General features: G+C 40.6%; 1 long non-coding RNA gene across 1 annotated transcript; it reads right to left on the reverse strand.

Moving 5' to 3' along the window:
* Positions 1–15,940: 15,940 nt before the first annotated feature.
* On the reverse strand, positions 15,941–25,649 carry LOC129491745 (uncharacterized). The gene is made up of 3 exons (XR_008660602.2): positions 25,564–25,649; positions 16,620–16,698; positions 15,941–16,421 (listed from the first exon to the last, which is right to left on the reverse strand). It is a non-coding gene; the product is annotated as an uncharacterized lncRNA (long non-coding RNA).
* Positions 25,650–72,089: the final 46,440 nt, after the last annotated feature.

Genomic DNA, 72,089 nt, shown 5'->3' on the forward strand with positions numbered 1-72,089 from the left:
TTATACCTAAGGATTTTGAGATTATGGAGAAGGTATTGCAGGTCTGTACATTTCACATTTCTTTTTCTTTTTCCTGTATATAGGTCCACCGCTGAGTTATCAAACTACTTATTTTACCCCAAGTCACTTAGAAAAAAAAACAGTCTAGTCCCAATGCCAAGTCTGCTGTAGAGTTTTATATAGAACTATTTTTTATTACATAAATATTAGAAATAACTTAAAGGTATTACATTAATAAATGTAAATGTTTTATTAATAAATCTTAAATGTTTTAGTCAGTATTATAAAAACATTAAAAATCCAAAAGTATTTAATTATTTTTAAAAAACCCTGGAAAAACTAGAACTCTTTGTCTTGAAATTTTCCAGGCTATCACACCTTTAATTATAGTCCAAAAATGTATGTCACTAATTATAGCCATTCGAAGCAAAAACAAAGAAAGTATACACTCGACTTGGAAGCAGTAAAAGCTACTTATCTCAGTTACAATAAGGAATGATTCAGGTGAATGATATATTATTGGACAGTACTGTAGACTTTATTTTATAGTAGCAGGTCAGAGTAGAATAATTACGTGCTTTTTGTCACAGGAGAGCAACAACTATCTAGGCCCTTGGTGCAGGGGTAAAAGAATTTAACAAGACAGTTATAGGTAGAAAAAGGGAGATTTGTTAAAGAAAGTGAGAAAATGTTGCGAGTGGGCAATGGGTAGGGTCAGCAGGAGAGAAGAGGAGATTGTATAGAAGAGTGTTTATGATGCATGCTGAAGAGGGCTTTGCGCAGTACCGCTAATGCCAAGGTGGCAGTGAGCTAACATGCAGGTGTTTGGTGATAGTTGGGTGCAGGAAGATTGTGAGTTATTTGTGCAAGAGGGCTATGTGTCCTGGACCGTGAAGAAAGGCAAACATATAGCTGATCTGCCTCTTCTTTTTGCTTTTCTGTGTCCCTGCCAGTCTGACTTTCTTTCCCTAATTAGGACTCCACACTTTGGAGTCAAATGGGTACAGCTATGAATACTTAGTTATGTCTGACCTTCAACAAGTGACAACTTCCTTGAACTTTATCTATAGACAGGAGATGACATCTAACTTTCAGGTTAATTAGAAGAAATAGAAAGAATTTTAGTAGTGTTAGTAATGCAGGTTCTGCCAGCTTGTACGGACTCAAAAAGTTAGCTTTTATTATTTACATAATAACATTCCTGAAAATTTGGGTATGTGCTAAGTTTCTAGATACTGAATCATATCTAAAATACATTTGGCAATTTGCCTGTAATAAAATTCTTCGTTAATTTTTGTTTGGAGCCGGGCGCGGTGGCTCACGCTTGTAATCCCAGCACTTTGGGAGGCCAAGGCGGGCAGATCACGAGGTTAGGAGATCGAGACCACGGTGAAACCCCGTCTCTACTAAAAATATAAAAAAATTAGCTGGGTGTGGTGGCAGGCGCCTGTAGTCCCAGCTACTCAGAGAGGCTGAGGCAGGAGAATGGCGTGAACCTGGAGGCGGAGCTTGCAGTGAGCCGAGATTGCGCCACTGCACTCCAGCCTGGGTGACAGAGCAAGACTCCGTCTCAAAAAAAAAAAAAAAAAAAAATTTGTTTGGAAAGAGGACAATCCTTCAAGTGACCAATGAGTTGGTCTAGAAATTTAAAAATATTAGGATGAACTTCAGTGGGGGACAACACACCCATGCCACCCATGGGTGTCTGTGGTCCTCAAGAAAGAAGAAAATAAAAGTTTTCCTAGCCTTTTCCCCTGCCCTTTCAGACTCAGTTACAGATAGAAGGGAATCTGGGCTAGTGCCAGGGACAATAAACGTGAATTTATCCTTAGATACAGTGCAGTGTGTACAAGGTTAGATGTCTAGCACAGGATTTTGACATTATGTGATACAACTTTTGTTATGCTAATGGACCTCATTCACATGCTGATAAGAGTTCCATGGCTGGTGGCAGAGGAATGCCTTTAAATTAATATAAAGGGCAGCTGTAAGTTTTAATTTAGTACAACCTGCTCGGCCCAATATATGTGCTATTCTCATCATAAATTTAACTATGGTTACATTGCTTGAGTAGATAATGAGAACGCACATCATTACCCTTACACTGAGTACAATATGCATTTTGTTTTCAGCCATACTTGTTTTAACAGTCTAATAAGTAAATGAAATTTACAATGCAGTTTTCATCAAGGTGCATACAGTGATATTCCATCTTAGCAACAGAGGGTGTTGGGATGTTGGAGATTATCACACCCCTTCATTTTGCCAATAGGAAAATTGCTCCAAAGAAGAAAGGGAATTTCCCCGAGGTCACACAGCTCCTGAGAAGCAAGCTGAGGCTGGAACTCTTGTGTCCTGCTCCCAAGTTAATTCTCTTTCCTTTTTATTTTATATCAAAATAGAGAAAATGTGAAAACATTAAATAAGAGAGCTCAAGTTTCTTTTTCTCATCCACTCACACTTTCTTTTAAATAATTTGAAACATTCTGCCAGCTTTCCCATGGAGTATAAATTATCTGCTGAATAACCAAGGGATTTGTTGAAGGGCTTTGGGATAGAAATTTCTTCCTTTCTTTTCATGCTCTCTAGGCTAATTCCACACCATCTCATGCAAAGACTATTACAATGACCTCAACTCCCTACTTCTGGTATCTCCTCACTCCATCCCAACCTGAAAAAGAGCCACGATCAATTCATTCATTCAATTCCATTTCAGCTATCTACACTGGATGAGGTGCTGTTATACTGATGGCCATGCTGCAATGACAATAAAGAAACCAGGTGCTATGTTCTCCTTGCAGAATCCTGAAGGCTTCTGTCCACAGCAGCCCAGCCCAATTCCTCTTTTGCAATGCAATAGCTACGTAATTTTGGTTTTTTAAATTTTTTTTCCTAATTATATTCCTGGGTGCCATCTCAAGGCACTGAATCAAAATCATTGGTCTAAAAATCTGCATTTTAAAGTAGCTGACCCCAGATGATTCTTAGGGAAGTTTGCAACTCACAAGTCTACAAAAATCAATGTCTGTGCCATTCACTGGTCACTTACCACACAACACCATTTTACTATTTGTCATTTTACAAGTGAATAAAATATTTTATGTATTGCACATTTGGCTTCTTCTTCTTCTTTTGACAGACAGCGTTTCACTCTGTCACCCAGGGTGGAGTGCAGTAGTGCTATTGTGCATGGCTCACTCCAGACTTGACCTCCTGGGCTCAAACGATCCTCCCACCTCAGCCTCCCCAGTAGCTGGGACTATACTTGTGCATCACCATGCCCAGCTAAATTTTTATTATTTGTAGAAAGGGGGTCTCCCAATGTTTCCCAGGCTGATCTGGAACTCATGGTCTCAAGTGATCTTCCTGCACTGACATTCCAAATTGCTAGGATTGCAGGTGTGGGTCACTGCACCCAGCTGACTTCTTAATGATAGTGGCTCTCATTTCACACTTTTCTGTATGTTTCCCTAGCACCTAGCACCACTTATTAAATAGATTAGCTATCCGGTTTATTAAGTGACCTTATCGTTAGATGTGAAGGAATATTATTCGTTCTTGATACACATGTTCCCCAGGAAAGCAGCACAAACTTTTATTTTTTGTTTTTACAAAAGTCTACTTTGCAAAGATGTCAAACTTAATAATCAGAAGATCTGTAAGAACACAAACGAGGCTACAGTACCATGGTTATAACTTCTCAATATCATCCCCTCTTCTCTTCCTATCCACCCTGGGTTTATTGGATAGCTCTGTTCCTTGCCTTCAGCTCTAGAGTAGTATATGTGTCTCAGGACTAAACTAATCAGCATGATCCTGTCTCCCAGCCTCAGTATATTCAGGGATGCATGTTACCCAATTACAGATGGTGAGACACAAAGAGAGATTGGCTGAGACCTGCCAGCAGGTGAAGCCTTCTGCATATGGAAGAGAAAGCATGTAACCTTGACAGCAACCAGTCTTATGATTAGCAGATGCTGTGGAAGGCAGAGCAGAGACAGAAAGAGTCCCTCATGATCCCAGTGAGTAGATGAATCAAACCACTCCTGAAGCCTACTTTATCTTAGACTTTTCTAATTGTAAGACAATTATCTCTTTTTATTATTTAAGTCACTTTGAGCTGATTGTTCTGTTACGTGACCAAAAGCATCCTGAATGACACAGAAAAGGACCATATTTATCTTTTTCACTGCTATGTCCCCAAGGCCTACATGGTACATATGCAAAGTAGATAGTTAAGAAATATTCTTGAGTGAATATACATTCTTGTTTTCCTGGTGGAATAAATAACTACAATACATTCAGAACTTGCCATAGTTTGCTAGAGAATACTGCTCATGGAGTCTAATATACTAAGCTACATATTCATGTATTGAGTCTGTCCCATACTCCAAGGGCTGTGTTATTTCTGGAAATATAGAGATTTTTAACAGGGAAGATGAAAGGAATTCACACTTGCTGACTAATTTTAAAAGTTCAGGCACTGTGCTAGGTGCATTTATATAAATGTTCTCAATTAACCCTCACAAAAAAACAAACAAAATTATCTCAGGATGATTAAGTGCTTTGACCAAAAGTTACCTAGCACTATGTGAGGAAATTGACATTCAAACTCAGGTTCCTGCCCTTTCTCCTATGCCACAGTTTGGTGTCTGTGTCCAAGAACCTCAAGGGCTTGTCAACCCTCACTGGGGGGCTGGCGAGAGAAAGAGCACTGCAGAAGAGGTTAGAAGCTTCACAGTTTATCCTCTGCAGCAGGAGCTCAGTCATTCTTTCTTGCAAGGTTGTTGAAGGGGAAAATACAAGCCTTTGCCTCAGAGAAAGAATGATGTTTGTTAGACACAATGCTTTTTTCCTTCTTTTAAAATTTAATTGGAGCTAGATTTTAGCTTCTGTGACTGCCAAATGACCATGAGGTCAGTTGCCCTGCTGTGGGTTTTCAGCCAATTCATGAGGGTTATCTTACCTGACACGGGTTCTGTTATAATGGGAAGGGTTGTCACATCCTATTCATATCCTGTTTTTGAGCTCACTGAAGCAAATTTGGTTAAACTACCCCCCTGCCCTCAGTACTGTCCCTTCCCAGATTTTTCTTTCAGCAGCCCCACTTTGATATGCAGAGAGAGCTTGTTCTGGTCAAGCTGTTTCCTGCCTCATTGGATTCCCCCCAACACCGGAATGTGCTCTTCAGCATCCGTCAGCATGGGGAGTGCCAGACTCCGCAGCAGCTGCACAGCCAGCTGCTGAAGGATTGCAGGCAATATGGGTGAGGACCTTGTCAGACCTGGCTTCACAGCCGTCGCCATCAAACACCCTCTCCTGTTCCATGAGGCTGTTATGTGCTGTGCTGCTCTACTTAGCAGTCGCTTTAATTTCTTCTCAGCAGCAGACACCACTGTTCAGTGGCAGATAAATGTCTTGAAATGAGTCTCTGGGCAGCCCTGCTCTTGAGTGAGAAGGCACATCCACTTGGAGTTCTTTCACCTGGAGGGGAAGCAGGGCTTGACAACTTCATTAGCACTTAGAAGTGACCACAGGGCTTGGGGATAAGAGCTGGGTAAAGGCATGGACAAATAAAAAGAATGAATGGAAGTGGGGATATTCAAAAAGAAAGGAGAGAACTAAAGAACAAGGAGGGCGGTAAAGAAGTCATGTGACTGTCAGAAGTATAGGAGCATGACCTACATGTGCATGGGGTCTCTTATTCTCTCTCTCAATTGCAATCATTCACAGCCTTTTCACTCATGTTTGCCACCAGTCTGTTTTCTGCACTAATCCTGAGGCTTAGATCACAATTAGAAACCTCATTATCATTGCAGCTGAGGGCTGGAATTGGTCTCAATTTTGTAGGACCATGTTCCAGAGATGAGCCTAGGACTTCCTAACATTCTTTTTCCCATTTTTGAAACTAATTAATTTATTTTAGGGTGTTTGTAAAAAGTTCAGACATGTAATAATTGTAAATGTGTATGGGGTCCAGAGTGATGTTTCAATACATGTGTACATTTCATGCTGCAGCTTCCCCCAGACCCTCCCCAAGTGTCCCAGTTCAGTGTCTAGGTTTCTACCTTAGGTCCCTCTTCTGAGCTCAGCTACTTAATAGCACTGAGGTCCTATTTAGATTCCTGGATTAGTGGTGCACACAGCACTACACAAGTCCTATTTAGATTCCTGGATTAGTGGTGCACACAGCAATACACAAGTCCTATTTAGATTCCTGGATTAGTGGTGCACACAGCACAACAAAATTCCCATTTAGATTTCTGGATTAGTGGTGCACACAGCACCACACAATTCCAAGTGATGCCCTTCATGCTGCAGTGCATGTGAACATTGTTTTTGGGATTTGCACTTGCACCAACTAAGTGACCTTCAGCCCTCTTGCCAATATCCCAATAGTCCTATTGTAGGAGGGGGGTTATGCTTCTTCATCCCAGAGCTTGGCTAGGCTCCCGTTGCCACAAATCACATGTCTACCTCACTTATTGATAGAAGTGCTATATTGGGCCTCTCAGATTAAAACCTTCCTTCCAGATTATGGAGCTTGGCCTTAACCAGGCAAAATCCTCTAATATTTTTGGATTCTGCTCCCCACACCTGGACCTCCCATTAGGAACATGATACTATAGCTAAGTTCTCCTCTCCGCTTTGCCCCATCCAGCCATGAGATGCTCTTGCCCAACAGCTGGGTCCTGGAGGCTGCCACAGGACCAGGAGCCCAGCCTGGGCATGATGTTCTCTTCTCCACCCCAAGGCCCCTCAGTGGACAGAGCATGTTTCACAGCACAGACATCCTCAGGCCACTCCTCTGCTTAAGATTCTTGAGCGGCTTCCTACTGCCCTTAGAAGGAAAACAAATTAAAAAGATGAAATCAAAGCAAATTTAAAAACTGATCAATTCCAATCAAAAGTAGATGCTCTAACAAATAAAAGTGAAAAATATTTGGCTAATTTACTTAAGAAAAATAATAAAGTACAAATATAGAAGAACTATAATATACATTTACACACATACACACAAATATACATATATACAGTTATGCACAGTTTTATAAATGTAAACATATTTATACACATATATAATCTCAGTACAAAAATTAGGGATCTTGATAATGATTAACTATATTTAAAGTTTTTTAAATGACTGAAATAGAAGAAGAAAAAATAAAACAAAAATGTGAAGAAAGTTTTACAAGTTTATGAAAGAATAACCTCTAGGAAAGATGTCCCTGGGAATCACAGGAATTATTTCAAAGATTTAAGGAACCAATTATCCCTGTACTATTTAAATGTTTCAAAGTATTCAAAAGAACTGAAAAACCCTTAAATTTCATTTTACTAAGTGAGTATACTTTGATATTAAAATTTGATTAGATTGTTTTAAAAATAAAACATTTTCACCAGAGTGACTTATCAATATAGATATCAAATATGTTAAAAAAAAGAAAAGTAACTGTCACTGGTCATTAGAGAAATGCAAATTAAAACCACAATGAGAGACCATCTAATGCCAGTTAGAATGGCAATCATTAAAAAGTCAGGAAACAACAGATGCTGGAGAGGATGTGGAGAAATAGGAAAGCTTTTACACCATCGGTGGAAGTGTAAATTAGTTCAACCATTGTGGAAGACAGTGTGGTGATTCCTCAAGGATCTAGAACCAGAAATACCATTTGACCCAGCCATCCCATTACTGGGTATATACCCAAAGGATTATAAATCATTCTACTATAAAGACACATGCACACGTATATTTATTGCAGCACTGTTCACAATAGCAAAGACTTGGAAGCAACCTCAACACCCACCAATGTCAGACTGGATAAAGAAAATGTGGCACATATACACCATGGAATACTATGCAGCCATAAAAAAGAATGAGTTCATGTCCTTTACAGGGACATGGTTGAAGCTGGAAACCATCATTCTCAGCAAACTAATGCAGGAACAGAAAACCAAACACCACATGTTCTCACTCATAAGTGGGAGTTGAACAACGAGAACACATGGACACAGGGAGGGGAGCATCACACACCAGGGCCTGTTGTGGGGTGAGGCGATAGGGGAGGGATAGCATTAGGAGAAATAGCTAATGAAGATGACGGGTTGATGGGTGTAGAAAATCACCATAGCTTGTATATACCTATGTAACAAACCTGCACGTTCTGCACATGTATCCCAGAACTTAAAGTATAATAAAAATAAATAAATAAATAAATAAATAAATAAATAAATAAATAAAAAGTGATGCTAAATAAGAGCTAATAAACTTACAAGTATATTAAAGGAATAATGCCCTTTGTCAGGTAAGGTTTAATCTAAGAATATATGGATAATTATTAGAAGACTTATGAACATAATGTATGATATTAGTAAATTAAAAGAAAAAGTATACATTTGACATAGTTTTATTCCAGTTTTTTTTTAATTAGTAAACTAAGAGTCAGTAAATATATCCTTAATATGATAGGAAACAATCATAAAACAATGGCGAACATCTAACCTGGCAGTGAGAATTCAAGTCATATTCTAAGTCAGACATAAGATGAAAAAAGCTCCTTTTACTGCTGCTATTATGATGGACATTTTAGTCACTGTAAAAAGATAAAATAAATCTAGATTTCTTAAAAAGAGAGCAATATTATCAATTCTTATCTTGACTTTTCTAGAGTATGGAATCGAGCACTTTTATTATCTGGTAATAAGAAAGTTTATGATAAAACATTTCAGACAATTTGGTAATGGATATCAAAAACTTTGGAAATATATATAAAATTCTTCAATTTCAAAGTAGCAAAAATAAATGTGAGCACTTACTTAATTCAGTGTTTTCAATATTTACATAGGTAGAAATTGAGATGATAGAGCTATGTATGTGGGTATGTGGGTTGGGCTATAGAGAGGCAATAGAAGATGGTGACATGTTAATAGTGGTTGGAGGTAGTGGAAATGCTGAAGTAGAATTTTCAACAAGGTAAAAGCCATGACTCATGAAAATACAAAATAAACACATGTCCAAGATTTTGTTCCAATTATTAAGCAATGAGGGCACCAGTAGTATATTAAGACTGGTTCAAATGATGAGTTCATGTCCTTTGTAGGGACATGGATGAAACTGGAAAACATCATTCTCAGTAAACTATGGCAAGGACAAAAAACCAAACAGCGCATGTTCTCACTCATAGGTGGGAATTGAACAATGAGAACTCATGGACACAGGAAGGGGAACATCACACTCCGGGGACTGTTGTGGGGTTGGGGGAGGGGGGAGGGACAGCATTAGGAGATATACCTAATGCTAAATGACGAGTTAATGGGTGCAAGAAATGAACATGGCACATGGATACATATGTAACAAACCTGCACATTGTGGACATGTACCCTAAAACCTAAAGTATAATAAAAAAAAAAAAAAAAAAAGACTGGTTCAAAGAATGTTTGAGGAGCTAGGTATTCTTTATAGGTAATTGAATAAAGGAATTCTAGGATATTATTGCTCAGCTGCTTACAAAATTAGCTAATAATGTAGAACCCAAAATGATTACTGGTGTTTCTCTTTCCTACTGGACAGATCTTATTTGTATCTCTACCGGGGAAAAAAAGGCAACAAATTAACTTGTTACTTCACTTGTCTGAGGCCGATAGTGAACAGTGAGTGGAACAAAGTTCTTTCCCTTAGATTTATGTTTTTCATCACGGTAGCCACTAGTCATATGTAGCTTTTGAAGGTTTGAAGTAGCACTAGCCTAAGCTGAGATGTGCTGTAAGTATAAAATACATACCGGATTTTAAAGACTTAGTACAATTAGAGAAAATAAAATATCTCATTAATGATTTATTCTCTCTCTTGCATATTAAATTGATAATATTTGGGATATATTGGGTCACATAAATTATATTATAAAAATTTGTTTTACTTGTTTCTTTTTATGTTTTCAATATGCCAATTAGGAAATTTAAAATTATGTGCTTTTCTCGTGTTTCACATTATATTTTTATTGGTTTATTGTAGCACTATTCACAATAGCCAAGACATGGAATCAACCTATACATCCATCAACAGATGAACAGATAAAGAAAATGTCATATATAGATACAGATATAGATATTTACTATGGAATACTATTCAGCCATAAAAAAAGAATGAAACCCTGTCATTCAGAGCAATATGGATGAGCCTGGAGGAAATTTCACTATGTTAAGTGAAGTAAGTCTGGCATAGAAAGAGAAATACAACATGTTCTCACTCATATGTGGGAGCTAAAAACAATTGTGCTCATAGAAGTAGAGAGTAGAACTATAGTCATTAGGGGCTGTGAAGAGTGGGAGAGAGGAGGATAGGAAACAGTTGGTTAAGGGTTACAAAATTACTGCAAGAAGGGAGGTATAAGTTCTAGTGTCTTGCAACACTAGAGCTGAGTGAGTGTGGTTAATAATAATTTATTGTATGCTTTGGCTGGGCGTGGTGGCTCACATCTATAATTCCAGCACTTTGGGGGGCCGAGGTGGGCAAACTACCTGAGGTCAGGCGTTCAAGACCAGCCTGGCCAACATGGCGAAACCCTGTCTCTACTAAGAGAATACAAAATTAGCTGGGTGTGGTGGTGGGCGCTTGTTGTCCCAGTTACTCGGGAAGCTGAGATAGGAGAATTGCTTGAACCCAGGAGGCGGAGGTTGCAGTGAGCTGAGATCACACCACTGCACTCCAGCCTGGACAACAGAGCAAGACTCCATCTCAAAAATAATAATAATGATGAAAATTTATTGTATGTTTTAAAAAAGGTAAAAGAGAGGATGTTGACTGTTTACAATGCAAAGAAATGATAAATATTTGAGGTGATGGTTATGCTAATTACTTTGATTTGATCATTACACATTGTATACATGTATAAAATATCAATGTGTCTCATAAATGTGGACACATTATGAATTATGAAATGTCAACTAAAAAGGAAACTAATACATTTCAGATTTGAAAGAGCTAGTTCAACAGAAAGATATAAAATAGCTCATTATTAATTTCTTCTTTCTCTTACATGTTAAATTGATAACATTTGGGATATATTGGGTTAAGTAAATTATTTTATAAAAATTAGTTTTACTTGTATCCTTTTACATTTTGAATATGGCTATTATAAAATTTTAAATTATGGACCAGGCAGAGTGGCTCATGTCTGTAATCCCAGCACTTTGGGAGGCCAAGGCGGGCAGATCATTTAAAGACATGAGTTCAAGACCAGCCTGGTCAACATGGTGAAACTCCGTCTCTACTAAAAATATAAAAATTAGCTGGGTGCAGTGGCACATACCTGTAGTCCCAGCTACTTGGGAGGTTGAGGCAGGAGAATTGCTTGAACCCATTATGCAGTTTCACAAATCCTCCTGTGTTTCACATGATATTTATACCGGTTCTAGAGAATCCTTGAGTGAGCTGTCACCCTCATATAATGCTGGAAAGATATGCCACCTGTATTTCTGGCCCATTTTCAAGTTTTGAATATTTTGTTCTTCACAGAAATAGATCATTTTAATTTCCTTTATTTTTTTATAATTTTACACAATTTCTAAAGTAAATAAGTGTTCATTTTATAATCTGAAAAAGATTATTTTTCAAGTCCTTCTGAATATTCGAATAAAACATCTAAGTCAGGTTAGGAGATAAAAAGCACATAAAGCAGGATTTAGAAAAGGACTCAGGGCCTGGTGCGGTGGCTCATGCCTGTAATCTGAGCACTTTGGGAGGCTGAGGCAGGCGGATCACCTGAGGTCTGGAGTTTGAGACCAGCCTGGCCAGCATGGTGAAACCTCATCTCTACTAAAAATACAAAAAATTAGCCGGGCATGGTGGCAGGCACCTATAATCCCAGCTACTCGGGAGGCTGAGGCAGGAGAATTGCTTGAAACCTTCTGGGGGGTGGGGGCGGAGGTTGCAGTGAGCCAAGATGGCGCCATTCTACTGCAGCCTGGGGAACAAGAGCAAAACTCCATCTCAAAAAAAAAAAAAAAAAAGAAAAGAAAGAAAGAAAGAAAAGAAAAGGACTCCATGGCACTTTCAGCCATGTTACCTCAAAAGTCCTCCTGTGAGTTATTTTCACTAATGATGTTACGCAGCCAAGCATCTCTTAAAGTCTATTTCAGAGGAAATGAGAGAGGCCCCAGGCGTGAACTGTAAAAGCATTGTCTGGATGAAAAGGAGCTTCACTGTACGTCTCTGAGGAAAACACCCTCCCAACTAGTTATCAAACGGACAGCCTAGGACTAATCCTGCAGGTAAGTCAGGGAACCATGTGAGCTTGAGTGGCAGAGTTTTGGAGAAGGTGGAGAGATCCATAGATGCTACATAAGGTTCCTGTAACGTTGGCGGCCGCCTGAGATTCCTAAGGGTCCTCGGATCCCAGGGTTGTTATATCTGTATCTGGTCCTACAGTCTGTACATAACAGACCTTGCAGGTTCTGACCAACTTCTATGGGTAACACCTGTCCCAGAGGTAGCCTCTTTAAGGGTAATTTCATTTTGTTGGTATTTGGGTGAAATTTAGGTATACAAAAGCCAAGACACTGAGGTTTGTGTTCTAGCCTCCTACACTTGTGTTTCCTATGATTGACAATGTAAAACTTCTCCATACATGAAAATAAATGTTATACATTTAGAAGTCAAGGTCACTCATCATCTCGAATCTAATCCATTAGATTTTCCAAGCTATAAGCATTTTCTCTAAAGTATGTAACATACAAATAAGTAATAGGGTCCCTAACCACTTGGGTCTTCAGGAGGCAGGACATAACTCACTCAGAAAAAATAGTATTTATATGAATTGTAAAACTAAATGTAACATACAAATAAGTAATAGGGTCCCTAACCACTTGGGTCTTCAGGAGGGAGGACATAACTCACTCAGAAAAAATAGTATTTATATGAATTGTAAAACTAAATGTAACATACAAATAAGTAATAGGGTCCCTAACCACTTGGGTCTTCAGGAGGGAGGACATAACTCACTCAGAAAAAATAGTATTTATATGAATTGTAAAACTAAAATGGCAATTCCTTTTAAAAACAAGTGATCGGCAGGGCGCGGTGGCTCAAGCCTGTAATCCCAGCACTTTGGGAGGCCGAGGCAGGCGGATCACGAGGTCAGGAGATCGAGACCATCCTGGCTAACACGGTGAAACCCCGTCTCTACTAAAAAATGCAAAAAATTAGCCGGGCGTGTTGGCGGGCGCCTGTAGTCCCAGCTACTCCGGAGGCTGAGGCAGGAGAATGACGTGAACCCGGGAGGCGGAGCTTGCAGAGAGCCCAGATCGCGCCACTGCACTCCAGCCTGGGGGACAGAGAAAGACTCCGTCTCAAAAAAAAAAAAAAAAAAAAAGATCGTCTCTATTTTTTTTTAAAGAGAGAGTACCAATTCTTTAGTTAGACATTTAGACATAATGGCAAAAGTAATTTATTCATGTGTTTTCTCTTTGACTTTTTAGTTTGAATCAACTGCCAAGATTTTCAAGTTCACTTAGCAAAATGTAGTCCAGCTGAAGTTGAAACTACTTCACCAAGACGTGTTTAATAAACATACTAAAAGGATGATGTTCTCTCTGTCCATGCCTCTGTTCTTAGGAACAGAACAGAGTAGCTCAAGCAGCAGTTTCTGAATTGCATAAGCTCAGCTCCACGCAGATTGGTTGAACACACTTTGCTTCCTCTTACTTCTATTTTCACTGGCCTAACTCCATTAGTCCTGTGGGCCTCTTCCTTTCACCTAGCCTTTTATGGAGCCACTGTCTTCCAGTGTTCTGTTCCTGTGGTTCTCAAAGTATGGCCTAAAGACTTTTAGAGTACCCGAAATCCTTTTAAGGACCTTTGAGAAATTAAAAAACATTTGTAATAATATTCAGAGCTTACTTGGTTTTTCCACTGTGCTAAAATTTGCCCTGAAAGTGCAAAAACAATAGTGAGTGAAAGTACTGCCTAGCATGAATCAAGGTAGTGGTCCCAAACCATGCCAGTAGTCATTGCATTTCTCACCAGTGTGCATTCCACTTAAGAATGTTCTGGATGAAACAATAAAAATTATTAATTCAATGAATGTTGACCCTTAAGTACATTTCTTTTTAATATTTCATGTGAGGAAATAGGAAGCACACCAAAGCACTTCTGCTGCATGCCAAAGTACTACGGTGGTCTCAAGAAAAAATATAGGCACTGAATATTTTTTCCTGGTATGTGAAAATCCATTAGTTTATACAGACTGAAATGTAGTAGTCTACTTTGAGTGGGTCTTTGACTCATGTTCCACATTTTGTAAAAGCATGCATTTGTCATTTGGAAAATATCGGTTCACAGAGTTTTACAAGTCTTCCAAATGTTGACTCATTAAATTTGAGATTCCATGAGTTTATCTACCACTTGCAGAATATTTCTGGAACAATGAGAGAGAATATCCACAATTATATGAAAAGGGTATTAAAATGCCCCTACCTTTGCAAGCTATATATTTGTGTACAGCCTCATTTTCTTCATATATGTCAACCAAAAGAACATAACACAACAGATTGAATGCTGAAGCAGATATGATCATCCAGATGTCTTATATTGTTAAACATCAGACAGATAAAACACATAAACAAATGGCTCTGGGTCCTCAAGAATTTTTAAAATTGTAGAGTGGTCTTTAGACCAAAATGTTTGAAAACTTATGATCTGGTCCAATCTTGTCTCATTCTGGAGACCTTTGTTCATGCCTCCTCTGATGTCATCTAGCACAGAGCTTTTTGAACTTTAATGTGCATGCTGTCTACCTGGGGAAAATGCTAAATAAAATGCAGATTCTGATGCAGTCCCTCTGGGCTGAGGCCTGAGCTCCTGCTTTTCTAACAGCTGCCCAGAAGATGCCAATGCTGCATGGCCATAGGTCCTACCTTAAGTAGCAAGGGTCTAACATATGCTGCCTGCATCTCTCACATAATCCTATCATTTCCAGCCCTGTGACATTTGAGTTGTCTTACTTCTGTTATTATTATTGTTGTTGTCGTTACCACCATTAGTACTGTATCTTATGAAAATATTACCAAATTTGTGTCAGAAACTGTGCTAAGAACCTTATATATATTTTCTCATTAGTGCTTACAGCATTCCTGTGGCATAGGTTCCATTGCTATCTATAGCTCAGGAGACTGAGGAAAGGTAATTTGTCAAGATCTGATACTATGCCCATTTGACTCCACGGCCAATGCTACGAACCACTCCATTAAAGGAATTTGCATCATTTTAATTTCGATCGTCTGTTTTCATTTGTATATACCTTGCTTGCCTTTCAGTTTAGATTATATGCTCCATGGGGTCAAAACACAAGCATTGTCTCAGTCATCTCTACATTTTGCCCAGTGATCTATTCAAATGGTGATGAATAAATAAATCATCATGAATGCTCATGTAACCCTGGGAATCCAAAGTTGTTCATTTATCTATGTTTAGCAGGATATAAACTTTGGATTTTTTCATTTATTTTTTATTTTATCTTTTTTTTTTTTTTTTTTGAGATGGCATCTTGCTCTGTCGCCCAGGCTGGAGTGCAGTGGCGCGATCTCGGCTCACTGCAAGCTCTGCCTCCCGGGTTCATGCCATTCTCCTGCCTCAGCCTCACTAGTAGCTGGGACTACAGGTGCCTACCACCACGTCCAGCTAATTTTTTGTATTTTTAGTAGAGACGGGGTTTCACCATGTTAGCCAGGATGGTCTCGATCTCCTGACCTCTTGAACTGCCTGCCTCGGCCTCCCAAAGTGCTGGGATTACAGGCGTGAGCCACCACGCCCGGCCTGGACTATTTAAATATCCAGTAGTGATGTTGGATCTGATGAATTCCTATCCTTTTTCTCTAGCTCCTTTGGCCCAGAATTTAGGCCCATGATGTCTTATAAAGGTATTTCCTGAGTACACAGCATGGCTGAACATTTACATTTCTTCTTAATTAATTAATTAATTGGCAATATGTAAAAATCAGGGAATTTTACAAAAAATCCAGATCAATCTCTGTGGCTGAAATGGATTCGCAACTCCATTTCAGATGAATTGACTGGAAATGAGAAGCAGTCACTCTCTTTAGCAGGTTCACGCTTTCCTGCTTGGTACAGGGCCTGGTTTCACCATCCTTGCCTCCACTCCTCAAGTGCCTTCAGTCATTTAAGTTTGTGTCCCCAATTTTAGGACACAGGCATGCTTTTATAAATATTTTTCTTTTCACCACCAGACAAAACATAAGTCAAAGAAGCAGTTATTATATTAAAGTCATTTCTACAAAATTCCTGACAGTATTTTTTTTTAAAAGATCAGCTTAAATCTTTTCTTGTTGAAGTTTCATAATTGCCATGTTCTTCAAGGTCTCTGCAGAGGATGCCTAGCAGCCAATTCTTCTCTCGGAGGTTTTGCCTTGAGAAGGAAGGAAAAGGAAAGCAGAAAGAAAATTGTCACACGGAAGAGTTAAGAAGGGACTAAAGTTTGGGAAATGGCATGGAATGACAATGGGAGATGAATGAATGAAGAATAGACAGAGTTATTCAAAACTGGGTATTTTTGAAAGTTATCCCTTTTTTTTTGAAGTTCAAAATCATAATTCGTAGTTTGTACCTGAAAGAACAGTTTTTTGAAAGCCCAGGGTCAACTCTGCCTTTCTCTTAAAACTTCATCAGGAAAGACCAAGCGTACCCTTAAGGGGAAAGAAAATAGCAACAATTAGCATTTGTATGGGCTTCTTAAAGTTTATAGAGCTCTTTTACTTACCTTAACTCATTTGATCCTCACTGCAATCTAGTGAGTAGGTATTATTGCCTTTCTGTTATAGATAAAGATACCAAGGCTTAAAGCTCCGTCTCACTCGCTCAAGGACACTTATCCATTAAGTAGATAGAATAATCTAACCACATCCTTTGCTCCTTCCATTCTCCGCAGTAGGTTATTGGCATAAAACTACGATGAATGCATATAGTTAAGCTGCATATTGGACTAGAGCTCATTGAGATTAAGAACACTGGCCGGGAGTATTGGCTCACTCCTGTAATCCCAGCACTTTGGGAGGCCGAGGCGGGCGGATCACGAAATCAGGAGCTTGAGACCATCCTGGCTAACACAGTGAAACCCCGTCTCTACTAAAAATACAAAAAAAAAAAAAAAAAAATCAGCCGGGCATGGTGGCAGGCGCCTGTAGTCCCAGCTAGCTACTCTGGAGGCTGAGGCAGGAGAATGGAGTGAACCCGGGAGGCGGAGCTTGCAGTGAGCCCAGATCGCGCCACTGCAGCCCAGCCTGGGTGACAGAGCGAGACACTGTCTCAAAAAAAAAAAAAAAAAAAAGATTAAGAACACTAACTTTTAGCTCTGAATCTCCATAAAAACACTTAGTAAATATTTAATTAATTTAACCTAGGTATTACATTTAACATAATTCTTTCTGTCACTGCAGTTACCTGTACTTAGGGAGGCTTCTATCTATTCTCAGCCCATCTTTGCTTGAAGTTAAGTTTATTTCTTCTATATTTATGCTTATTAAATAAATGATATATGAGTGGAGAACGTTGCCTTCTAGTTTTTTGTCCTGTTTCTAATGAGGGTGTGTGTGTATTGTTTGTGTGTGTATATTGTGTGTGTGTGCATATGTATGGGGTAGAGGGAGATTGAAGCCAAAAATTGAGCTTTATAGATATGCATGCATTTACCCTTATTAGAATTTGGCCTATAGCTTTTCTTTTCCATGATTAAAGTTTGAAACTACCCTAGCTAGCATGGTGAAACCCCATCTCTACTAAAAATATAAAAATCAGCCAGGCATGGTGGTGGGCACCTGTAATCCCAGCCTCTTGGGAGTCTGAGGCAGGAGAATTGCTTGAACCCAGGAGGTGGAGGTTGCAGTGAGCAGAGATCATGCCATTGCACTCCAGCCTTGGGGATAAAAGCGAAACTCCTTCTCAAAAAAAACAAAAACAAAAATGAAGGAAATTCTGGGGTAAGATAAAGGATTGTGGAGACTCAAGTTCTTATTTGCAGAGGAAGCCTTCAGGTAGTAGGGCTTCAGGGAGAATAGGTTGTAAAATATTTCTATTAGACCTAAAGTCTGTGTTCGCATTAATCCTGGAGAGGTATAATGAGGCATCATATCCAACCCCACTTCCCATCATGACCTGAAACAGTCTTCAGGTTAAATTTTAAAAGAGCCCTGGCTTAGGAAGAAGCTCTTTCAGGTGGTTGGGGTGGGGGGGGTCTTAGAATTTTATTTGTGGTTTATAGTGAGGAGAGGGCCTTGTCTCCCAACCCTCATTCAATCCATGTCTTCTGTTTCTTCATATGGACAATTAATATTTTCTAATAATTCATAAATTTATATGCACACAATGGCAATTTCTTAGATCCCATTTCTTACTAAATTGCCATTCTTAGGGCTCTTCTGTAGAAATTTTGGAGTCTGGATTTTCTGTAGTCCCCAAACGGAAGCTCAGAGACATATAACTGTGCATCTTCCTATGGCTGCCACCCGGGGCTCCTGAGAAATTATCCCTCTCATATGGCTGTGTCAAGGACTTCATTACAAAACCGCACATGGATCTAGAAGTATCCTTAGAAGTTCTGAGTTTGGCAAAATCACATTGTACCTGTGCTGCTCTTTGGGCTTAAATTCTTGTCCCTTTCCCACACCTCGTTGATAAAATTGCATAACATTTAGCAAATGTTTACCATGTGCCAAGTGTTTTGCATACGTTGTCTCTAATCCTCATAAAACCCGTGCAAAAATATAATTATCCCTGAGTTATAATGACAGAATTTAGATTCAGAAAGGATGAATAGTTAGTTCCAGAATGGGATTTGACTCCAGTTATGCTCCATTCCCAATCATGTGTTTTTCCTAATATATCATGCTATTGCAGCTTTCTGGTCTTTTTCTGGCTACAATTAACATCTGTGGACCCAAAGCAATTCATCACCAATAAAAAACAGAGCAATCAGCAGATGCTTCTTCCCCGGAATTGAGGTCTATCTAGCTTGCTTGCTGACTGTCCTGCCTCAGGCCTCCCTGCCTCCCTCTGCTTTACATGAAGAGACCCAGCCTATTCCTGGGCATGGTGCTTGGACCCTCTGCAAGAGCTGGAATTCTGGCATTGGCTGTCATGGGTTCATTCTTAACGCACTTTGCGTAATAATCAGTATGATCAATAACCAGCAGTTAACAGGAATTTCCTAGGACACTCCATTTCACTCATGTTTTATCACATAGGTCCTCATATAAAAAATGTCAGTCTTTTTCCATGCGATTACATATTTTTGAACAGGAGTAAACCCTACAAAATTATTTCTGCTGACACTTTACTTTGTAGATGACTAAACCAAGGCTTAGCGAGGTGACATGACTTTATTCACATGCGCCGAGTAGACAGTGGAGGAGGACTAGAATGCAGGTCTCTCCGCTCACCACACAGACGTCTTTCCAGAAACCACACTGAATCCAGAGGACTCCTGTGCAGCCTTCGCCCAGGTGAGTCATCTCTGCCTCTCTCCTAGTCCCAGCTGAACCAACAGCCAACGTGGCCATGAGATTTTTCCCAGTCTGAGTGGAAAGCCTCATGAATGATGAATGTTGATGTAGGGCCCACTGTCCCTGATCAAACTGGAAGGTACCCTGCTGTCAGACAACCCGGTTAGCAATCCAAACAGCAGGGGCCGTGGGTCCTGTCAGCTAGAGACAGTCATCCTGCTGGCAAGCTAAGAGCCTGGAGGCAGTTACATTGTATCTTGTCTCAGAAACAAACTTCCAAATGATCTGAAGCCAAAACTTACTGAACTGCAGAGCAAACAGTGCAGGGCTCTAGTTTAGACATTTTCCTTGTCACTGAGAATTTTGAGGTTGGTTTCAAACAAACAAACAAAAACTGGGGGAGCAGGAGTGACAGTAGCTGGAACTCCGCTGGAAGAAAGTTGAGTGAGAGAAGAGCCCAGTGGAAGACTTGCTTTTCATCTGTGACTGGGGACTTGGGCTGTATTCAGGTGGACCTCATTTTAACTGCAGGATGCTGGAGAGTCAGGTCACCTCTTCAGGCCATAACTTTTTCAGTGACAGAACGAGGAGCTCAGGCCAAGCCATCACTAAGATCTTTTCAGCTCTTCTGAGATAAACCAGATACATTAAAAAATTTAGCCATATAACCTAAAATGTATCTGAGACATGTCTCAATCAATTTAGAGGTTTATTTTGCCAAGGTTAGGGATCACTTGGCAAGGCCAGTGACACACTCTTAGGAGGTTCTGAGCACATGTGCCCAAGGTGGTTGGGTTACAGCTTGGTTTTATACATTTTAGGGAGATAGAAGTTACAGACAAACACATCAATTAATATATTTAAGGTATATATTGGTTTGGCCCAGAAAGGTCAGACATCTAAAAGTAGGTGGGGGAAGGATGGAGGTGGGCAGGGGGCTTCCAGGTCATAGGTGGATTAGAAGATTTCCTGATTGGCAATTGGTTGAGTTAAGCTCTGCTTGAAGAATTGAATTCAGTATAAAAAATGCTTGCATTTAGACAAGGGGGTTGTGGGAGCCAGGGTTCTTGTCATGTAGATGAAACCTCCAGGTAGCAAGTTTCAAAGAGAAGAGACAGTGAATGTCTCTTATCAGAACTTAAATGTGTCAGACTCTCTGGAAAAGACTTGGTGAAGGAAGGAGATTCTTACAGAATGCAAATTTCCCCCACAAGAGATAATTTGCAGGGCTGTTTCAGAATATGTCAAAGAAATATGTTTTGGGGTAAAATACTTTGATTTTCTTCAGGGCCTACCACCTGTCATGTGATCCTAAACCAGAGTCAGGTTGGAACTCAGTGTCTTATTGCTACAGAGTCTGTTTTGTTCATTTTAAGATATCTGTTTTAACGTTAATGCTGGTAAGTTGTGTCTAAACTCCAAAAGGAAGAGGCTATAATGCTGTATTTTCACCCCCTGATTCCTGTCATGGCCTGAACTAATTTTTCAGGCTTCTTTTGGGAATCTTTTGCAAAAAGAGGGGTCCATTCAGTTGGCTGGGGAGCTTAGAATTTTATCTTTGGTTTACGACCAGTATCTTCCACCTACTTGTCATTTTCACTCACACCCTGCATGTGCCCCTTCAAACCTCCAAACCCTTTGTCCATTCCTAGCCTCTCTCACCTTCCTGACAAACCTAAACAACTCATCAATATTCTCAAACGCCTTACCGTAACATCATCCTTATGTCCCAACAGCTTCGTTAATTCCTATTATCTGACCAGTTTAGTTACCTATTCCTGAGAAGCTAAGTCTCAATGGAAAAAAAAAAAAAAAAAAGATTTGTCTGGGCACGGTGGCTCACGCCTGTAATCCCAGCACTTTGGGAGGCCGAGGCAGGTGGATCACGAGGTCAAGAGATTGAGACCTTCCTGGCCAGCATGGTGAAACCCCATCTCTACTAAAAGTACAAAAATTAGCTGAGCATGGTGGCGTGCACCTGTAGTCCCAGCTGTTTGGGAGGCTGAGGCAGGAGAATTGCTTGAAACCAGGAGGCGGAAGTTTCAGTGAGCCAAGATCACACCACTTCCGTTCAACATAGTACTGAAAGTTCTAGCCAGACTATTAAGCAGGGAAATAAAGTCATCCAAATTGGAAAGAAAGAAGTAAAATTATTTCTGTTCACTGGTGATATGATCTGATAAGTAGAAAACCCTAAAGACACCACTAAAAATTGCTAGAACTAATAAATTCAGTAAAGTAGCAGGATAAGAAGTCAGCACCCAAAAATCAGTTGCATTTTTATACACTCACAATAATCTAATGTCAATCATGAATCTGTTTTGAAAATGTTGTTTGAAATTCTTACCCTATAACCAAGTAATGATGATGATAATTTACATAAATATACAGCCTATGATTCTAATAAAAGGGTCTGTTTAGAGACGTAGATTTGGGAGTAGTTGGGGGATAGCTTGTAGTTAAGGCTTTTTGTGTCAAATTTCCTTTCCTTCCATGTAAAATGTAACCTAATTTTCACCCACCCTAACTTTCTTTGTGCTAGTCTAATAAGGCTTTTTCCTTTCCAGTATCGCATATTTTCACAACCCGTATTTCCTAATGCAGCCTCTATAGCCACATTTAACTCACATCTCATCTTCAATATGTCGACCCTGTCTAAATTGGTTCTTGTGTCTAATTTTTTATTGCAGGTGTAGACATCACTATTTGCTGCTTTTCCTCAGCTAAAAAGCTCATTCATCATTGATTCTTTCATTGCTTCCACCTGTGGCATTCAACTGGTTGTCAGCTTTTGCCATATATGGCATTATAGTAATTCTTATATCTAACCTCCTCTGTTCTTCTCATGACCTCCCAAATCTTAAGCTTGAGTCTGGTGCCTTAGACCACTCAGCCATCCTACACTTGACCTCTTGAATCTTTTTCAGAGTTATATAGCTAACAATTGACTCCACCAGTCTCCCCATCCACCCTAAATTGTAATTCTGCCAGCCTGTGTTCCATTCCAGAAGCATGTCACTTTCCAGGTATTTAAAATTCCCTAGCCTCACATATGTTTAAATTCCACTGGTACTTCAAGAATTATCTCCAGTATTACCTCTTCTGGGGTAGCTTCCCTGACTCCAACTCAAAATTAATTTCCGCTATCCACTAATTTTATAGCACTCTGTTTATCTATGTTTGTGTTTGGCATAGCCTGACTTTATATCCTGGTATGCATACCTATGTGTTTCCTTCTCTCTTTGGTGTAAGATCGTTAAGGATATAAACCGTTCTTACTCATCATTGTCTCTTCAAGAACCAACAAGGTAGCTGGCAACTAGGTATCCATTAAATACTGATCCAATTTAAGTTATATATGTGATACGTCTTGGTTGTGTCCCCACCCAGATCTCATCTTGAATTGTAGTTTCCATAATCCCCACATGTCGTGGAAGAAACCAGGTGGAGATAATTGAATCATGGGGGTGACGTACTATTCCACCATCTATGAGAAAAGTGGGCTGTCTCTTTTACTTTGAAGAGGTGTCTTATCGAAAACATTTCCGAGGGATTACCCATCAACTTCAGAACCTTTGATTATTTCCTCTGTGGACTGATTCCAAATTATCCCCCCACAATTTTCTTGTAGCCTTTTCACCTGATAGTCACTAGGTATTCTACAATCACCCTCACTATGAGAAGAATAAGTGCTGAAAGACAGAGGTCACACTCCCAGCAGTGAGGACTTATTCAAGCAATAGGCATTGATTAAATGCTCATTGTATATAGAGTAGAATACTAAATGCTGTGGAGGATCACAGAAGAAATAAAATATGAAGGCTCTGTCTTCATTTATTTTACAAAATGAATTTGTAGGGGAGACAAAGACAACATAGATTAAAAACTTGAGAATGTCAGTGTATTAGTAAATTATGAAATGTACTTATAATGTAAGTAATGCAAAGGACGGTATTTGAAAGCATGATCCCATCTCAAGGTGATTTGTTCTTTTTTCTTATATCTTATGCTATGCCCATTTGTCTGCCTGTCCCAGTGGTTCTCCCTTTTACCAACATTAAGTTTATTTTAGATTCTTCCAGAAGACTTCTTTGGCTATTCCAGCCAACAATTGTTCTCCACTTTTCAACACTGTAGCATTTATTGTCGATTACTCTCAGTTGGCTGTCATCACATAATTCCTTATTATCTTATCCATATGCCAGTAAAAATCGTCACTGTATACTGAGGTCCTATTGTGAGGGCAACTATGTGTTAAGCAAGGCACATGGATTATTTCATGTAAATGCCGCAAGACCCTATGAGGTATAATTGTTTTGACTTACTTTACAAATGGAGAAACAAAACTATTTAATGTACCGCAAACTTCATAGATTTGAATTCCAGTCAGTCTAAATCCTAAAAACATACCCTAAATGTATTTCTCTGGAATAGTTCTTAGCATTTTTTGGTGGGTGGTTGTAAGGGGAGCATGTCACTCATCCCACTGAAAATTTAATAAGTTTAATTGCCATTTCTCTCAACATATGATTGCATCTTTTGGGTATAAGAAACCTAGAATAAACTCAACTAAAATCAGATGAAAATAAGTAATAAAGATGAAGACAGAAATAAATGAAATAGAAAACAGATACAATAGAGTATGTAAACAAAGACAAAAGTTGGGTCTTCAAAATTTGAAAAACAAACACAGGTACACACACAAAAAAACCCCTGGATAAGTTGATTAAGAAAACAAGTAAACAAAGCACAAATTAAGAATGTTTGAAATATAAAGAAGGATGAAATTATGAAAATTTAGAAGAAACATCAGAAATTTAAAAGGGAAGTAAGCATACTGTAAATAATAATTTAAGTAAATGATTTTGAACTTAAATAAAATGCACACATCCATAGGAAAAAAATCTAGGCCCAGCATCATGGTTCATACCTGTAATTCTAGCCCTTTGGAAAGCTGAGGTGGGAGGCTTGCTTGAGCCCAGGAGTTTAAGACCAGCCTGGGCAATATAGGGAGACCCCATGTCTACAAATAATTTAAAAAAATTAGCCACATGTGGTAATTCCTGTAGTCTCAGCTACATGGGGGGCTGAGGTGGGAGGATTGCTTGAATCTGGGAGGTCAAGGCTGCAGTGAGCTGTGATTGTGTCACTGCATACAAGGCTAAGTGACACAGCAAGACCCTGTCTCAAAAAAAAAATTAAAAATCTAATAAAAATTGACTCAAGAAGGAATAATGATTCTATAATCACTACATATATTGAACCTTGAATTTAAAAAATTTCCACCAAGAAAACATCACAGTATCTAACCAGTGTGGTCAAATGCCATCTTTAAGGAATATATTCCAATCCTATAAAATTCTTTCAGAGGAAAGGACGTAATCCTCCCAAACTTATTTTATGACGCTATTACTGTCATAACGTAAACCAGAGAAGGAAAGTCCAAAGGAGAGAAAGTGAGAGGCCAATTTCACTCAAGAATACAGGTTCAAATGTCCTAAACAAAACACTAGGAAAGCTGATCCAGCAATGTTTAAAGAAATGCATCAAGATCAAGTTGGTCTTGATGTCGATTGATTTGACATTAGAAAATCTATCTATATAAATTCTTACATTAATATATTAAAAAAGAAGAACAGTGTAACTCAATTGAAGCCAAAAAATTAAATGTCATAGCCATTCATGATTTAAAAAAAATCACTAAATCCAGATTAGAAAGAAAGAAACTTCCTTAATCTGATAAAGTTTCAATTAAAAAACACTACAACAAAGATCATATTTAATTTTGTAATGATCAAAACATTTCCTTTTAAAAAAAGAATAAAATGCAAGAATGTCTAGTCGCACTTCTGTTCAGCATGATGTCTCACCACCCACGTGAAAACCCAGTTCTCTGGGCTCTCACGGACCTACCCATTCTCATTCTTGGGTCCTTTCAATCTTTCTGTATGCTCCTTCCCAATTTTTCCCTGAGCAATATTCTAAATAATCCACTGGCATCAGTTCTAACTTATTGTATCTGCTAGGTAGGTCAGGAAGGACCGCTAGACTCACCAGAAGATGATTTCTTCATCCCTAAGTGCCAACCCTCTAGACTTGTTTGGAAGTCTCCCAACGTGGCGTGTGGTTTCGGTCACCACTCTGTACCTCTGCCTGTGCCGTCTCCTTCACCTCCTGCCTTCTCTCCTCCCTTCGGCGTCATGAATCTGCCACACCCTTCTAAAATGCAATTGGGGAGGTGATCTCCTGAGTGACTGCGTCAATGAGGGCAGTTCCCAAAGGCAGGGAGGAGCAAGCTCTCTGGTGACTCTTTCTTTTTTTCTTTTGAGACACAGTCTCGCCCTGTTGCCCAGGCTGAAGTGCAGTGGTGCAATCTCAGCTCACTGACACCTCCACTTCCTGGGTTCAAGCAATTCTCCTGCTTCAGTCTCCTGAGTAGCTGGAATTACAGGCAACTGCTACCATGCCCAGCTGATTTTTTGTATTTTTAGTAGAGATGGGTTTTCACCATGTTGGCCAGGCTGGTCTTGAGCCCTGAACCTCAGGGGATCCACCCACCTTGGCCTCCCAAAGTGTTAGGATTACAGGTGTGAGCCACCGCTCCCAGTTGACTCTTCTTACAAGGGCACTAATCCTTGCTGACTTGGGCTTCACCCTCATGACGTCATCTCTAACTGTAATTTCCTCCCCAAAGCCCCACTCTCAAATGTAATTTGACTATTAACTGAAGAATCACTTCATAAATATACAGCCTCCCAGAGTGACTGAAGGATAGCAAGTATTTGGTTGCTTTTTTTCTGACATGTTTATTTTTGAAATAATCCATCATTTCCTCAAAGCCATTTCCAATTATACACACAAAAGAAATTTATCTTTTTTCTTAATGATCACAGTACTTTATCTGTGCCTGACTGACAACCCTGACTACTCTTTATCTTTTATTATAAATTTTTGTCTGTAAATGTTATCCCTCCTATTAAGCAGTAAGCCGTCTATCTAATCTATCTTTATATATCTCAAATAATCTTAACAAATATATCAGTCTCTCATGAAAGAAATGAATGAAAATGAACAAAACAATAGATAACATATCAGATACTTAGTATGTTCTCTGTGTTATGATAAGCACTTTGCAGGTATTATTTAATATACACATGCAAAGCATTCTAAATGGATTCCATTAGTAACCACACTACACAAATGAGGAAACAGAGACTCTGAGAGGTTTTAAAAAAAAATCAATATGTCCAAAGTCACATGACTGTAATGATCAAAACCAGTTTTGCAGCTGGGACTATCACAGGGCCCGTAGGCTTAATTTCTGTGCTCTTACACCTCCCTACAAACAGCCCTGTAAGAGACAGCAATGAATATAGGAAAGCCTCTGGTTTGGCAATCAACTCTTGCTTTCTTAGTCTGCTTAGGCTACCATAACAAAACACCACAGATTAGGTGTCTTAAACAACAGAAATTTATCTCTTACAATTCTTGAGGCTGGGAAGAAAGTCCAAGATCAAGGTACTGGCCAAATAGCTTTCATTCTGGGGCCTCTTCTTTCGACTTGTAGGCAGCCACCATCTCTCTGTGCACTCATGTGACTTCTTCTCTGTGCATGTGGGGCTGGTGGGGGCGGCGGGAGGAGCAAACTCTCTGGTGACCCTTCTTATAAGGGCACAAATCCTATTTGACTTGGGCTTCACACTTACGATGTCATCTAACTGTAATTTCCTCCCCAAACCCCACCTCCAAATACCATACATTAGACGTTGAAGCTTCAACAAATAAATTTTGGGATTTTAAGGGGACACAAACATTCAGTCAATAAACCCCCTTTCTTTTTTTTTATTTTTATTTTTTTTGAGACAAAGTCTCGCTCTGTTGCCCAGGCTGGAGTGCAGTGGTGGCATCTCTGCTCACTGCAACCACTGCATCCCGGGTTCAAGTGATTGTCCTGCCTCAGCCTCCCGAGTAGCTGGGATTGCAGGTGCCCGCCACAATGCATGGCTAATTTTGTGTCTGTGTGTTTTTAGTAGAGACAAGGTTTTACCGTGTTGGCCAGGCTGGTTTCAAACTCCTGACCTCAGGTGATCCACCCACCTTTTTTTTAAACCATCAACATTTACTTTCTTACAGTTCTGGAGGCTGGAAATCCCAGCTCAAGGTGTCAGCAGGTCAGGTTTCTCCGGAGACCTCTCTCCTTGGTTTGCAGACAGCAATCTTCTCACTGTGTCCTCACAAAGCCTTTTCTCTGTGCATAATCACCCCTGGTCCCATAACACTTGCAATTAAACAAATAAACAAACAAACAAAAACCTGAATGTTTAACCCAGTTCTTCCTGCTGAAAAAACTCAGGAAATAATTTGCCTCTCAGCCTTAGTCTTCCAAACTGTAAAATAAGAGATGTTATAGGTGGGTTTGAAGGTGGCTTTTACTCTATGATTTTGTGTGCTATCAAACTTGTTTACCATATTTCCTTAATACAAACACCCCCTTGCAGAGATTCCTTACCGAACTTCCTATGTGATCTAGTTAAGCTCACCTCTATGCCTTTACATCCTGTCTTTCCAATTCAAAGCACCTTGTCCCTTGCTCTTGGCTGGTGCAGTTCTACTATCCTTAAAGACACCACTTCCATCCTACCTTTCCATGAAGGCCATGCCAGCCCACACTAATCACCATCCACCCGGAGAAACAGCACTTTCTCTTTTACATTGTTCTCTAGTCATTTATTGCATGTTGTTTTGCAGTGGCATTTGAAATAGAAGCTCCTTAAGTTTAAAAATTGTGCCCTTTTTAAATGTTCTACATCATGTACCACAACCATGGATGCACTATAAAAACTCATTTACATTTGATTATTTACTTGGGGAAAAAAATACCTGATGCTTAACGAAGAGAGCACACTGTGGGAAAATCTAAAGAGTGTACAGGATTAGTTAGAAGCTTTGGTATGACATTGTCCAAGGTCACGGTATATCAGGAAATCAGAATGGGTTATATTGAAATCATGGCCCATAGGGTAGACCTCAGTAAATGTCTTCTGTTGACACAGCTGGATAATATAAGACAGAATGAGATCCATGTCTATTAAAATCAGCATTCCTTACTACACAGCCATACAAAAGAGGGAGATCAAGTTCTTTGCAGGAACGTGGATGGAGCTGGATACCATCATCCTTAGCAAACTAACCTAGGAACGGAAAACCAAATACCACATGTTCACTTACAAGTGGGAGCTAAACAATGAGAACACATGGACACATAGAGGGGAAAAACACTGGGGCCTACTTGAGGGTGGTGGGTGAGAAGAGGAAGATCAGAAAAAATAACTGTTGGGTACTAGGCTTAGTATCTGGGTGATGAAATAATCAGTACAACAAGCCCCCATGACATGAGTTCACTTAAATAATAAACCTGCACATGTACCTTTGAACCTAAAATAAAAGTTAAAAAAAAAATCAGCATTCCTTGGAAAAAAAAAACTGGCTTTTTTTTTTTTTAAAGGAAAAAAACAACATCAAAACTCAAAAAACAAGTAACTGCAAGCAATAACACAACAATGACAAAGCCTGTCTACCAAGAAAAATGTCAGGAAAATGATAGTTAAAGCAGTGATGAGCACAGATTTTCTTTCCCAAACGTGATCACTATAGAGGGAGGACTGACAGGCTGGGCTGTTTGAACAAGCTGGTGCTTGGGTCATTTCTCTTTAGTCCTGTCTGTTTGGACACTAGTCCATGATTCGTAGTCTCCTCTCAAAATACAATCATCTCCATCTCCTCCTCTCTTCAATTTATTCCTGGATGTTAACCTCACTTCCTGCTTCACCAAGAAAAAAGAAACTAAGAGAAAGGAACTGACTCAACTTGCATAGTTCTCCTTTCTCTGCTGCCTCCTCAGGGACTCCCTCCCTCAATTATCCCCCAGATCTCAGGTATGGTCACCTCTCCCATCCTATTCTCTCTCCTAACAGCACTTAAATAATTTCAAAATCTCTTTTATCTGAATAGAAAAAAAAAAAATCCCTGCATCTCGGTTTTTCCTACTCCACCTTTTCTGACCTTCAATGCCAGACTGCATTAAAAATTGAACTCTCTCTGCTATCTCTCTCCTTACCTCCCATTATCTAGTTAACCAGTTGCAGTCTGCTTTATAACATCATGAACCCTGAAATAATAAACGGTGCTCTCAAGGTCATTAAGCACCTATTTTGTTGTCAGATTCCGTAGAGCTCAGAAGTGGCTTTGAGCTCAGATACTCTCGGGTGGGATGCCCAGCTCCTCTGTTTACCAGCTGCTTGACCCTTTGCAGTTGCTTAACTTTAAACCTCATTTCCCACCTATGTAAAATGAATATAACAAATCCTTCATCAGAGGACTGCCCTGATAATTAGGTGAGGAAATGTGTCTAATGACCTTGGCCTGATTCCTGTCTGGTGTGTGAGCATGTACTGAAGGCTTACTACTGTTGATTTCTCAACACCTTTGATCCTGTTGCTGCCTTCCTTCTTCTTGACTTCCTGTCTCTTCTTAACTTCTAATGTCATGGGTTGTTTCTGCAATGCTAATCATATCCTTCTCCAATGCTTCCAAACAAATTTAGAAATGTAATAGAAATCAAATCAGAGTCAGCTGGACACGGTGGCTCGCGCCTGTAATCCTGGCACTTTGGGAGGCCAAGGTTGGTGGATCACCTGAGGTCAGGAGTTTGAGACCAGCCTGGCCAGCATGGCAAAACCCTGTCTCTACTAAAATACAAAAATTAGGCCGGGCACGATGGCTCACGCCTGTAATCCCAGCACTTTGGGATGCCGAGGCGGGTGGATCACGAGGTCGGGAGATCGAGACCATCCTGGCTAACACGGTGAAACCCCGTCTCTACTAAAAAATACACAAAATTAGCCAGGTGTTGTGGTGGGCGCCTGTAGTCCCAGCTACTCAGGAGGCTGAGGCAGGAGAATAGTGTGAACCTGGGAGGTGGAGCTTGCAGTGAGCCGAGATCACGCCACTGCACTCCAGCCTGGGCGACAGATCGACCCTTCGTCTCAAAAAAAAAAGCAAAAAAAAAAAAATTAGCTGGACGTGGTGGCAGATGCCTGTAATCCCAGGTACTCGAGAGGCTGAGGCAGGAGAATTGTTTGAACCTGGGAGGTGGAGGTTGCAGTGAGCCAAGATTGTGCCACTGCACTCCAGAGCAAGACTCTGTCTCAAAAAAAAAAGAAAAAGAAATCAAATCAGAGTGAATATGTTAGCTTAATTGCAGGGCAAACTGTATTAGGGAACTCTGGTATGGCAAAACTGAGACTTCTATCACTTTCCTCAAAGTCTAAAGGAGTTTGGACCCACATGAAATCATAGCTACATCTGACCCAGCCAGTTACATTTTTCAGTACAGACCTCACCACCTTCCTCCCTCTTTCTCATCACAGGCAGCTTGCACTAATTTTTTTTCTTAGAATCTTTTTATCTAAATCACTTTGTTTAGTTGTTTAAGAAACATTGTACATATGCACATGGCTGAAATGCAATACATTTTGACCTCTATTCTCTTGTTTTGTTTTTGCAAGTCATGGGAAAATACTTATGTAACAGCTTGTTCTTTTTAGAAATTATGCTGATGGAGCTCTGATCTTCCAGCCATAGACTGGGTCTGGCTCCAGCCAAGTACAGCAGCTTCCCCTTACCCACAGGGGATACTTCTAAGACCCCAGTAGATAGCGAAAACTGCGAATGACATCGAGCCCTATATATACTACGTTTTTTACCACACATACATATCTATTGCTGTGGTTTGGATATGGTTTGTTAGGCCCGATCAAGTCTCGTGGCAAAATTTGATCCCCATTGTTGGAGATGGAGCCAGATAGGAAGTGTTTGGATCCTCGCGGCGGATGCTTCATGAATGGCTTGGTGCCACTCTCCCGGGAGCGAGTGAGTTCTCACTCAGTTCTCGTGAGAACTGGTTTTTTCGGAGTCTGGCACCTCCTCTTGTCTTTTTCTTTTCTCACTAGCGGGATGTCTTTTCTCCTTCTGACCTCGGACATCAGACTTAGGTTCTTCAGCCTTTGGACTCTGGGGATTGCACCAACGGCCTCCGTGGGGCTGTCAGGCATTCGGCCTCAGGCTGGGGGCTGCTCTGCCAGCTTCCCTGCTTCTCAGGTTCCACACTTGGACTGGCTCACTAAGTTTGTGGGGTTTTTCATGTTCATAACATCATGATGCTCATCACATCATGAACCCTGAAATAATAAACAGTGTCTCAAGATCGTTAAACACCTATTCTGCTGTCAGATTCCGCAGATACTAGAAGTGGCTTTAGGTTCATATACTCTCGGGTGTGACTCCTAGCTCCTCTGTTTAGCAGCTGTTTGACCCTCTGCAGTTGGCCTCTATCATTCCCCAGCTTGCAGAAATCATTTAAACCTATCTGGTGGTGGGATCTTACCTTTATGGTCATGTGAGCCAATTCTCTTTAATAAATTCCCTTTCAAATATATGTTTTCTATGGATTCTGTCCCTCTGGAGAAGGAAGCCTGACTAATACACCTATGATAAAGTGTAATTTATAAATTAGGCATAGTAAGAGTAACAACGATAAAAAAATAGAACATTATAACAATACACTGTAATAAAGTTACATGAGTGTCTGTCTCAGGACATCTGATTGCACTATGCCCACCCTTCTTGTGCTGATGTGAGAAGATACAATGCCTTTGTGGTGAGATGAAGTGAGACAAATGGCTTAGAAACTGTGACATAGCATTATTAAATAAAATAAGGGTGACAGGAATACAAGCACATCATAGTTCATGATAAGCACTGCCATATCATGACCATTGAGCTGATAACTGAGACAATTGCTAGTTGACTCATGGGCTGATGCCATCTACAGTGTGGATTTGCTGGACAAAGAGATGATTCATATCTTGGGTGGGACAGAGCAGGACTGGGAAAGATTTTATCACCTACTCAGAGCAATGCACAATTTAAAACTTATGAATTGTTGATTTCTGGAATTTTCCATTTAATATTTTCAATCTGTGGTTGACCTTGGGTAAATAAAACTGTGGGAAAGAGGAGACAACTGTATTAGCTGGCAGAGAGAAAAATGGGACTTGCTTCCCTGAACAGCCCCCAGAAACTTAGTGGAAACCATAAAATTTCTATGTTGCCCATTCGTAGACACTCACATGTTGGGTAAGGGTGTGAGGCTTCTGGGGTTTCCACATATACAGGATGGTCCAGGAGCTACCTCTCCAGGACATGGCAAGACAAAGGCAGAAGCAAGTAAGTGTCCTGTGCAGACCTTTGCAGGCAGTGGGCACTTGCTTAAATTTTACCATGTGATTTCAAAGCCAGTCCCACATTCCAATAGTACTCTGTTTGTTTTGTTGTTGTTTCATTTTGTTTTCCATAGCTTCTAAGCAGGAGGCCAAATCTGTAATTAACCAATCCTCAGGCTATACAATAATAGAAATAGTTTATATTAGAGGGATCCCTCACTGGCTGTGCTCCAAAGAAGTTCTGTTTGTATCAGAATTTTTCAAATTGAAATATATTTTATTTTATTTTATTTTTTATTTTTATTATTACTATTTTTGAGATGGAGTCTCACTCTGTCAGCCAGGTTGGAGTGCAGTGGCGCAATCTCGGCTCACTGAAAGCTCCGGCTCACTGCAAGCTCCGCCTCCTGGGTTCACGCCATTCTCCTGCCTCAGCCTCCCGAGTAGCTGGGACTACAGGCGCCCGCCACCACGCCCGGCTAATTTTTTGTATTTTTAGTAGAGACAGGGTTTCACCGTGTTAGCCAGGATGGTCTCGATCTCCTGACCTAGTGATCCACCTGCCTCGGCCTCCCAAAGTGCTGGGATTACAGGCATGAGCCACTGTGCCCAGCCTATTTTTTGACTTTTTAACAATGATCATTCTGGCTGGTATGAGATGGTATTTAATTGTGGTTTTAATTTGCATTTTTCTGATGATTAGTGATATTGAACATTTATTTATGTTTGTTGGCCACTTGTATGTCTTCTTTTGAGAAGTGTCTGTGAGATGGCATATTCTATAAGTAGTTGAGAATATCAGAGTACTAAGAAAATAATTCTGGAATAAGAATTATAAGGCCTGTCATGGCTGTAATCCCAGCACTTTGGGAGGCCAAGGCAGGCAGATCACGAGGTTGGGAGTTCAAGACCAGCCTGGCCAATATGGTGAAACCCCGTCTCTACCAAAAAAATATAAAAATTAGCTGAGTGCGGTGGCATGCACCTATAGTCCCAGCTACTCGGGAGGCTGAGGCAGGAGAATCACTTGAACCTGGGAGGCAGAGGTTGCAGTGAGCTGAGACTGCACCACTGCACTCTGGCCTGGGCGACAGAGCAAGACTCCATCTCAAAAAGAAAAAAAAAAAAAAGAATTATAAGGCCTCTATTTTACTACCCAGTCTGACACTACCTACCCAGGTAGTCATAGCTTTGGACAAGTCACACAAGTCTATAAAAACGTTTATTTAATTAACAGTAAAATGGGAAGTTTTGATAACTAGACTCCATCCGGTTCTATACATTGTTTGACAAAGAATTCAATGTGTACCTATTTAGACAGTTTGGATTTGGGGATTTTAAACTGTGTTAGAGCCAAGACTCAACTCCATTCCCTTTGCCATATATTCTGGAATTGGTGCCTTACCTATTTCTTTGCAATGAGCAGAAATATTGGCAAAGCTATGTTTCTTAATGCTGGAGAGTTGCTTTATATAACCCTATCTAGAAGATAATGCCTTTTCCTCTACTAAAAATCTTGATGGAAACAAATCTTTTGACTGTAAGGAACTCCAGAGCTGCAATAACCTTTGATCAGTTGGGTTAGATTCTAGGAAGAAGATTCTCGTAGCATGCAGTTGGCCAGAGGAACCCTAACTGCCACTGCGTTCATGTCAATATGCGATTATGAAATAAAGCAGCAGGATGTGTACAGTTTGGTTTGAAAGTGAACTCTTAATCCAAAATCAAATTTCTCCTGGAGGAGCAGAGTACTAGGAGGTGGCTTTCTTCTACTAAGTGAGCTGAGCTGTGTGGCCATCCAACCACATGCATGGAGAAAGAGCATATCTCAGTGGCCATGAGATTCTGTAAGATTGTACCTTAGCTTAACCTTAAATTTAATCTTCTTTGGTAAATTCAAAATCATATATAATATGTAATAGCTCAGTTAACCCACAAGCATGCCTCTGGCAGGTACTATATGCCTGGCACTGTGGAAATTTCAGAAGTATAGCTATAGCTGCAAAACTACAAGCTACTGCCCCTGCCCAGGAATAACTGATTATACAGAACCTCTCACGTAAAACAACATTGCTACGAGTAAATATTTCATGACCGCAGAAAAAAAGTGGGTGAATTTACCTAATTGTAGGTGACCTAGGAAAAGTTTCTTACACTTTCTTTGTGTCCACTACTTTATCTGATGAAATGGAAATAACAATAATAATACACACTTTTAGCGCTTATTAGGAAGATTAAATGAATTGATACAGGAAAGTACTCAAAAACTGTTAGCCTTTATTATTAGTTGGGAGATAAAATATGTATGCACATAAAAAGCAGAAGATAAAATTCTATGATGAAATAATAAATGGTCCATCATAGGCAGGTGGAAAATAGGTGAACTCTGTTAAATTGGGATTTCCTGGGGTGAAATAGATAAAGCACAAAGACAAATTGAGTAAGAGAAGCATCAGTATGGGTGGAGCCTATGCTTGGATGGGGCCTGGAAGGATGAGTGGGAGGTGGCTGGGCAGATGGAGGGGATGGCAAGATGGTAAGCTGTGAATGATCGAAACTTCAGTATCAGTTTACTACACACATGAATATTTAAGAATTCAACTTTCAGGGTGCTATAGAAATCTACACATAGAATGTTGAGATAAATATGGGCCTGTATAAGTTGAATTATTGGAGAGACTCTATCTTCATGTTATTGTGTGCACTCACATACACGCACATGCTTCATTTTTCAAATGCATAGCATGGAGCAGGCACGAATCACATCTTCCCCAGTGATTCAGGAACAAGGGATAAATATGATCTCCTAATAATTTTGTACATTTGTTTTTAATAATACTAGATTACATCCTAAAATTTGTCCAGCTGTTCTCAAATATAATCAAGTATACTAAAATAAGCAAGGTAAGATAAATTATACTTTATTACTTACATCAAATAGTATGTTTCGAGGCAATTGCCTACCCAGTAAGGGGGTCACTTCTGAGAGTGTCAACAGTGATACAGGAAGGGTGCACATGAACTGGGGGAGGGACTATGGTAAGATGATTATAATACCATAAGGGTTAACATGAAGAATAAGAGGGTACGAAGTACTAACGCCTCCTTTAAGTATCACGACAATGTGTTACATCTTTATTTACTCAACACCTGTCAGTTGGTTGACTATATTACATGATGAAGATGCAGCACAGATTGGAAATAAACATGTTCTGCCTAGCTGCTTAATCAGTATTGTATGATTAAGTTGTCTAATCACAGTGTATAATCATACATCTTTGTAGAGCATAAAAGAAATGCACAAAGAGTACCTTTCAGGGTCCCTGTAGCTACTTGGGGGAAGGATGAGCAGAGTTTGTTAGTAAAGAGCTACAACTGTAACCCATCTAACATACAACTGGAAAATTCCTTTGTTGTTTTCAGAGAGGAAGACAGAAATTCCAGTCATCTTTGGACAAAATGAGGGATAAGTTGGCTGACTTTGGGCTCTGGCTACCATGAACTCATGTTAACAAAGGGCCTCCACGGTCAGGTGCGGCGGCTCATGCCTATAATCCCAGCACTTCGGGAGGCCAAGGCAGGCAGATTGCTGGAGCCCAGGAGTTTGACACTAGCCTGGGCAACATGGTAAAACCCCATCTCTACTAGATACAAATAAACTAGCTAGACATGGTGGTGCATGTCTGTGATCCCACCTACTCAGGAGGCTGAGGTGAGAGGATCACTTGAGGCCGGGAGGGGGAGGTTTCAGTGAGCCAAGATCATGCCACTGCACTCCAGCCTGGGTAACAGAATGAGACCCCATCTCAAACAAAACAAAACAAACAAAACAAAACCACAAAGGGCCTCCTCGAATCATTCACATGCATCCTCAGGGCAAGAGATGGGTGGGATTATTTGGCCAAGCCACAATCTCTAACGCCTCCTTCTCATGTCCATCTGTGTGCACAAATAGACACACACACACACACGTGCATGTACACACACACACTCATCAAAGCCATTTCTGCTGCCTGTGCATCGAGAAATAATTGCAAGTGTTGCCCCTGCCCTTCTTCATTACCCATGCAAAAGGTAGAAGAGCTCAAATTCATTACAAGAGCCTGGGGCTGCGCAAGAAGTCTTGAATTTGTCCGAGTCTCCCCAACATTGCCCAGGGCAGAGAAACCAGATCTGCTGCTTGAGTCTCTCACAGATCAATTTTCAGGATTAAGCAGAGATAATCCTTCAGGCTGAAATGAAATATTCTGCAGGACAACTCAGCTGTCAATGCATATATTCCATGCACCCCAAACTGTAGGCAATTGAGCAATTTCTATTTTGCAATGATAAATACAAACAAATACTTATTGAATGTCTAATAGATCTCTGTGCTATATCTGCATTGGGCATTGCTGGAATAAAAAAGATCGTGAAGGTGCATACAGCCTGATGTAAAATGCGCATTAATTAGGTAAATTACCGGTGGTGAGTTCCTCCCAGGAGGGTACCTTGAGAACATATGGCCTCTACATGGATGTGATGCTTAGGCTGAAGGACGAGACAGGCTTCGGTGAGAGAAGGGTAGTGGGTAGGAATATCGTAATGTTCCAAGCAGAGGGAACACAGGTGGATAAGAACAAATTGGGGAAGAAAGGCTGTTAAAAAATTTGAGTCCTGGACAGGATTTGTCTGTTTGATTCTGAATCCACTTCCTGTGAGTTTGCTGTCATCCTCAAGGTACTGACCCATAGCGATGACATCACAAGGTTCATTTGCCCTGAGCTTCTGTTTGGCCAATAGGGAGCTTTGGCAGATATAAGAGGGAGGGTGGAAAGTGAGTGCAGGCTATTAGTACCTTTTCGCTTTCTAGGTTTCCTTGGGTTGATTGTGTCCTTTGATCAAGGGTCACTACTCCTTTCAAAGTGGCATTCTCTGCCTGCTTCTGCCTTTCCTGGTTGGGATAGCTCATTCTCTCTTCATCCCTTCTGGCCTAACTGATAGCCTGTTACTGGTCCCAGGTAACTGTATGGATCTTCGGAGACGCCCTACACCTAGCTACACCATTGTCTGTGGCCCATTTATCATCTTAATATTTTAATTTGGATGTGCCGTCTGTTTCCCATTAGGATGCTAACTGATGCAGTTATAGAGCTGAATTCTATTCAGAATTGCTATGTAATGATCTCAAAACCAAAGAAACCTCAGTTTATCTGAATCCCTTTTAACCAGGAGTGGTCATACAACATAATTCAGGCCAGTGAGATGCAACCAAGCATTGCAAAAGGAAGATTTCTAGAAATGTTCTTTAAAAAGGGGACCATCCCAGATGGTTTGCCTCTCTGTTTCTTTAGCTCTTTATTCCCTTTTTTTCTTGAACAGTGGACACAGCACCCACATTTTCAGCCTCAAATGAAAGCAACAAACTAAGGATGGAGCAGAGAGCCAAGAAGGAGTCTGTGAGCCTTAAGGCATTGAATGGTCACAGTACTAGCCATGGCCTGTTAATTTCCAGATTACAGTTACATAAGGAAAATAAACCCACATGTGAATGAGTCACTGTGATTGGGTTCCTGTCCACAAGCAGCTGATACAATCATAACTGATAGTACCTTTCTCCAATTCTGCTTGCCTTATACTGGCAGTATATATAATTTTCCTGACTTCTTTCTGTTTCAATGGCTCAAGTCTGGAACTCTGTTTATTGGCTTCTCTAGCTTTTGATAACACTTCTTCTTGCTTCTCATTTCCAAGTTCCTCAATCTTGTGCCTTTTCAGACTACCCACCTAGAAAAGAATGTGAACAGACATTTCTCAAAAGAAGGCAGACAAGCGGCCAACAAACATATGAAAAAATACTGAACCTCACTAATCAGCAGAGAAATGTGAGTCAAAACCACAGTGAGACACCATCTCATACCAGTCAGAATGGCCATCATTAAAACATCAAAAATTAATAAATTTTGGCTAGGTCGCAGAGAAACGGAAACGTTTATACACTGTTGGTGGGAATGTAAATTAGTTTAGCCACTGTGGACACAGTTTGGATATTTCTCAAAGAACTAAAAATAGAACTACCATTTGACCCAGCAATTCTCCTGCTGGCTGTATACCCAAAGGAAAATAAATTGTTCTATCAAAGACACATGCACACGAATGTTTATTGCAGTGCTATTCACAATAGCAAAGACATGGATCAATCTATGTGCTCATCAATGGCAAATTGGATTAAAAAAAAAGTGGTACTTATCCATCATGGAATACTATGCAGGCATAAAAAAACCCAAAATGATGTCCTTTGCAGCAACATGGATGCAGCTGGAGGCCATTATCCTAAGTGAATTAATGCAGAAACAGAAAACCTAATACTGTATTTTCTCACTTGTAAGTAGGAGCTAAACATTGGATACACATGGACATAAAAATGGAAATGATAGACACTGGGGACTCCAAGGGAGAGGAAGGTGGGAGAAGGGGAAGGGTTGAAAAACTACCTATTAGGTTTTTTTGTTTGTTGGTTGGTTTCTTGTTTTTTGAGACAGAGTCTCACTTTGCATCCCAGGCTGGAGTGCAGTGGTGCAATCTTGGCTTACTGCAACCTCCACCTGAGGAGTTCCAGTGATTCTCCTGCCTCAGCCTGCTGAGTAGCTGGGACTACAGGTGCATGCCACCACACTCGGCTAATTTTTTGTATTTTTAGTAGAGATGGGGTTTCACCTGGTTGGCCAGATTGGTCTTGAACTCCTGACCTCAAGTGATCTGCCCGCCTTGGCTTCCCAATGTGCTGGGGTTACAAGAGTGAGCCACCGTGCCTGGCCCATATTAGGTATTATGCCCACTATTTGGGTGATAGGATCAACAGAAACCCAAAGCTCAGCATGGGTGCAATATACCCTTGTAAGAAACCTGCACATGTGGCCCTTGAATCTAAAATTAAAAATAGGAAAAGGACTACCGATCTAGAAGCTAGGCTCTTTTACTGAACTCCAGGATATTTGCTGGTAAACCTTTGTGTGCAGCTCTCTGAAACAGCTCCAGAATTCTTGACTCTAGGAAGAAAATGGTACATAGCAAGTTAATGTAGTAGAATACTTACTGCAGTTGAAATCAGAGGATCTGGATTTATTTCTCTATTATTTTCTGCTTTGTGACCAGGGGCAAGTTTAGTCATCTCTCTTAGACTCAGGTTTTATCATTTAAAAATGTGATAAGTTGGCTTTACCTATGCCATAAAGTTGTTGTGAGATTAAAAATCAAATAAAAATGTTTTTCAGCTTTGAAAACAACCCTACAGCATCATAATGCAAGCATTATTATTAAAATCTGGGAGTGACGATGCTAGGACATTGGGTAAGAGCCAGGATATCTGGATGATTATGAGCCTAAAGGAGTCATTTAACCTTCTGATACTTCAGGGTTTCCAGTAGCTAAATAGTGATATTATTAACATCATCTGTCTCACAGGGTTTTAGGATATTTACTATCCCAAATAAGGCTGCCTTTGGACATTCGATATTTTTTTTCTCATTGTTGAGGTCTTAGCTAGTGATATAATAAGAAGTGAGGAATCCACAAATAAATTAGGTCAGAAATTACCTCATTATTGTAAAATACAGGAATCTGGATATTTCTTGCAATCCTGTTTATTTTCTCCTCTGGAGCTGGAGAAAGGAGGCGTTTGGCAGAGATTTCCTTTTGTCTGAATCTGGCTTTCTCTCTATTTCATTTGGCACTTTCTCTACCTTACGAAAGCCATGGGTAATTAACCTCCATCTACTAAGTCACTGAGGTCCCCTGCACTAGTTCCTCAAGAATTAATTTCTAAAATGAACTTCCAGCTCGGTTTTCCTGCACTTAAGCAATAAACTCCTGCAAGCTACCTGCCAAGAGAACATGGTAGAATGGGGTATTGCACACACACACACGATGTGTATAGCACCAAAAATGGGCTGGTTAACATGAAAGGTGGGGCGGCACAGCCATTTTAGAGCACAATGCTGGAGCTGGACTTCGTGGATTTGAACCCCATCTTTTGATTGCATGACTTTGGGCAAGTTACCTGATTTTCTCGTACATCTATTTTCTCTTCTAAAAAATAGGAATGATAAGAGTACCATTTGCATAAGTTTGTTGTAAAGATCAAATCAAATTATAGACAAAATGCTTAGAACAGTACCTGGCACCTGGTAAGATTATATGGGGCTTTCCTATCCTGGCCATCAGACTAGAGATCCAGGTTTGCAAACTCAGATCCCTCCAGGAGCCAGATAGGTGATAATAGCAGATGTGGGTACTCTGGAAATTGCAGTAACCAGAGACTGCAGATCCCATCCACAGCAGGCCGTTGATACTCAGCTCCACTCCATTATTACCAAGGTGAGAATGTGGGCCAACTGTGTCAGAGGATTCAATTACTTAAGCAAAGCTGGAGGCTGGCTGCAGTGGCTCACACCTGTAATCCCAGCACTTTGGGAGGCCAAGGCAGGTGGGTCCCTTGAGCCCAGGAGTTCAAGATCAGCCTTGGTGTGAGAGCAAGACCCCTTCTCGAAAGAAAGAAAGAGAGGAAGGAAGGAAGGAAGGAAGGAAGGAAGGAAGGAAGGAAGGAAGGAAAGAAAGAAAGAGGAAGGAAGGAAGGAAAGAAAGAGAAAGAAAGGAAGGAAGGAAGGAAGGAAGGAAGGAAGGAAGGAAGGAAGGAAGGAAGGAAGGGAAAAGCTAGAAATTTTATTTTCACTGTGATTTCAAATATTAAGTAATTTAAAAACCTTTAACACTTTACATACACCAAGCAAGACATAGCCAAGGGCTGAATTCAGCTTACAAGCCTCTGGTTTACAATATTTGCATTAGAAAAGCCTAGAGTAGATGGGCATCTATATAATTCAGCTCTGTAATTTCATGTACTGGTTCCCAACCGCTGGGTTCCTAATCTTGGAAAAATTCTGCTTGAGCCAGGACTGCACCTGCATCTTGAATTGAATAAACTGGTACTGGAATGAGGAACACGAGCACCTGCTGTGTGCCAGCTTGTGCCAACAACTGAAAAATGTGATCTTACTACTGTCTCATAAGGAGGTGCAAGGTGGGCATATCCATCCTGGTTTCATAGATGAGATAACCTAGACTCAGAGAGATTCAGCAACATGCCCAAGTTTTTGTGGCCACAGTTGACAGAGCAGAGATTCACATCCAGATCTGTCTGACACCAAAGCCCATGTACTTGACCACTTCATAAAATGGCTTGTCAACTCAGTTAAACATATGCAGATAATGTTAGCCACTGATACAATACATACATTCCAAAGTCTTCATGGCTTAACCCAGTTGTAGGTTATTTCTCACTTCTCCAACACCCAAAAGTATGTATCTGACCAGCAGGCAGCTTCTCGCCAATCATTCAGGAACCATCTTCTAGCTCAGCTTTCTTACCGTGGTTGCCAACAGGAGAGTGTGGGGAAGAACATGGAGTATATCACACCAGAGGGATTTATGGGTGGGGCTTGGGAGTGGTGTGTGTCACTTCCAAGCACATGCCATGTCTCTGAGTCCAGACACGGACCACGCAGGACAGGGCAAGGGAGGCTGGGAAATGTCATCAGGATATGACCCAGAAGGAAGAGAAAACCAGGTTTGGTGAACATCTAGACGTCTCTGGCAAAGAAGTTTGGCTGTCAATATTCTTATCTAAAAGGCAATAATTTTTTTTGTGGTAGGGACAGAGTTTCGCTCCTGTTGCCCAGGCTGGAGTGCAATGGTGCAATCGTGGCTCACCACAACCTCCACCTCCTGGGTTCAAGCAATTCTCCTGTCTCAGCCTCCAGAGTACCTGGGATTACAGGCATGAGCCACCACAGCTGGCTAATTTTGTATTTTTAGTAGAAATGGGTTTTCTCCATGTTGGTCAGGCTAGTCTCGAGCTCCTGACCTCAGGTGATCCGCCTGCCTCGGCCTCCCAAAGTGCTGGGATTACAGGTGTGAGCCACTGCGCCCGGCCAGCAATAATTTTTTTAACCACCTGGATCCAGTGCATTCTTCCTTGGGGAGTCTTTGTAATTAGATCATATGATTTTCAGCCTATTTGGTCCACGAGGTGATGATGAAGTCTCATCGATAGCTATATTCCCATGAACCTGTTTGGCTTTTTCTGCATTAGCATATTACAGAGGCCTTTCTTTCTGATAGTATATAACCTCAAAAAAGTTATGATGTGGACAATCCCTTTAAATCCCATAATCCATCATCAATGATAGTATTATGTAGTAACTCCCACTTTTAAATTGAATTTTAGTGCTCTCCATTAACAGTTCACTAGAGAGAAATGACAAATAATTTCATGGCTCAAGAGCAAAAGACATATGAATTCAGCAAAAACCCACAGGGTCTGGCAGCAGTGATCAGTAGGGGGTGAACAAAATGTGTAGCCTTCAAATTAAGGCTATTTGCTTTCCATCTTTCTAATTGCACAATTTAGTATCACAAAGGATCATTAGCACGTCTTTTTTAGAAGAATGTTTTGCTATTGTCCTGGATTAAGAGTGTGTCTTCTTGCTGCTATTGTTTCTCATTGCCCCATGTTTGTTTACAGGCAGAGAAGACTGGAGCCTTAAAAGCCAAAAATCTTTGCTTCAATGTACGAACCAATTTCCCATTCTCATTGAAAAGGAAGATGTTCCAGGGTCCCTCATTTGTTTCTTTCTGTGAGGTTTTTTTTTTTTATTCTTTTTAAACTCTTCAAGAAAGAATAGCACTTTAGGCTCAGTTTATTGGGAAGATTTATAAATGCATCCAGAATTTGGCTTCCTCATACAATGTCTTTTTTAAACGCAGGAACATCCCCCTAGGACATTGTGTGCACTCAGCACAGCTCCCTCTGCACTAACCACATCAGGAAAAGGGGGCAGGATGACTGTCTTATATAACCTCCACCTCTGGGCCCCTGCAGAAAGAAGAAACTAGTAACCTTATTGAGATTTATCCCTTGTCTATAGGAACAAGTCCCTACCCAAACTACAGGGATGTCACTTTGACCCGTTCTTTGACCTCCAAATACTCTGGGCACCACATATGAATGGGAAATCTAATGATGATGTAAGAAAAGCTAACAGCATTATTTGTTCATTGTTAGGAAGTGAAGAAACTTCAAGTCCTGACGTTCCTGTCAATCTCATAAGAAGCTATTCTCCATTCAGCCCCTGGAGAGAGGTATAATTCCATTGGAGTCCACAGCGGTTTGATGGTGGTCTGAACACCATCTTACTGTGTCATTTCTCGAAAATCAAATCACTCACCTGTTCCAGAGAGCCCCAGATATGATCAGAGAAAGCTTCAGAACCGTCTTGCCCCGCTGCTACTCTCACCCTGAGAAGAACCTCAGTCTGACTCCTGGAAATGTGGTAAAACAGCTCGGAGAACCAGAAGGTTAAAGTCTTCACATCCCCTTCTAGAGCTCGTCTGCTTCAAAACCATCTGCCCCTCCCAGACACTATATCCGCACTTATTCTTAGAAATAACTTGACCATCAGCACCGTTTTATAGAACACTTATTATGTGCCAGGTATTGTTCCAAGTTTCCTATAAATATTACAAAACCAAAATATCTTGCATGTAACCATGTTGTATATTAAAGACTCATATCTGTTAATTGATTAATTAATTTAAAAATTTGAGATAGACTCTCACTCTGTCACCCAGGTGGGAGTGCAATGGCACAATCTCGGCTCACTGCAACCTCTGTTCAAGCGATTCTCGTGTATCAGCCTCCGAGTAGCTGGGACTATAGGCATGCACCACCTCATCTGGCTGATTTTGGTATTTTTAATAGGGACGGGGTTTCACCATGTTGGCCAGGCTGGTCTCAAACTCCTGACCTCAGGTGATCCACCCACCTCGGCCACCCAGAGTGCTGGGATTACAGGTGTGAGCCACTGTGCCGAGCCTCTGTTAATTTATTAATTCACTTGTTCCTTTATTCACTAGGGCACTCTATTCACAGTAGTGACAGCTGCCATAGGGTTTCGGCGTTTCGGAGTATTACCAAACACTAGCAAGCTTATTGTCGTCATGCTATCCATGGACATTATGGGAGCCAGCAATTTGTTGTCTAATGTTCAAGTCAAAATAATGCAATATGTCAAAGCTTTATGTGGGCTAATGTTTGCTCCTCGTTTCACAGTATTTTCACAATCTCCACTTCAATGTCTTTCTGCAGACCAAAAAAAAAAAAAAAAAAAATCTTATGACAAGTGAATCTTCATTCCAAGTGGTGAAAGAAAGGAAATGTACAAATATCGTATTTACCTATGCAATTAAAGATGTTTTATCCTTGAAGGTCTCAATATAGAGACTATATCTTTTCCTTGCTGGCTCTTACAGACTTGCAATAGGCAGCAACAGCTCATAAATACTACAAAATTATTCAGCTTTTTAAGGTGCTGCTCCTAAGATACTATTACTTACATCTGATACTGTTACCTGTATTTCTTCCCAAATGCCTGGCATCAGTATGATATAAATACCAACATTATATAAATTCTACACCTAAAAGGATGGAAAACAAAGAATCTTAGCACCTCTATTAAAAATATTCAGAAATATCTTTTGTCTTTGGGCCTAAAATATTCAGAAATAAATAAAATGCAGATTAATTAGAAAAATGTAGAATCTTAGAAAACAAAACACTGAAGATAAAGAACAAAGGGAACAAAAATGCAGGCCTGAGTAGGTTGGAAGCTCATTTGATGACTTAAGACATCTTTTTCTTTAACACACCAGTATGGCCTGATGTAATTGATAATCAATTTGTTATGCCTAATCCCAGCAGAAACCTATCATCCACATCTACTATGTAATTGCTCTATGAGTAGGAACAATTTCATTTCAGCTGGAGACCTAGACATAGAAACACATCATTTTAGTTCACATGACATAGTACAGTAGTGATGTAATGCAGCTAGTAGGAGAGAATTTTTTAAAATACCTGAGGGGTAATCCTTAACCTAATTACCATTAACAGATGCAAGCTTCTTCTCCATCTAAATTCTTGGAAAAGTTGTCAATGACTTTTCAAATTGCTGGTCACAGTCTTTGTTGATTCTATTTTTCTTCCCATTGGAAGAATTTGTTTTAGTTGTCATCTCCATTCCCTTTTTCTTAAAAACCTGTACAGTTCATGCTATTAAAAACCTATACAGTTCATGATGACTTCCATACCCATCAGCACCAGAGTTCTCTGTTGCTGATTCCAATTGGTGTTATTTAGTACTGTTTTTCTCAGCCTCTCATAAAGATGACTGGCTTGTATGGTTATCCACCCAATCTTCTAGAATTAGGTTGTCTTTTTCTTGTTGAGTTGTAGGAGTTCTTTATTATTCTAAATATAAGTCCCTTATTTTATATATATATATGTGTGTGTGTGTGTGTATATATAAGGTATATATATGTATTTAAGGTCGCCCAGGTTGGAGTGCAAAGGCACAATCTTGACTCACTGCAACCTCTGCCTCCTGGGTTCAAGTGATTCTCTTGCTTATATATATAAGGTGTGTGCGTGTGTGTGTGTGTGTGTGTGTGTATATATATGTTGTATATATATCCACATATATATAAGTTTTATATATAAGGTGTGTGTATATATATATAATTTGCAAATAATTTCTCCCATTCTCTGAGTTGCTTTTTTACTTTCTTCATTATGTCATTTGAAGCACAGAAGTATTACTAACTTATCCATTTTTTTTTTTTTTTGGTCACTTGTGCTTTTGTCTAAGCTGGCTTTGACTAACTCAATATCACAAAGTTTTACTGCTATGTTCTCTTAGAAAACTTGTATAGCTTTAGCTTCTACATGTATGTCTATGACCCATTTTGAGTTATTTCTGTTTATGGTGTGAGGAAGGGATTTGACTTCATTCTTTTGCATTGCTATGTCTACCTACTGGAGCACAATTTATTTAAAATAACTATTCTTTTTACCATTGAATTAATTTGTCACCCTTGCTGAAAATCAACTAACTGTAAACGTAAGGGCTCATTTCTGAACTCCCAATTCTATTTTGTTACTCTATATGTCTATACTTATGCCAACACCACACTATCTTGATTACTGTATGTTTGTGTTAATGTTGACATTGGGAAGTTTTTTTAGTCTGTTGAGTTACTATAACAAAATATCATAGATTGAGTGCCTAATAAAAAACACAGGTCTATTTCTCACAGTCAGAGATCCTTGGAAATCCAACGTGCCAGCAGATTCAGTGTTTGGTGATGGCTGGATTTCTTATAGATAGCAGCCTTCTCCCTGTAACCACACATTGTGGAAGGGGCAAGGGAGCTCTCTGGGGTATCTTTTATAAGGCTGCTAATCTCATCCAGGAGGACTCTGCTTCATAACCTAATCACCTCTCAAAGGCTCCATCTAATATTATTATCTTAGTGATCAGGACATCAATGTATGAATTTGAGGAAGACATAAGCATTCAATATAGTGTAGGAAGTATGAATCGTTTAATTTTGTTCTTCTGTTTCAAGATTATTTTGGCTAGTCTGGGCCTCTTGAATTGTCATATGAATATTAGGATAACTTGCCATTTTCTGCAAAAAAAAATTTGGAATTTTAACTGGTATTGCATTGGATCTATAGATAAACTTGGGAAGTATTACCATTTAACAATAGGAAGTCTTTCAACTCATGGACATGGGAAGCCTTTCCATTTATTTACATCTTTCATATATTACAGCAATTTTATTGTTTTCAGAGTAAAAGTCTTATAGATCTTTTGTTAAATTTATTTCTAAGATTTTGGATGCTATTGTAAATTAAATCTTTTTAAAATTTCATTTTTGAATTGTTTGTTGCTAAGGTAAAGAAATACAATTTGATTTCTGTATGTTGATCTCATATCTTTCAAATTTGATGAACACATTTATAAATTCTACCAGGTATTGGATGGATTCCTTAGGATTTTTAAATATACAAGTTCATATCATAGCAAATGGAGGTAGTTTTACTTTTTTGTCTGATTTTATTGCCGAGCTTCCCAGGCTAGAACTTCCAGTACAACGTTGAATGGAAGTATTGAGAGTAAACATCCTTGTTTTGTTACTGATTATAGGGGGAAAGCATTCGCTCTTTCATTTTCAAGTATGATGTCATCTGTGAGTTTCTCATACATAGACTTTATCAGTTGGAGGTAGTTCTCTTCTATTCCTACTTATAGAAGGCTGTTGTTTTTATCACGAAAGGGTGTTAGATTTTTGTCAAATACTTTTTTGGCACCTCAGATGATCATTGTGGATTTTGTCCTTTATCCAATTTATATGATATATTACATTTATTGATTTTTGGATATTGAGCCAATCTTCATTATTAGGATAAATCCAACTTGGTCACGGTGTATAAGTCTTTTTTACATATTTCTAGATTCCATTATCTAGTATATTGTTGAGAATTGTTATGTCTATAATCATAAAAGATAGTGATCTCCAATTTTCTTTTCTTGTGATAGCTTTATTTAGTTTTGAAAGTTTTTTATTTTTAAAGTGAACTGGTTTGCTACCCCATTTTCAACTTTCTTGTTAACTTCTCAGAGAATAATAGCCAGAATCTTTAACCTGGTCTGCAAAATGCCACAAAGCCATATTCAGTTATTGCTGGCTTCCTCACTTCTTTTTCCTTTCACATTTTAGAATGTTCTCTCTTTCCTATATGTCTGATATGTAGTAGGTGTTCAATTAAATTTTTGTTAAATAAGCAATATTTATAATTATAATTTTCAATAATTATAAATTTAAAAACTGGTTATATGTCCAGCAGTGCTATAAATGTTTTATGTATATTAACTCATTTAACCTATACAATGACCTTTTCTTGTAGGTATTGTTATTCCTGATTACAGATAAGAAAACAGAGGCAAAGAGATATTGAGCAGTTTGCCTGTGGTGCCAAAGCTAGTAAGAGGTAGAGCAAGGACTCAACTCTAGAGGCTGTTTACAGAAACCTTGCTCTCAATCAGGAAACTGTAACACCTCTTAGTACAAAAGCTGGTATATTCTTTTACAAATAGCTGGTAAGTCAAGTCACACATGAGAATTTCCACATGTGATCCCTGCAGGTGAAATACATGAGAGCAATTCGAGACCATAAAAATTAATGCACAAATACATAATAGTCAAGTTCTAGATTTCATGGTAAAGATAACAAATATAACATTAGTCTAGAGAAGGAAAAGTTCATTGAGTGCTCAACGCAGGAAGCTCAGAAATTCAGAAACAAGGCCAACAATGAGTTGAGTGTTGAATGGAGACTAGAATTTAAATAGGCTGAAAACTGGGGAAAGAAGAAAATAAGGGCATAAACTATTCCTGAGAGTGGGGGTTATGCAGCATAATGCTTAGTGTGTGCCTGGGTACATAGGCTGTCAGTTACACCCACTGATTCACACTTTTCTCTTTCTCATCAGAATCACCACCTGTATCATCTTATTCTCAGAAAATGGATGTAGTGTTGATAGAGTTTGTGAGATCATACTCAGTGCCTGGATCTGAGTTATTTACAAGGGTGATATTAGGGTCTGTATGCAGATGACATGATCCCATATAGGGAAAACTCTAAATAATTCACAAAAATTAATAAAGGTAATAAGCAAAGTTGCACGGTACAAGATCAAGGCATAGAGATTAGTTGTCTTTTATATACGAGGAATGAACTGTCTGAAAAGGGAGATTAATAAAATATACAATTTCATTTACAACAGCATCCAAAAGGATAAGATACTTAGGAATAAATTTAACCAATGAGGTGGGAAACGTGTACACTGAAAACCACAAAGCATTGCTAAAAGAATTTAAAGATGATACAAATAAAAGAAAAGACATCCTGTTTTCATGGATTGGAAGACTTAATATTGTTAAGGTGTCAATACTATTGATACAGTTTGGATCTATGTCCCCACCCAAATCTCATGTTGAATTGTAATTCCCAATGTTGGAGGTGGGGCCTGGTGGGAGGTGATTGGATTATGGGGGTGGATTTCTAATGAATGATTTAGCACCATCCCCTTGGTGCTGTCCCTGTGATAGTGAGTGAATTCTCACAAGGTCTGGTTGTTTGAAAGTGTGTGACCCCCCCTCTCTCTCTCTTGCTCCTGCCTTTGCCATATGATATGCCTGCTCCCCCTTTGCCTTCCATCATGATTGGAAGTTTCCTGAGGCCTCTCCAGAAGCAGATGGCACTATACTTCCTGTACAGCCTGCAGAACCATAAGCCAATTAAAACTCTTTTCTTTATAAATTACCCAATCTCAGGTATTTCTTTATAGCAATGCAAGAATGGACTAATACAACTGTCCAACATAATCTACACACTCAAGTGAACACAACATAATACAACAATGAAACCTAACACAACCATGAAACTCAAAAACAAGTCAGCAACAGATCTGAATGGACATTTTTTTCAGAAAAGATACACCAATGGCCAATAAACACATGAAAAGATGCTCAACATAATTACTTATTAGGGTAATACAAATTCCCACATGAAATACCACTTCACACCCACTAGGATGGCTATAATAACAAAAAATAACAACAACAACAAACACTAAAACTCAGGAAATAATGACTGTTGGCAATGACGTGGAGGAATAGGAACTCTCGTACATTGCTGGTAGGAGTGTAAAATGGTGCAACTATCATGGAAAACAGTTTGGTGGTCCCTCAAAAACTTAAACATAGAATTATCATATGACCCAACAATTCCAATCCTTGGTGTTCCAGGTGTGAGTGGCTGGAGCTGGCATCATTGGAGGCAAAGGAACTTACAAAGACAGTCATGGGTAAAGAAAGGCAGTTTTATTAGAGAAAGTACAAAATATGTTGTGAGAGTGCAAGGGGCAGCACAGCAGAGAAGGGGCTGTCTGCCAAGAGGCAGGGGCTTGAGGGAAGTTTTACAGGGTTGTGCTAGAGAGGCTACATGCAGATAACATCATGCTGCTGGGGCTAGTTTCTGAGAGAGTTATTTGGGAACAGGATGTTGTGCCAGAGAGTTGATCGCGGTTAGTTGTCTCTCAGAACAATTGTTCTTCCCTACCTTGGGGCTCCCTCCTCATTGTTGCTAATTTATCCACACTTGGTATATGCTCAAAAGAATTGAAAACAGGTACTCAAGCAAATATTTTTACAGGAATACTCCTAGCAGCATAGTTCATAATAGCCAAAGGTAAAAACAACCCAAATGTTCATCAACAGATACATAAGTAAACAAAATGTGGTATATAAGTATAACAGAATATTATTCAGCCATAAAAAAGAGTAAAGTTGTGGTACATGCTACAACATGGATGAACTTTGAAAATACTATGCTCAGTGAAGGAAGCCAGACACAGAAAACCACATATTGTATGATGCCATCTATATGAAATGTATAGAATAGGTAAATCCATAGAAACAGAATGCAGAGCAGTGGTTGCTTAGTGGTAGAGGGAGGAAGAAATGGGAACTGACTGCTTAATAAGTATGGGATTTTTGGTGGAGGTGTTGATGCAATGTTTTGCAACTAGATAGGGATGATGGTTGGCTGCACAGCATTGTGAGTATACTAAAATTGTCCTCTTAAAAATGGTCAATTTTATGTTATGTGAATTTTACCTCAATTTTTAAAAATTGGCTTGGTGTATACAGTCCTCTGTGAGTCTCCATTCTGTTGACAAGTAACCACAGCTCCCCATACTCACACTTCGTATCTCCTCCCTTTGCCCTGACACCTCACCACCACCCCACTACCCCATCCCCATAGGGCAATGCATCAGCCACCAGAGACTTTTCACTTACCCTCTCTGTTTTGCAACTTTTACCCATACTGGCCCAGCTATGGATGATAGCATGTTAGGGGCGCGGCAGTTCAGCAGTTCCATTGACTGCTAATGAGGTACACACTGATAAGTAGCCAAAAATAACCAGGGTAGGCAGAATGTTTCTAAATAGAAATGTGATACACTCACAAGTGGGCATGAGGCAGAATATGGCAGAGCACCAGAAAGACAGCAGATGGGTGGTTTAGACACAGCTGCTGTCACTGGGGGAGAGAGACTTGTGATTACCATAGAGATAGGGGGCAAAGAGGATTTATTTGGGGAGCATATTTCAAGGGCATGAAGGATGTAAATAGTCACTTCTAAAACTCAGTAGAGGGGTTATATTTTATTTTATTTTATTGAGTTTCACTCTTGTTGCCCAGGATGGAGTTCAATGGTGCAATCTCGGCTCACCACAACTAGAGGAGTTATAACACAAGATTTGGGGTGATGGCATGGAAATTAAAAGCTGATGAAGCACATGGCCTTTAGATCAGGATGTACTTGAGCTGTGGGATACAGAGGGTAAGAGGGAGCACACCACTAAGGTGATGACTGATAACATTTTAGAATCTGAAAACACTTAAGAAAGAGGTTTATGTGGAGAGCAATTATTGCAGTTTTTCCTAAAGCTATTGGAGCGGAGAACTTAATTTAGTTACTTTCCGGCGATCTCTATCTTGTCAGGCTCATTATTTTCTGCAGACTTTCAGGGAGACTTCTCAGGAGCCAGGTCTGTGTCTATCCTCATCCTGTCTTAGCATTTGCTGAGATGCAGCTCATCACTTCTAAATCACATCTGATCTTTGGTTATCTTGTTGAGACTACTAGCACCTCCCTGGATTCTGTAATTCACTTACAATCACATCGGCCAGAACAGTGCGATCTTATTTGTGTGTTATTTAACACTCGGTAGTGGGGCAGTCAGTTAGTCGCCTTATTCTGGAATTCCCACTGTTAGCATTGCAGGCCGGCCTACTCTAGAGGTAGCTCCTCTTCTCTTTTTCTTTTTTTTTTTTTTTAATTTATGCTGAACAAACACGTAGTGTTTACTTTATGACAGGCACTGGGCTAAATGCTTTATAAATATGAAGTCATATTAGTACATGAATAATACAAGCGCTTTAGCTATCTTTATCTCCTGCCAACATCAGAGGCTTTAGGAATTAGCATGATGAATATTAAATATGGGTTCTCATAGTTGAGATTAGTGGTATTCAAACTGCATGTCATGACTAGAATATTGCAGAGGGTCTTCTCACTTTGGCATGAACATCTAATCAGCTTTGCAACTTTCCTGGAAGGGATAACACTTAGAGTTTGATAACACTTGGGGTACTGTGCAACGGCCAGATATTGCACAGTCTAGTGTCCAGCTATTAGTCAGAAGACACTGTTATGTAATACTTATTCTCATGATAAAAGAATCCCATCTTTAGAATATTATTTTCTATCTGCATCGAGTGAGAATTTTACACAGGATTGGTTGAATGACCTAGATATAAGGATTGTTTTATGCCTATTAGCTAACAAATGTTTATTTAGTAAATGTCCAAACATGGAAAAGATTTCAGTCTGAGACTTGTTTTCATTATAATCTTGTAGCAAGACTGCAGAGCTATAGCTACTCCTCACCCAACTCAAACATTTTGGTGACTACTGTTATCTACCAGAAACAACCTGTGAGTTGTATATGACCAAATCAGCCAGTTTGCAACTTCACAATACCAGCTCTGTTTCCAGCCTCCAGCAAGAGCGGTCCCCACACCATCTGTGGCTATAATCTCTCACCAAGACTGTCAGATTGTCGGGGGCCTCTGCTTCTCAGGTTTATAACACTGCTGCCTTAGACATGTGGTGAATGATTTCACTGTTCCCTGTGGGCATGTGGGGCCTTCTTTGCAGAACTTTTCTCTGATTCTTCCTAGCTATAGCAGAAGGAGGAGAGCTGCAATGCTTGCTGATTTCTTGGGATCTGGACGAAATCATCATTTCTCCCCCAGTAACATCTTCCCTGTTGTGGCCTGATATAGTTTGGCTGTGTCCTCACCTAAATCTCATCTTGAATTGTAGCTCCCCATAATTCCCACGTGTTGTGGGAGGGACCCAGTGGGAGATAATTGAATAATGGGGGTGATTTCCCCCAACTACTGTTCTGGTGGTAGTGAGTAAGTCTCATGAGATCTGATGGTTTTATAAGGGGAAAATCCTTTCTCTTGTTTCCCTTTCTCTTGTTTCCCTTTCTCTCTTGCCTGCCACCATGTGAGATGTGCTTTTCACCTTCCACCATGATTGTGAGGCCTCCCTAGCCACATGGAACTGTAAGTCCATTAAACCTTTTCTTCTTTATAAATTACCCAGTTTCAGGTATGTCTCTGTCAGCAGCATGAAAAAGGACTAATACATGGCCTGAGTAACATCCGAGAAGTTACTGTTACTCCAGCCCTGCCGATGTGTGGAAGCCAGCCACTAAGAATGCCCCCATCAGCTGGGCATGGTGGCTCACGCCTGTAATCCCAGCACTCTGGGAGGCTGAGGCAAGCGCATCACCTGAGGTCAGGGGTTTGAGTCCAGCCTAGCCAACATAATGAAACCCTGTCTCTACTAAAAATACAAAAATTAGCCAGGCATGATGGTGGCACACAGCTGTAATCCCAGCTACTTGGGAGGCTGAGGCAGGAGAATCGCTAGAACCCAGGAGGTGGAGGTTGCAGTGTGCCAAGATCGTGCCACTGCACTCTAGCCTAGGTGACTGAATGAGACTCTGTCTCAAAAAAAAAAATAAAATAAAAATAAAATAAATAAATAAATAAAATAAGAATGCTCCTGTCATTCTTGACTCCTGGTTGTCATACCCTCTTATGGTTCCCTCCCAAGGTGTACCAAGGTTGTTCTGTGACACCAGTGGAACGCAACAGAGATAACGATATGTCCTTTACAAGGTTAGGTGGTAAAAGACAAAGCGGCCGCAGCGTTGGCTGTTCTCTCTCTTACCTCTATAACTGGACTATACAACCCACCAAGAGGAAAATAAATTATCTGTAACCAGGTTCAGGATGATTTTGACCCCAGGGAAAGTGTTGTAGAATCACATTTTAAAAAATGCCTTTCTGTTCCAGAGAGCTTGGTGTTGAGAAACTGCCTTGGGAAGTAAATATTTATCCAGACAGATCTAGAATTCCAGGTGCCTGAATGGTAGTGATTCAGCAAATTTATGAGGTCAGAAAACCATCAATTATAGCGCTGGCCCTGAGTAGCCTCTAGTGCTTTCCAGTGTGGGGTAAGGTTAGGGTTGTGGTATGAGGGCCCTGGGATTAGGGACAGGTACTGTTATGCAATGGAAAGGGGCCTGGCTGTTATGGGTTCTGGTCACTTACTTTGTGACTTTGGGAGAGTCACATCCTCTCTGTGTCTTATCTTTAGCATCTGTGAAATGATGCTTCCCAGAGTTTTTGACAGAATAAGGTGAGTTAAAATGTGAGAGTGTTTGGTAAACTCTGAAATGCTATATAACTATGAAAGATTATTATTACTCACCCATACCAATTTTAAAAACCAAAATGTAAATTTACAAATTAGAAAGTCATTCTGTGCTAAAAATATTGTCCCATCTAATTAAATTAGAACAATAGTGTATTTGTCAATTTGTAGGCTAAGTATCCAAAAAGCAACACTATGGAATGTAACTAACTAAAAGGAATTGACAACAATAATATATACATATTTTTTTCTGTATAACAACTACCTATAATAGCCAAGTTTTAATAAGAACCTTATTCAGAATTCATTTTTCAAAGCTGGAAATCAGTGCCTTACTAACACCTGGCTTGCTTAAGTCCATTAAAAACAGTGTTAAAATGTATACAAACTTTTTATTTGCATTGCACTTTGCATTTTTCACAGTTTTTCATGCATTTTCTCATTTAATTATTGTAAAATACTTTGAAGCTAACTTGTGTTATCTTCATAGTGTTATGATCTCCAAGGTATAGGTGAGTGAAGAAAATGAGCTTCAGAAATCATGAAAGTCATTCTGAGGTCGTGTAACTGTTAATATTAAGTACTAGTGGCGCAGTGGGGACTCACTTGCATGAGTTCTCACTTCAAGTTCCGTATATTTTCTATTACACCACAGGTATCGTGAACTCTGTGGATGGGCGATCTTGATCTTTCAGGCGATCTTGATCTTTCAGCCTCTCTTCCCAGCTTTGGCCTCTTGAAAATACAGAATCATCCTATCTCTCAGCAAATCAGCTTACATCACTTGATTTTGCCCCAGGGATCGATCCACCAATTTCTCTTGGCCCCTTTCTGAGCTGGGATACCTTTACAAATCACACTACTTTACCTCAGGCCCTTGATATAGGAAGTAAAACCTTCCAGCATGCCTAATGTTTGTATATTTTAATATTCTGTAGAGTCCTGTTTGGAAAAATAATTTCTCCCCAGAAGCCCTGATTGTCCTAGAGATATAGCAGAACCTGGCAAAAGTGATTCTGCACGTCTAGACTGAGACCCAGAGGGCCGGGAGGACGACTTTAATTCCCAGCATCTATCTTCCTGTGGGACTCATCGTTAGAAGAAAGAAGTTGAATGGCCCTTTTCTTCCTTTCTTTTCTCTTTCTTTGTTTATTCTTATTTCTGAGGACATTCTTTCCTCCCCCTGCTTCCCTTTGCCTCCTGGAAGCAGAGATTCTCAATTATGAGATAGGGTGGGGATAAAACCTGCTGGTCAGACCTTTGTTTCAGACCCACTGAATTGAGAGCCGTTGAGCTGATGGATGGTTGCTCAAATTGACCTGACTGAGGTGGGAGGGTGTTGCTGTGCGGATGTGCACTGAAGGCCTCCACTCACTTCCCTGTGGGGGCTTCCAAGCCCCTGATTGTGAGTACGATCGGGCAATAACTGCATGGGCCCTCTTCTCCCCCATTCCTTTCTGCTGCTGTTTAGAATAGAAGAGAAATATAGCTTCAGTGATTCTGTTTACTCCACACAGTAGAGATCAAGCCCATGGGCAGATTTTTTCAGGGGACACAATGGGCTGAGAGCAGAAGGTGCTGCTGGGTACATTTGCTTCTGCTAAACAACTTCTCACTTGATAGGGTGCGGGCATAAGTAAATAGATTCATATGAGGGCTTTTTTTAAAAAAACAAAAACAATGACTTGAGGATCAAGCTTTACAAAGAGTGGGTGTTCATTTTACCGGACAGTCGGGGGATTTAGAAGACACTGAACACACACACACACACACACACACACACACACACACTGCCCTCTGCATAAACCAGCAGTCCCAAATTGAAAAATATACCTCTGAGACAGTAGCCATTTATAAATCGGTTGTTCAGAGCAACTTTTCAGAGAAACAGTATTACGAGGGCTTGCACAAGTCATAAAGATCTATTTTATCCTAGGCGTTCCCAAACAGTAATGTTCTTCAAGAATCATAATATATTACAATGTCCCTAAAGAAAAATGATTTCAGCTGTCAAATCAAAAAATTCTGTCTGCTCTAAGCAGGGATTAAATCCAGGTAAACCACAGGTTTTAAGTAAAGTAGCAAATACTGAGAGAATTATAATCATGAGAAATTCCAAGGACAAATAATGCTTGACAAACTTTGTATTCAAATTCAGTTGATTCCCACAAATGTGTATTTTCCACAGGCTCATCGAAATTGGGCTCAGCCTGTCCTCCCTTCTCCATACTTCCCAGTTCAGACTTCGACTCAGGCTGGTATCAGCTGGATATAGCTTGCTATAGAGTGGATGTTATGTTAGCACTGCAGCTGCACGTCTTGGCGCTTTTGAGAACCTTTCCGATCTTTACTTTTGTTTGACTACCAAGGTCAACATCTGGCTGCCTGTGATAAGACCTCAGTTTTAGGTGGCCCCGTGCTTTTTACCTGGGGCCGAGACGATCCTGCACTTCCCTTCCAAGCAATTTCTTCTCCCACAGGTGGGTTGTGTGGTTCAGCCATCAAAGTGCAATCGGCATTTCTGGTGCTCTGTGTAGTGACCTATGACATCTTCAGCAGGTTCTTGGCTTAGTCGCACCAACCCCACCGCAAAGCTTCTTCACTCTTCTAAGATACAGTCAGCACCCAGGCTGTGTTTCTTCTTCTCCTGCCAAAGCCTGCTGCAGATGCTGTCCTCTTCTGTTTCAAGGCTGGTGGTCCCTTTGCTACCATAGATTTCAATGGTATCAAAGACTCATCTAACGTCCTTCTTTTTGCCTGAGGAACATCTTGAATGTAGCTCACTCAGAGATGGTTAACCTATCCATAGCCCAAGAAATGATCAAGCCAGCACTGTCCAATTTCAGTACTTTTTGAGGATGACTTGATGTAGTCTTCCACTGATCCCAGAGTATTTAACATACTGGGTTTTCTGTTTTCGAAATTATATTATTATTATTTTTTGAGCCAGTGTCTTTCTCTGTCACCCAGGCTGGAGTGCAGTGGTTCGATCTTGGCTCACTGTAACCTCTGCCTCCAAGGTTCAAGCGATTCTCCTGAATCAGCCTCCTGAGTAGCTGGGACTACAGCTGTGCACTACTGCACCTGGCTAATTATTTTGTATTTTTAGTAGAGACAGGATTTTGCCATGTTGGCCAGGTTGGTCTCCAACTCCTGGCCTCAAGTGATCTGCACGCCTCAGCCTCCCAAAGTGCTGGGATTACAGGCATGAACCACAGCACCTGGCTGAAAATACTCTTTGTTTTGAGGTAACAGACATCATTTTAATCAAGGGGAGGATAATGTAATATCCCCAAAGAAGACTGACTTTATGATACTGTGGCAAGGAGTCAGTAAGGAGCACAACCACTGCAAAAGGCCACTCTGTGGCCAAGCCCAGGGCTTGGGGCTGTGCCTGTTCTTGGGTGAGAAAAGAGTGCTCAGATGGGTTCATAAAGATGAGCACCTGGACTTGTTTGAGCCTGGGCTCTGCCACCGGCCAGATTCCTGACAGCAGGTAAAGTACCTGCTTCCTCTCAAATCTGTCAAAACTCCCTCAAAATCTCATCATGATAAGTGAAAATAAATGTGAATGTGCTTTCAAAAGTTAGGGCTGGGAAGTAAAAATGTTGTTTTTTATGCCTCTATCTAGTCCTCTATTTCAGCCTCAATGAAATCCACAGCTCCGTTCCTTTTTCTATATTACTTTATGTCTGCAGCTGTGTGTCTAAATGCGGACTTAAACATATTCATGGAGAAGGACGGCTGTGACTGTGGCTATAAATGTACTTTTAGCTTTTTTTTTTCTACTGGTGCAGATGACTATGTGTCTTAAACCCCTCCAGCGAGCTATGTTTTGCTTTAAAAAGCTGATGCACCAAAAATAAGGCTTGGGCTGAGTCATCAAGCCCTGAGTTTAGGGAAGGGAGATGGTAGAGGAGGCAGGGAGGCTTTTCCAGTGAACAAGCACTAAGCAAAATGAGTGGCTTTAACCCAGGGGTGAGCAACCTGTGGCCCACAGGCTAAATTTAATCTGCTGCCTGTTTTATCAATAAAGTTTTATTGAAACACAGCCACATTTGTTCATTTAGGGATTGTCTCTTGCTAATTTTGTGCTACAACAACAGGCTTGCACAGCTGCAATAGAGACTGTATTTGGCCTGAAAACCTAACATTTTATTATCTGGTCCCTCAGAAACAGTGTACTGATCCCTACTTTTCCCTAACATCTGCAAACATCATAATTTCCACATTTTTCTACATATTGACCTGTTTTAGCAGCATAACACCCTATGAGGTGGTTATGGTGGGTGACTTTATGCCAGTTTTCTGCTGAGGAAAATGACGTTCAGAGAGGTTTTATGACTTACCCCCATTGCATCATCTAGCACTAGCCAGGATGGACTGGCATTAGGATTCCTCAATGTGTATCTGATTCTCTGTTCACTCCACCACATCAGCTCCTGAGTGGCAGCCTTCTTATGAGGCTGGCTTGGGGATGAAGATCTTAAATTCAAGTTATTAGACCTGCCCTTTCTTTGACTGAACACTGTGTAGTCATGAGTCACTTAAAGAAGGGGATGCCTTCTGAGAAATGTGTTGTTAGCCCATTTTGTCATCGTGTAAACATCACGGAGTGCACTTACTTAAGCCTGGATGCTGCAGCCCATTGCACTCCTAGGCTATATGGTATAGCCTACTGCTCTTAGGCTACAAACCTGTACAGCATGTACTGTACTGAATACCCCAGGCAATTGTAACACATTGGTATTTTTGCATCTAAATATATCTAAACATACAAAAGATACAGTAGGCCATGCAAGGTGGCTCATGCCTGTAGTCCCAGCACTTTGGGAGGCTGGGTGGGTGGATCACCTGAGGTCAGGAGGTTGAGACAAGCTTGGCCAACATGGTGAAACCCCGTATCTACTAAAAATACAAAAAATTAGCTGGGTGTGGTGGTGGGTGCCTGTAATCCCAGCTACTTGGGAGGCTGAGGCAGGAGAATTGCTTGAACCTGGGAGGCAGAGGTTGCAGTGAGCCGAGATTGAGCCATTGCACTCCAGCCTGGGCAACAAGAGCAAAAATCTGTCTCAAAAACTAACTAACTAACTAAATAAATAAATGAAGATACGGTAAAAATATGGTGTAAAAGGTAAAAATTAGTACACCTATATAGGGCAGTTCCATTATAATCTTAGGGGACCACTGTTTTGTCTGTGGTCTATCAGGAGCCAAAATGTCCCCATGTGGCTCATGCCTCTGCTAAATTGGAGTGTAAAGAAAACTGCACTGGGAACCCTAGTTCTTGCTCTGCTGAAACAGCTGAAGGACTTTTGGCAAGTCACTTCATTCTTCTGGGTCTGAGTTTCTCATCTGTAATACAAATGGATAAGTTAAAAAACAACACTATTTATTGACAACTTGAAATTCTTGCAAAGTATTCTGGTTAATCTCCCTTTCCAATACTGCTGCATTTCTTCAGAAAGCCAGCAATCCCAGGTAATGCCCCATAGCAATGGCAGGTAAATTATGTGGGGGATGGGGAGACAGCAGGCGGTGGGAGGATGGAGGTGGTCCTAAGCTCTCCTGCCCCTGGCTTCTTTCTCTTGCCCTGGGTCCCCTTTTTAACTGTGTCCTGCTGGTCCCTAACATTTCCTGGAAAACTGTAACTCTGCAGAGAGTCTGGTGAGGGGGCTGCTGTCTGTAGAAAAAAGGGACAAAGAGAACAGTCACTTATTTTGTGACCAAAGAGTTTTTTTTTTCTTTCTTTTAATGGAATGTGCTATTTTTAAGTCCCCGTCAGCCTGCGAGTGCATGTGCAGCAATTGTCCTGTGCACATTTGAATAATGTCTCCGCATTCCTCTGTGATGTGGTGCGGAACGGCAACTTTGTACTTTGCATTTTTATTGTGATGAAGATATTTTATGACAGCATTTGCATCTTAACAGGAAAAATCCTGAAAACAAGGCCTTTCTAGACCACTTATACAAATGGAAGGTGACTCAGACTGGCCTCCTCTTGGGAAATTCTGGTCGGGGTAGGTCTGGTCTCCAGGGCAGTAGGGAACCCAGGGCAATCTGTAGAAGTTAGTGACTGTTACCTTGGGAGCCTCTCATTACCCCATTCAGCCCCTGGCCACCCAGCTGCAGCATCAGGACCAAGCCTGGGGTGAAATCAGCAATTCCATTGAATTTGCTTTTTGGTGTGTTGGGCACTTTCCAGCCAGCTTTAATATGGGGAGATAGTTATAAAAATATTGGAGGAGTTGAAACTTCAAGGAAGGGATTGTGAGGCAACTCAGAGATTTAGCAATGGCAGGAGACTGTTACCACTTCTAGGGCTGGAGAAACTCAGGGAGGAGATGGTGTTACCAGAGCTTAGGAGCTACTCAGTAGAAGCTGGGCCTATATCTAGGGTTGCCTGTAGGAGCTGAGACCATGGAGAGAGATTGTCCAAAGGTAGCTGGAACCATGGAGGAATCAAAGTCACTTCCAGAGATGCACCCAAAGCAGAGGGAGGAGAGGAGAGAAATTCCCTGGCTGCTTCCTTCCGTTTATCCCCAGGCCTCCTACCAATAACTCCCATTTGCTGCACTCAACAGATGCAGAAAGGCTAGAAAATTTAGTTTTCATGAGTCAGCTTCTTATAATACAAGCCAGAGAAGGAAAGGGTGAAAAAGTAATTTGAGAGAGAAAAGGCAAAAAATGGTATCTCGGGCAGCAGTGAATTCTGTCAACTTCAATTCCTCTTAAAGAAGTGTCCATCATCCTGGGAAGATTTCCTTCTGCTCATAGGACATGCCTATGACTGAAGGTGACAGAAATGGACAAGCAGGACTGATGTGACAAGACAACTAGGCCTAGGCAATGGGTGAATGATGGGAAGAGCCAGGTGTCACGTGGACTTGTGCTGGTGTCTGGGGCTTATGTACCGATGGTATTCATTAAAAGAGTCTGCAGCGGAAGTGTAAACTATAGGAGACTCTCATGATCAGACAAAATGACCGTATGGTGGTTTCTGATGGCCAGCTCGTTTGGGGGGCTGGATTCCAGTAGCAGCTAGTTGTTTAAGGACCAGGTTTCCTGAAGGAGGGATTGACAAGCTCTGAATACCATGTTTAGACCCCCATCAAACTAAGTAGAGCTTAAGCATTAGCCCTAGTTCTAGCAAGGCCACCCTACCCCTGCCCCTTTATGCAGGACCAATTCATTCACACATAATGCCCTGCAGGCCCAAAAGCCAGCATCAGATACCAAGCTGCCTTCAACGCAACTACCCAAGCTGCCTATCCAGTTTGCCTCTAATCTCCTTTGCTTGGCCTTAATTTTCTGATTCCAAAGATTTGGCTTTTATGTTCATCTCTTGTCCCTTAGGACTGTCTTTCTATGCCACTTCTGGTTAATTTGCTACTGCAGCCCTGGCACCCCCCACTGTCTTGGGAAGAGCTCCCTGCTCCAGTTCAGGGGCTTTGAAGAATGCTTCCCTCACCTGTTATGTCTGCCATGGCCAGCCCTAGCTCCAGATGAAGGTTCATTCTGAAAAGCAAAGGGGCCATGTGTCAGTCAGAGAGAAGGTAGACTTTCCGTGGGGTAGGCTGGATAAATATGGCAGGGGCCATGGAAGACCAAGGCTCCTCGTATACTCATCTTGAGCCAGTCAAGATGTGGCTACCAAGGGCTTACCATGTTACCCCTTTTCACCTACATCAGAGGTTTCCTCATGTGTCAGCAACATGTGTACCTCTGCATCCAGTACAGAAATTCCAGGGGAATCTTCCATCTGTGCTTTCCTTTTCCAAATGATGGCCACTTCCTCTGTTTCAACTGTTTCTCTATTTGTTGGTTTGTTAAGAATCAATAAATCACACTTTCTATATTTGAACACTCCTTCCATCATTGACTACCTCTGTGACTTTGGAGAATAATTTAATCTCTCTAGGTCTGAAACCCTGCATCTGTATAAAGAGACATAATGTTAGTATCTCTTGTACAGGGTTGCATTGTAAAATTAAATTGGATCATTCTATAAAGAGCTTAACACAGTAAGTGTTCAATAAATGCTGATTGATGTCATCATTACTGTCATCATCATCATCATCCAAGATTGAGCAGTAGAAATAGTCTTCCTCATTCTCCACCTTCTTGATACTTCCCACAATAACATTATCAGCTTGTTTTTCATGATTTTTACTACCAATCACTACCAAACAAAGAATAGTAGGTGCCACATGTCACAAAAAATTAAAAAATATTCTTATGATATCCTCAGCTTCACTGTCCTTAATTGATAAGTCCTAAATATTTTATTTTTGGTACTCATTTTATTGGCCCCTATTTTTTCAAATCTAGAAACAGGAATACTCTTGGCTCTTCCAGTCTCTGTCAAGTTTTTGCCCCATGCAAATCCTACTCTTCGGCAACTATGTTCAGTTTCACATTTGGGGTTCTTTCTACATGTAGGTGACCATTTACCTCGTAGGCCTCTATTATCCTCCTGAGAACTCAACTTCCACAAGTTTCCCAAAAGAATAAAACACTCTTTCTCAGGAGCTTGAAGCAAAGAAAAAAGGTACTATTTATAAAATTATCAAACATGGCTAGTCCTACAACTGGGCATCATCTAGCAGTCTTAGGGACATTGTGGTTGGCTTCTAGGCACATGTCCTTGTTTTTCCAGGATATTGTTCATCATATCAGGCCTTGGAAATGTGGGTAATGGATCAACAAAGAAAATATTTGTTTTTATTTGGGAAATCTTTCATTTCTTATTGACAGTGAGATCAGAACCTGGGTTGCCAGGCTTTTAACCCAGTGGATTTCTCATCTTACATACTTAGAAAAAGGTTTAAAACCCCAACATTTTAGGACAAATTAAAAATAGGCCACAAAGTGGAGAGCAAAGAAAGAAAGAAACCTTATGCCTGTGGCTATGGCCCCAATAAAATCTTGTAGTCAGGACCTAAGTGGACATACGACTGCTTCAAATTGCATTTCCAGCACTTACTAGTTGCATGACTTCGAGAAAGTTCCTTAATAGATGAATGCCTTAGTTTCCTTGTTTGCAAAACAGGGAGACTAAAACTAAAACTACTTTATAAGATCAAGGTGTGGTTTAGATTAATTAATGCATGTAAAACACTTAGAACTGTCTCCAACTGGCTCAAAAAATAAGCAACTTTCCCTAAATAATTCCAAAAATCTCAGTCACATGCAATAGCAAACAATTCCTTTTCATCTGTCTGCAATCAGCTGGGGCAACTCTAAGCTGCAGATTGCATTGGGTGCACTCCATATTTCTCTCACCCTCCTTGGGCCAGTGGGCTAGGCAGGAATATTCTTATATTCCTGTGGCAAAGAGAACAATCCTGAACAAGAAAGCACAATCATCAGTCCTCTATTTCTTTCTCATCTGGTAACAATGTGTTGGCCAAACGAGTCATGTGGATTAGCCCAAAAATAAAACACCAGGGAACTATATTCTATCTTTATGGGAGGAACTGCAAAATCGCATAGCCAAGAACATGAATTTGAATGGGAATATAAAGAATGAGGACCAATAATTTACCTGTGTTACCTTGACATATAATAAAAGCTCAATTAATGTTAGCTCTTAGCAATGGTACTATCCCTAAACACTCTTGAAAGAGGAAGGTTCCGCTTTCATACTTCTGCCTGATACCCTCTTTGTCTTCCTGAGCTCTGCGTTTATGCACCTAACTCACTGTTAGGAAGTGATCTCTGATAGCTCCACCCTGCTTAGGGCCTCTACAGCTGGGCTCTGTGCAGACTCATGCTGGCAGTACAACTTTTCATATCAACTTGTCCCTTAGTAAAATTTAATAAGCCCAGAGCCAATTTCTCCTCTTCTCTAAGATTGTTGCAGGTCGACAGGGAATCTGAAGAGCAACTTACAGCTCTATACATTAACACAGCATGTAGTATATTTATTTTAATAGAGGTCTTTTGATAAATGCTTTAATGGCAAAAAAAATTCAGACAACATTGTAAGCTTGCAGAGGGAACTATTTAGGGACCCGGGAAACAGGCCAATAAGTACAGCCATGAGGATATTGAGTTGACCTTGGTATTTGTGTGACAAATGACCTCCCGAAGATGTCCACATCCTGATCTCTGAAACCTGTGAAGATGTCAGCTTATATGAAGAAAGGGACTTTTTGTTGTAATTAAGGCTTTTGTGATGGAGAGACTATGTTAGATTATTCAAGTAGGCCCAATATAGTCACAAAGATTCTTAGAGAAGGAGTTTGTAGAATTAGGCTTAGACTGAAAACCGTGTGAGGATGGAAGCAGAGGGACACAGAGAGAGACGGGAAGATGACATGCTGCACTGCTGATTTTGAAGATGGTGAATGGGGCCACAAGCCAAGGAATGCAGGAAGCCTTTAGAAGCTAGAAAAGGCATGGAAACAGGTTCTGCCATAGAATCCCCAGAAGGAATAGAGTCCTAGTGATTCATCTTAGGATTTCTGACCTTCGGAACTGTAAGAGAGTAACTTAGTGTTGTTTAAACCACTGAATTTATGACAATTTGTTACAACAACAATGGAAAACTAATATAGCCTCTGTCAATTGTGGGATCCCAGCAGCTTAGAAAAAAATGAAATCAGAGTTCCTATTCTCATGTGGTCATAACCCAAACTGGAAAAACCCCCTAATTTTCTCTGTTAGACCATGGAAATTATACCTCTTGGTCAGTGAAACTGAAACCGTGTTTTTGATAAAGAGTTAGGGGATCAAGCCATCAGGCTCCTTCAATTTCAAGCAAGCTGGTTCAAACACAAACCCTCCTATGTCTGCCCATCTCTTGTGTGCTTGGATTCAGCCTCTAAACAGTTCTGTTGCCCAGTAGGCCTAGAGGGCCCATCCTCTGCTTTGTTTCAGAGGTCATGCACCACGTAACTTGTTTCCTAGTTTCTTCTCAACATGGCTTTTAGAATATTCACTCTCAGAGCAGAGGACCAGTTCAAGGCAGGGCGTCCATCCTGTGAGTTTACCTAGGTCCGCCCTATGGATGGGTAACGTAACAACATAAAGAAGCAATTACTTTTGGAGTGTGAAGCTCCACTCAATACTGGTATAGGCTAGGATTAGGTTAATCTGTATGTAACAGAAAAGGCACGTGGTTTCCATAAAACATATTTATTTTTGTCTCTCCTGAAAGAAAATACTAACACCAGTTAATGAAGACTAATATGCGGGTGTGGTTAGGAGAGACCCAGTCTCCTTCTATCTTCCTGCTTCACCATCTCAGAACTGGGCTTCATGCTCAAGGCTGATTTGAGGTCCAAGTTGACTGGCAGAGCTCCAACCATCATCTCCACATTTTTGGTAGGAAGAAGGAAAAAGAAAAAATGCAAAAGAGCCCCCCTCCCAGAGGAATCACCTCTCTTTAATGAGCTTTCCTGGAAGTCTCCCATGACCCCCAGTTAGATTCCATTAGCCGCCCCTAGTGGTAAGGGAATTTGTTAAAAATAGCCTCTAAAAAACAAAACTAAGCTAAACAAAAAATGCAGGGACATTTTCTTAAACAGGAACATTCAAGTTCTGTTAGAAAAAAAGAAGGGGAGAATGTATATTGGTGAGCAGCAAACTGTTCTCTCTTTTTTTTTTTTTTTGTTAGACAGGGTTTGGCTCTATTCCCTAGGCTGTAGTGCAATGGCACAATGATGGCTCACTGCAGCCTTAAACTCTCCGGCTCCAGATCCTCCCACTTCACCCTCCTGAGTAGCTGGGACTACAGGCACACACCACTATGCCCGGCTAATTTTGTTTCTTTTTTTTCTTTTGGTAGAGACGGAGTCTTACTATGTTCCTCAGGCTGGTTTCAAGCTCCTGGGCTCACACAATCCTCCTGCCTCTCAAAGTACTAGAGTATGGTGTCAGTCACCAGCCACAACTGTCTCTGACACAACCTGCCTGTTTGCTCGCCACCTATGAAGACTACATATGAGGCTGGTGCAAAAGCAAAGCAATTGCAGTTTTTACCATTACTTTTAATGGTAAAATTGCAGTTTTTACCATTACTTTCAATGCTTTTGCACCAACCTAGTAAAACATAGTCACCACCTGCCTCAAGAGTCAGTTCCGCATTCTTATCCAATGGCTGTACCCAGCTCAAAGTTCAGGATATCTGAATGGTGTGCAGTTATCGCCAACAAATTTGGATGTTTCTTCTCGTGGTTCAGTGACACCTAAGTTCAAAAGCAAGTTATCTTCTTCACAAAAACCAAAGCACCATGAGGGAAAAGAAATGGAATAATTGCAATTTTGTTTTCACAAGGAAACAAAACCTTTCATCTGGAAAATGGAGAACGGGAAACACTAATCTATTGTAATTATTAAATTCTTTTGGGTAATAATAGCAAAGATTCTTAGTCGGGCAGTGGGGGATCTCAGGGGTGTGTTTGATGATTTAGCTTATCAGGCAGTCTTGGTTCTGCCCTCTGGAAAGAACTCCCCTCCTTTTCCTTTATTCTCTGTTGCCCTGGTCCTGAACACTAGAAGTCCTTGACTGCACCTGAAGGAGGGACTGAAGAGTACTCTTTGGGGAGCTGCGTACCTCGCATAGTCCACTTACTTCTGGTACAGTTTTGGGTCCCAGAGATTGCCTTGATGGTAGAAAAGTCTCAGCCCCTTGCTAGGCATGGTGGCTCATTCCTGTAATCCCAGCACTTTGGGAGGCCAAGGCTGGTGGATCACCTGAAGTCAGGAGTTCGAGACCAAAATGGTGAAACCCCATCTCTACTAAAAATACAAAAATTAACTGGGTGTGGTGGTGGGCGCCTATAGTCCCAGCTACTCAGGAGGCTGAGGCAGGAGAATCGCTTGAACCTGGGAGGCAGAGGTTGCAGTGAGCTGAGATTGCACCATTGCACTCCAGCCTGGGCGACAGAGTGAGACGCCATCTCAAAAAAAAAAAAAAAAAAAAAAAGAAAAAGAAAAAAGAAAAGGCTCAGCCTGATGGGTTACGCTTAAGTTTATTATAATTATTATCTTGTTTTTGTAATTTTGAGCAAGCTTCCTCTCTTCTGGCTTCTATTCAGCTATAGGCAGAGTAATCAAAGACAAAGGCTAGAAAGAGCTTTTAAACAGGAAAGGTCTCATCTTTTATTTACTGGTCTCTGTGCTCTGCTATGTCTTGCTTTCTCAAATTAATGGTCACTTTCTTGACCCATCTGAAACAATGAGCTTGGATGGGAATGTAATACCTTTAATCCCACATTTATCAGTGAGTTCCCAACTTCCAATGAGAGGGTATCAGTCTTGTCGCTTGTAAAGACAGCAATTTTACAATCACTATTTATAATGGCTTCAGTTTGGGGTACAAATGCATTTGGCCTTTTCAACTGTGCAAGGCTTAAATTATGAGACTCCTATTCAACTCAGCCTGCAGATCATAAGCAGGAGCATCTCCCTTACGAAATTGTCATTTCTTTCCATTTGTGCTTTTAATGTAGCTAGCTCTATTACGAGCCACTTTCTTTCTTTTAGGACTCTGCAGAGAGCAGCAGGGAGAGGCCAACACACACCACAATTTGTAACTTTCCTACCATTTTCCCAGTACTTGAACTTTGGTCAGCATACACTCTGGTCCCCAAGGTACAGTGGGCAACAGATGTGACAAAATGTTTCACCACAGCTTTAACAGGGGCAGCAAGGTTTTCAGGCTGCAATATCTGAATCCTAAACATCGGCCTCCCCACCTCCTCTGTTCAGCCAGGTTGATGTTTTGGGTTCTATTATCTCTAGCACCCCACTTTTAGAACCTTCTGTATTCATTAAGATTTGTTTCAGCAGCATATAACTAAGACCCCAAATATGTGATCTAAACAGGATAATGGTTCATTTCTCTCTCACATGGAAAAAGTAGGCAGGCTAGGACTAATAGAGTTATTACAGGAAGGGGGTCCTAATCCAGACCCCAAGAGAGGTTTCTTGGATCTCACACAAGAAAGAATTCAGGGCGAGTCCATAGAGTAAAGTGAAAGCAAGTTTATTAAGAAAATAAAGGAATAAAATAATGGCTACTCCATGGCCAGAGCAACCCTGAGGGCTGCTGGTCGCCCATTTTTATGGTTATTTCTTGATGATATGCTAAACAAGGGCTGGATTATTCATACCCCCCCTTTAGACCATATAGGGTAACTTCCTGATGTTGCCATGGCATCTGTAAACTGTCATGGCACTGGTGGGAGTGTAGCAGTGAGGACAACCAGAGGTCACTCTGGTGGCCATCTTGGTTTTGGTGGGTTTTGGCCGGCTTCCTTACTGCAACCTGTTTTATCAGCAAGGTCATTATGACCTGTATCTTGTGCCAACCTTTATCTCATCCTGTGACTTAGAATGCCCTAACTGTCTGGGAATGCAGCCCAGTAGGTCTCAGCCTCATTTTACCCAGCCCCTATTCGAGATGGAGCTGCTTGAGTTTAAATGCCTCTGACAGAGTCATTATGGAAATTTCAAAGAACTAGTCTCCTTCTTCCTTTCTGCTCCACCGTCCTCAAGGCTACCTCATTATCCAAAATGCTTGCTGACTCTCCAGCCATGACATTCATGTTCCAAGCAAGAGGAAGGAGAAGTGGGGAAGAGTGCTGAACAAGAAGTAATACCTGTCAGAGGAACCATGTGATTTAAAACCTTTTCCTCTGAGCTTTCCCCAGTGACTGCTACTTAACAGCAATTTGGCCGCACCTAACTGCTTGAAAGGCTGGGAAGTGCAGTCTTTTAGCTGAGTTCATGACCACACAAAATAAAACTGGTTTTCTGTTAGCAAAAAGGAAAAGAGAACACTGGGCAGGCAGCTGTCAGTCTCTTCCACATTCTCCGGAAATCCTGTTCTCCCCTGATTTGTGCTGCCAAAAACATGACCAGTGCCTCCATTGCATTACAGATGATTGCCAAAAGACTTAAGCTAAGTGTCTCATGGAGAAGGGAAACAACTATTATGAGTCATCTACACCTTACTGCCAACAAATCCCATGTCATTTCCCGACAATGGATTTAGAGGTAAGAGAGGGAAAGAGATGAGTGAGACGCTGCAATAAGGGCATCAGGCACCAGAATACAGAAGGGGCCAAGGAACAGACACCAAAGACAATCTGCTCACATCTCTGTGAGATGATAAACTTCCCTTTAACATAGTCCCCTGTGATCAGAGTTACAGCTGAAAAGCCTATTTTCTGCCCTGCTTGCATGTTCTGAGCAGCCATCCACATCATGTATGCAGGTGAGGGTGGGAATGTGTCAGCCAGTGCTGCATGTTGACTCCATTTTGGGGTTGGTGGCATGAAGACCACATTGTCTACACAGTGAGATGATCACTCTCTCTGCTCCTGGAATGAGGTCTTTTACCCAGCACTGCCAACTCTTAGCAAACAATGCACCAGACCAGGAAGATCTCCGTCCCAACAGTGGGCTTGTCCCTAACTTGCATGACCAGATGCAGTTAAATGGTCGGGGCCTGGGAGTACCTACTGGTTTGGTGCTCTAGTGCATTGCCCCAGACTTAGACACTCATTTCCCCAGCTGCTAGAAGTGTTTGTAGCTCGAGGATCCCCCCTCAGTTTCTCTCTTGGATGTGCCTTCAGCCAAGGAAAGGAACTTGACAAAAGCTTTTCACCTAGTCCTCTGATTTTGCCGATTCCATGCTTACTGTGCAACACTTGGGCAGGGGTTAATAAAGGCCCAACTCCCTTGCCTCAAGACAAGACAATCCTAAAAGCCCGTCCCAGCTCTGGAAGACCTCGTAGGTCTCTGAAGTCTCTAGCGAGGGTATAGCAGTCAACTTCTCCGTTAGGCTTGTCCTGCTTCCCTCTTCTTATTTAGATGTTTTTGAGGGTTACGCTTTCAGTAAAACATCTGCACACAAATCTCAGTCTCAGAGTCTTTTTTTTATACCTGCGCTGCAACTGCCCGTGAGGGGCAGAGACAAAGCAGAAATTGCCTCTCTGGGTCACAGTCCCCCTGGCTCAGTGTCATCTCTTTAATGATAGCACCTGGGTTTATGCAGTGGGAGCCTCTGGCTACACTTATACAGCTTCAGAGGCTACGGATGAACTTCCAACACCATTGTTTTTTTTAATCATCTATAAAGGTCTGACAAGAATTTATATAGACCTTTGTGTGCCCATTATATTTTTAACCTGCATCACCTATTTGGTAAATTGACTTCATAATTTTACTTTATGGAGAATCACTTGACCCCAGGAGTTCGAGACCAGCCTGGGCAAGATAGTAAGACCTTGTCTCTACAGAAAATAAACAAAATTAGTTAGGCATGGTGGAGTATGCCTGTAGTCCCAGCTACTTAGGAGGCTGAGGTGGGATGATTGCTTGAGTCTGGGAGGTCGAGGCTGCAGTGAGCCAAGATCACACCACTGCACTCCAGTCTGAACTAGAAAGTGAAGTCCGGTCTCAAAAAAAAATAAGAAGAATTGTCCTTAAATAAAACCTCTTCTAAACTTTAAGGGGTACTGTCTGCCTATAATGGATTCTAAATAATGCCCTGCCTGTACCCTATATTATAGGTAACATATTTTTCCAGCTAAAATGCAACCCTTTGCTCACACAAAAAGTTATCTGACACATTTTATAACCTTCTAGCAAAAGATTATGTTGTGGACCTGGGGTTGGGAGAGTAGGGGTGAGATTTTCCCTAATAAGTTAGAAATAAAAGAAAGAAGATTTGGTTCCAAGGATTCAGCTGGTAAAATCCACACGCAATGTTTAGAAACCTAGATGAGTAAATAAGAGACTGTCTGTAAATATGTGGCCAAAGGATTTGAATAGTCCTGTTATTCCACCCAAGGTGACCTGGGTCTCAGAGAGGCAGGACAGGAATGTGGTTACTATTTAGCAAGCAAAACCCCATCGATTGTATTGTAATGTATGAGCATAAAAGGACAGTCTGGATCATAAAAAGTACAGCTCAACGGAACAAAAATTGGCTGTGTTTTTCCAGCATTGTCCAAGCTAAGAAGACACTGAA

This window comes from Symphalangus syndactylus, chromosome 10 (assembly GCF_028878055.3).
Source record: "Symphalangus syndactylus isolate Jambi chromosome 10, NHGRI_mSymSyn1-v2.1_pri, whole genome shotgun sequence".
Taxonomy (NCBI): Eukaryota; Metazoa; Chordata; class Mammalia; order Primates; family Hylobatidae; genus Symphalangus; species Symphalangus syndactylus.